General features: G+C 39.4%; 5 protein-coding genes across 11 annotated transcripts in view; all 5 read left to right on the top strand.

Moving 5' to 3' along the window:
- LOC108934753 (rab5 GDP/GTP exchange factor-like) overlaps window positions 1–257 on the top strand; it is a 7541-nt gene extending 7284 nt beyond the window's left edge. For all 3 annotated transcript variants that reach the window (XM_018752828.1, XM_018752829.1, XM_018752830.1), the window contains one exon: window positions 1–257. This exon is cut by the window's left edge and continues 1342 nt beyond it. The gene's annotated coding sequence lies outside the window, so the exon portion shown is untranslated.
- Window positions 258–3385: 3128 nt separating this feature from the next.
- Window positions 3386–7621, top strand: psmd9 (proteasome 26S subunit, non-ATPase 9). Its single transcript, XM_018752805.1, has 6 exons — window positions 3386–3547; window positions 3886–3985; window positions 4308–4501; window positions 4669–4770; window positions 6649–6737; window positions 7311–7621. Exons 1-6 carry the CDS (start codon window positions 3422–3424, stop codon window positions 7336–7338), a joined length of 639 nt encoding a protein of 212 aa, XP_018608321.1. The 5' UTR covers window positions 3386–3421; the 3' UTR covers window positions 7339–7621.
- On the top strand, window positions 7328–23500 carry cfap251 (cilia and flagella associated protein 251). 2 transcript variants are annotated; one of them, XM_018752804.2, is made up of 22 exons: window positions 7328–7392; window positions 8950–9005; window positions 9157–9462; window positions 10161–10301; window positions 10958–11067; window positions 11271–11379; window positions 11906–11986; window positions 12116–12193; window positions 12287–12331; window positions 12514–12713; window positions 13279–13464; window positions 14003–14250; window positions 14698–14849; window positions 15548–15721; window positions 16199–16383; window positions 16715–16829; window positions 17413–17576; window positions 19344–19434; window positions 19650–19793; window positions 19896–20124; window positions 20621–20722; window positions 22910–23500. In XM_018752804.2, the coding sequence occupies exons 3-22, from the start codon at window positions 9175–9177 to the stop codon at window positions 23053–23055; spliced, it is 2988 nt and encodes a 995-aa protein (XP_018608320.1). In that variant the 5' UTR covers window positions 7328–7392; window positions 8950–9005; window positions 9157–9174; the 3' UTR covers window positions 23056–23500. The 2 variants fall into 2 exon arrangements, with proteins under 2 accessions (XP_018608320.1, XP_018608319.1); XM_018752803.2 differs by lacking the exon at window positions 7328–7392 and adding an exon at window positions 8222–8301.
- An 878-nt stretch (window positions 23501–24378) lies between these two features.
- Window positions 24379–35179, top strand: bcl7a (BAF chromatin remodeling complex subunit BCL7A). 3 transcript variants are annotated; one of them, XM_029253095.1, is made up of 7 exons: window positions 25498–25621; window positions 25798–25939; window positions 26405–26486; window positions 26843–26939; window positions 28887–29105; window positions 31803–31909; window positions 34153–35179. In XM_029253095.1, the coding sequence occupies exons 1-7, from the start codon at window positions 25522–25524 to the stop codon at window positions 34225–34227; spliced, it is 822 nt and encodes a 273-aa protein (XP_029108928.1). In that variant the 5' UTR covers window positions 25498–25521; the 3' UTR covers window positions 34228–35179. The 3 variants fall into 3 exon arrangements, with proteins under 3 accessions (XP_018608481.1, XP_029108928.1, XP_018608479.1); XM_018752965.2 differs by lacking the exons at window positions 25498–25621; window positions 25798–25939 and adding an exon at window positions 24379–24636; XM_018752963.2 differs by having other exon boundaries at window positions 25498–25939.
- A 5292-nt stretch (window positions 35180–40471) lies between these two features.
- Window positions 40472–66596, top strand: mlxip (MLX interacting protein). Of its 2 annotated transcripts, none has more exons than XM_018752962.1 (17): window positions 40472–41000; window positions 54174–54280; window positions 54447–54532; window positions 54673–54765; window positions 54957–54998; window positions 55659–55830; window positions 57221–57310; window positions 57525–57619; window positions 57969–58569; window positions 59639–59745; window positions 60026–60143; window positions 60451–60614; window positions 60707–60823; window positions 61422–61549; window positions 63507–63630; window positions 64032–64161; window positions 65313–66596. In XM_018752962.1, exons 1-17 carry the CDS (start codon window positions 40672–40674, stop codon window positions 65432–65434), a joined length of 2625 nt encoding a protein of 874 aa, XP_018608478.1. In that variant the 5' UTR covers window positions 40472–40671; the 3' UTR covers window positions 65435–66596. The 2 variants fall into 2 exon arrangements, with proteins under 2 accessions (XP_018608478.1, XP_018608477.1); XM_018752961.1 differs by having other exon boundaries at window positions 55590–55830.
- Window positions 66597–70664: the final 4068 nt, after the last annotated feature.

Here is a 70664-nt window from a genome sequence, read left to right as displayed (position 1 = left end):
TTTGAAAGAGTTTTCATACTTCATGGGGGGGGGGAAGTATTAGTTTTCTGGAGTACTAATGAATTACCATTTAAAGGAGAAATTATACATGTATCCTCAAATGGATTTTAGTTTTCATTAACTTCTGAAGTAAGAATACAGGCTAATCAACTGTTTGAGAGACCTGACTGTTTACACGTGCAAATGAAGTAACAGACCTAATGAAGTATTGACACACGTCATATGTATTTGCACATGTATCATTAAATTAAATGGATCTGGTGAAATTTTGCATTGCTATGTTTTCTTACTGCTGTCCTTGGTCCTTTTCATTTTATCCCTTTTATATCCATTTTAGTCATTACCTAGTTATAGCTCCTCAAAACAGGACTCCCCCATCACCTCAACAGCTGGGGGTGCATGTAAAAACCCCAGAGAAAAAAGAGCTGAGGTATGCTTTCTGGGCCTCCTTGCCAGTGTTTGTTGTTATGACTCAAAAACCTCTGCTATAGGGTGGACAGCAATTCACTGATGCACCACTGGGTCCCCTACCCTTTCTAATGCTTTTGGCGGGTTTTGTTTAGCCTTTTGTTACCTCTTCTACACAGCATAAAAAGTTATGTCCTGTCTTTATTCATTTAGCAGACGCTTTTCTCCAAAGCGACGTACATCTCGTAGAAGATACAATTTGTGCATTACCTTAGGAGAAAGAGCCATAGCTGCAGATGTGTGATTCTTAAGTAGTTAGTTTCCTTCACCATATGCACTGACGTTCATCACACAAGTAGCTGTATAAAGCTTTACCACAATATTGCTGATTCCTAATGAACTTCCTGGTAGTTCTTTTTTTTTTTTTAAGATATGAACATTTGTTACGTTGCAGGAGTGGCTCTGTAAAGTATTGATCCAAGCATGATCATGAACATGTATACCTTACATGAACTTAAGAGATCATGAGCAAAGTGAGTCCAGAACAGATGAGTTTTAAGACCCTTTTTAAAGGTGGACAAGATTCAGCAGGTCTGAGCGAGAGGGGGAGGTCGTTCCACCACAACGGAGACAGAACCGAAAACCTCCACGGTTTACTTTTCATCCGTGGGATCACCAAGTCTGCACTCTCCCTGGGGTGTAGCGAATAATCAAGTTTTGTAGCTAGCTGGTAGCAGTTCCATTGGTGCAGTTGTAGGCCATAACCGGAGTCTTAAATCTGATCCAGGCAGCTATGGGAAGCCAGTGCAGAGAAACGAGTAGAGGAGATACATGCGAACGTTTTGGCAAGTTAAAGGACAACTTGGGCAGCAGCATTCTGTATCAGCTGTAGAGGTTTGATGGCAGTAGCAGGAAGGCCAGACAAGAGAGAGTTGCAGTAGTCCAAATGGGATGTCACCATGGCTTGGGCAAGTAGTTGTGTAGTCGGCTGTGAGGTGAGGTAAGGTAAGGTCTCCTTCTCTTAATGTAATGCATGAATTGTACTTTTGCTGAGATGTACGTTGCTTTGGACAAAAGTGTCCGCTAAATGAATAAATGTAAATGTGAGGTATGGTGGGGGAGGTATTCAAACTGAAAAGGTCCAGTGCTGCAGGAAATTATGTCCCAAGTCATGCTACAGCTGTAGTGCCATTGATCAAGGTACACTCATTCCTGACATAACAAGTTCCTGTTATATGACCACTTGTATCAGATATCTTGGGACAGTAATGCACATTTGCCATCTCAAACCTGAAAGGTTTCTGTCCCTCAATGATGTTAATCTATTTTCTTACTAGATACAGTTTATTTAAAATGGCTGCAATGGTAACAAAAAAAAAAAAGCTTAATGTCCAGACTAGCATTATCTGTTAGAAAAGCTATACAGCACCTCTTTCACCAATGTCCAAAATTGTCCTGCATGAAAGACACAGGCAGCTGTGAACTTTATCATAAACAACGTTGAGATAAAATCATAAAAATGTGTCTTAAAAAGTTGAAAAAGTGTAAAGGCATGGGGAAAGGCTTCAAAAGCATAAAAAAATGACAAAATATAACATTATAAAGAACCATTTTTGTTTTGCAATCAACTACTTTTCATAAGCAATAATGGTAATTCAAATAACAGCCTGATTTCTTAGAACAAATAAATCCCCTTGTGAACGGATTCAGTAAAAAAAACCTCACACCTCAAACCCTTGTCCTGTTTGCGACAATCCAAGCCTATCCCAGGATCACTGGGTACAAGACTTGGGGGGGGTTCATTCCAGGGTAGCTACACATGCACTATGGTATGGGCAGTTTAGTGTCACCAGTTAACCTGAACTTCATGTATTTGGACTGTGGCAAGAAGAAACCCATGCAAACTCTACACAGACTGAGCCAGATTCAAAGCTATGCCCAGACAGCCAAGGTGCTGTGAGACAACAGCTCTACCAGCTGCACCATCGTGCTGAGTGGTAAGAATATGCTGTAAAATGAATAAAACTATAGTTGCTTAACATGGTTTTAACTAAATAACAAATAATTATAATCAGTCAAACATATCAAAATATAGGTGGAGGGGGCATGGTGGCGTGGTGGGTTCTGCCGGTGCCTGCTGTGTGGCAGGTCTGGGGTTTGAGCCCTGCTTGGGGTGCCCTGCGACAGACTAGCGTCCCGTCCAGGGTGTGTCGCCTACCCCTTCGGCCTTACGCCCTGCGTTGCCGGGTAGGGCCTCCGGCTCGCCGCAACGCAACCGCTCACTGCAGTCTCATATTAATTTATTCTTTTTTCAAATATTAATAGTATTCTAGACACATCAAATACAACAGACACCCAGAACTGAGACAACACTGAATTCCGTTTGTTCAATGCAATGCAAAAAATCAATGAAATCAAAAACTAAGTCTCAATTTGAATGAATTTGTCAACTGGGACCGCTTAATTAAAACATGATGAACACAGCGTCAACGAACAAGCTTGCACATTTTACCATATACATTTCTTAAAATCTATTTAACTCCATCATCAAATCAAAAAAAAAAACAATAAAACCAGTCATACATAAATAAAAACAACACACTCATATTCAGTCACAATTTTTTCACTGATTAATCATGCACAGCGTGCACTGAATAATCCTTAGGCTTACCGTACCACTCGGCTTCTTTGGCTCCACCTTTTGTTCTCATGGTAACAGGACGCCACTTAGAATCCCCAACAGCTGTAGCTGCTGTAAGAACAAGTTGAATAAAGGTGCGGGCAAAGTTCTACTGCGAGCAAACAGCAATTATTTTAAAATAATTATTTTAAAAAATGCATTGTTTTGAAGCCAGCAGTGCAAGTTACTTTCGTACGAGACCACGGTGTCATTGACGTCACTGAAAAGGGTCCACATTGGTGGCGCTGAAGTAGCAGAATTTTCATTATCGCGTGCAGTTTTTCCCATTCCCCGATCCGTAGTTGTAGTTCCTGTTTGCCGCGTAACACTGGCATGAGCATGACTGAGGAAAATACTGGTCCGAGCTCCACGATAACAATCGAGGACGTTCAGAATCTTGTCAAAAGGAAAGACGAAATCGAAGAACAAATTAAAGCGTACTACGATGTGCTGGAAGATGTGAGTTAATGTAGAAACCTACAATAACTGTGTCTGCTGCTACCCAACGGCTGTTAGTAACACGACTTACATTACAACAAACACAGTTCGGTTAGTCGTGTTGGACTGGTTCCGTGAAACAAACGTCCAGCTGACATTCTGCTGTTTTGGAGTGCAGAACAGTCTGTGTTGGTGCTCTATTTATTATCTTGATCTTCATCTGCTACGACTAAAATAGGCTTATGCTCAGAAGGCCTGTTATTTTCAAATTTTGTTTCGTTACACTGAGTGATCATCATCATCACTCTCAATTTTTGTCACAAATTGTTTTGTGGTTCCTGTATGTTCTTGATTTCCAGCAAGGTGTCGATATGCAAGGGCCTTTAGTGGACATGGAAGGCTACCCACGGGCAGATGTGGATCTGTACCAGGTCCGAACTGCGAGACACAACATCAACTGTAAGACAGTTTTTCACTTCTGATTGTAGAAGACATGATGCATAGTGGTTAGGGCTGTTCCCTTGTTAGTATGAATGTAAAATTAATTTTCTCTGACTTTGATCAAGACACTGACCTTACTGTATAAATGGAAAGTCAATGTAAAGCTGCCCATATTGTATAACACTATAAATCACCTGGGACAAAGGTGCCAGGTGAAAGATTTAAAAAATGCTGCAAGTGCCAATACAGTGACAATCTTTAAGACTTTCAGTTTTTAAGTCCAAAATATATTGTTTGTGAGACTGAGACTTGTTATATTAATATTTGCATGTTGGCTCAGGTCTGCAGAATGACCACAAAGCGATCATGCTGGAGATTGAAGAAGCCCTGCACAAACTGCATGCGCGGGAAAGGGCCAAGCGGGAGCAGGATGAGGCAGAGGCTCAGGCAGGGGGTCCATCAGAGATCAACAGCCTGCCTCCACCCTTTGCCCGGGTTGACACCATCACACAGGGATCCCCAGCCAGCCAATGTGTGAGTCCTCAAACTTCACTGTACACCATAAACTTTTTAGTGCCTAATAATGGAAAGAAAACTTTAACCTCCACTAACAGTATGATGGTTCAGGGCATGTGCGGTCAGTGGAAATCTGCAGTACTTGTTTATTTGCTGTTGTGATTAATTGTAATTCTCACCCTCAGGGCTTGCGAGTTGGTGATGAGATTATCGAATTTGGCTCTGTAAACACTGAAAACTTTCAGAACCTTCACAACATTGCTTCTGTGGTCCAGCACAGTGAAGGGGTGAGTGCTGCAGTGTGTTTGCAGTCATTTAATAGAGCAGTTGCTCCACACAGAAATTGACATACTGTTCATAAGAATATGAATTTATTGACTGTGAATGCTGATAGAAAATGTAATGGATATATAGTTTCTAATAATATGTGTCAGCAGATATTCTTGTTTAACGATCCCTCACATAATGGATTCCTGTACAGTATAAAATTGCTGTAGTGGCTTGTGTAAAAGTGTACCATTTTGTCAATCTAGGGGCTAATCATTAGTACAATGACATTTCTGCCTTTTGCAGGTATTTATCATCCATTTGTATTATTTGTGCAAAACTTACACAGAAGCAACAGGCAGGCAATACTGCCACACACACACATCCATTCAATCTCACAGCTGTGACTCCAGACAACAGTATACCAGTACTTGGTTGTTGGATCAAAGCAGTCATTTCACACAAGAAGAAGAAGAAGTAAACATGGAATAAACACTCATAAAAACATTTAAGAAAATTACAGAACACAATAAATTTATTAGTGGACAGCAACATGGGAGAATAATGTCCTACCACATTGAGTCTCACTGATCGCAGTCATTGCTCAGTATAAATCTCATGTAACAGCTGAAACAGAAGATTAAGTACTGTACTATTATTAATTCATTTACCTGATACTTTTCTCCAGTGCAACACTGTTAAACTACTTGCAATGATTTACCAATTTATATCGCTGTGTAATGTTTACTGTATCAATTTACTTTGCTCAAGGGTACTCCAGCAAGAAGCTGGTTATGAACGTAGGTCTTGAAAGTTCATATTAGAAATAATGTATAAACTTGTAACTTATTTCTCTCCTCATGCATCAGAATGGGCTTTGCAAGACAGGTGTCTGTTAGCTTAAAGCTGTCCAACACAACTTCACTTGCATTTTATTTTTAAATTACTTAGTAAATAGAAAAAAGCTGTCATATTGCTTGTCTGTTATTGCTTGTTATTGTCGAACTGTCATTGTGCTTTTACTTCTGCTATTTACAAAAAGGTGATTTTCTTTGGAATAATAGTGCTTGGCTATACACAAGAGATGTCTGGGAAGCAGATTTTCTCTGCCAGGGATGTAGTCTCTGGGCTTCTCAGGCTTATGCACTCTGCTGCTATTGGGAAAGGTTTAAATAAGCAGTGATGAGATTGTCCCTCAACCTTCTTCCCTTACTGCTGCTGTGGCCATGTACACGTGAGCCACAATAGCATAAATAGCTTTAATGACATTAATACATTTACACGATCTTTAATAAAGCTTTAACCTTATGATCAAATGAATATCGTCTAATGTAAAACATTTGTTTGTAATGGTATGCATTGCATCACTGTTCATGCATTTCATTTTGGTTTTTAATTAATTTTAGGTGACAGAATTTTTATTCAAAAACTGTTATTTTTCCCATAATAATATTAATTCAACCACCTCACAATGAAAATTTCCTTAACAGTGACTTCACTGGACAAATGAACCCCAATAGGCGAGAGATAAGTGTATAACATTTTCGGTGACTATAATTTTCCAATTTACGTTGAATAAAGGTGCGGCTGTTCAGGACCTCTACTCAAACTGTTTATAGATCTGTGTCCTTAACCATTATGTTGTTTGCCACATCATCATGAAATTTTGCAACCAGCACATAAAACCAAACAAGCATGCACATTGTTCCAGCACAAGGTGACATATGTAAACAGGAGTACAGTTCTGTGATAAAACCTATGTTAAATATTTATGAAATCTTTTATAGGGTTGCAGCTAATAACACTTTGGTTTCAGTTATAGTTGTAGTTGATATATTCTGGCTCTAAACCCAGGGTAATGATTTTTTTGTTGTCTGCCTCACACCTCCTATCCACAGAAACCCCTGAGTGTCACTGTGGTTCGTAGCGGTCAGAAAGTCCAGCTGTGCCTGACCCCCCAGCAGTGGTCAGGGAGAGGCCTACTGGGGTGAGTCCCTCATTTCTTGGAACAACTACAGACACACATTGGCTCTGATTTATTTAATCGTTTTTATGTATTTTAACACTAAAATTCTATAAATCGGGTAGGTTGTTCTTTGTCTTGAATGAGACTAGTAAAACATTTATAGGCAAGCCTTTTGCTTCTAAATATCCAGACAACACAGATTCAGGTACACAGTCTAGAGTGTTAATGTATTTTTTGGGGTTGTGGCAAAGCACCTTTTTATGGATTGTTATAATTATGTTGTTAGTCTGTGGATTATGGCTGGTTTTTCATTCAACATGAAAAGGGAAATATATTTTTTTCATTCATTTCTCAGATTTGCATTACTGGACATATCAATGTGTGTGGTTTAATTTTAGAAGCAGGACTTACTAATGATTTTGTAATATCAGTTGCTATTTATAAAGAAAATTATATGCATTTCTAATCTTCAGTACAAAAAAATACTTAGCCTTTGTGTGGATTATTAAATACTTTATTGGTGAAAATCAAAAATAATACATTATTTAAGAATACTGTAAGACTGATGATTTGTGTGTTTTTCATTACTGACAGATGTAACATAGTGCCTCTTCGGAGATGAAGAACAATCTGCACCCCACAAGATGGTTCTTCAGACCTTCACTAGACCATCATGGTGGGATACATTTTGTAGTTGGGTTGTTATAGATTCAAAGGTTGAACGAGGAAGTAGTTTTTCATACCAGATCAACTGGATGGGGTTATATTGATTTTTTTTTTTTTTTTTTTTAAATTGTGCCATCTGGGAATGGGGGCCATGCTGTGACAATTGTATAATTTAAAATCAAACTAGGACTGCCCATCATCTGTAACAATGCTGGGAGTCAGTCAAATTGAGATTTGATAACAGGAATTAAATATATTCATATTTGAGGTTTCACTGCTTCTTTTGGTGTTTTTCTTAGCTGCTCAATGAAATGTTGTGTAAAATTTTCAAAATCCAAAGAATCTTCATGCAAGAAACACTGCAAAGTTGTTCAGTAACATAGCCAAGACTGCTAAAAAAATATATATGTATGGTATTTCACTGTTTGGTACATATGGGTAGAAACCCAAAACTTCATTTAATGTAATTCTTCAAATGAAATCACAATGAGAGTGGAGTGGGCGGTGCTTTAAGATGCATAACACAATGAAGAAGTTAAAAACGAGTAGAATGTGTCCACAAGGAGCGTCTTGCTGGTTGCACAATCCCAAATTGCAATATAAAAATTAACAAAAGATCATTCTAAATCTTAAAATTACATTACATTTACATTTATAATTATTACATTTTAAAATCCAAATACCGTACACAAGAATGAGGGCACAATTTAACGTCTGGCAGTCTGATTGATACTGTTACCGTGTTGTTCATATGGCTTTTCTTTTCCTCCCATAACCCCTTGCGCGCGTTTCTAAGCAACGGCGGGACGCTGTGAGCTGCCGACACGTTCATTGTTCTTTCGGCGAATCTGTTTTTCGAACTTTGTGCATTCCTTTAAGTTTTAATGTAATTTAACTTTTACACAAAGTGCTGAAGGAGGTCAGTTCAGAATTTTTAAAATATGGATACTAGAGTGTTTGTTTTCTAGTTTCCTGCTTGAAATGTAAAGTGATATCGTTTTTCAGAAAGTTATTGAATACGAATTTTGTTATAATGATTATCACGTATACATTACGTAACCGATTTTGAACGACATGCCGAGGCTACTTAATTACTATTAAAATTATGTTTTTATACGCCCCAAAATTACGAAAATAGGTTAGATAATGTCTTATTGTTTTGTAAGGATGTAGCATTTCTGTTTTATCATTAAATTATCGTTATTTAATTTGTCACTTACATATCCTAATAGAATTACGTGGTTTACCATAATAACGTTTTGCATATAAATATGTGCCGTTTTCCGTGTTAAAAATATCAAAAATAATGCTTCTGTAAGAACAGCAATCACCTTTAGAAACTGCATTATTTGTAGCTGTTTTAATGATCTAACATCTTTCTGAAATATTATTTACAATGATAAATAATGGACTTTACAGCGATTTGCCCATTTTCAATGCCTTGGTATTTCTACTGAGTAAATAAAAATTAACCCAGTGTTTTTAGGTTGCAAAGGGAAAGCATAAACCCAGTGTTGCCTGCTGCACTGAGGTTCAGATCATCTCTGTTCATCTCAATTTTCTATAGAGCACCTCACTGAGCACAGGTGACAGGAGGAAAAAGAAAGGACAACAGAAGCAAAGGTATTCAAACATTCCAGTTGTTAGTAACTGAATTCTTAGACTGCTATAACATATTATGTAAGTTCTGCCTTTTTCACAAGAGAAGTGAGAACAATGATTTTAAGACACTCATCGTGATCTCAGTGCTGCACATCTGTTACTTTGACTGCAGCAAGCGGTGGGATTGATAATGTCTGGTGTCAGTGGAACACAGAGCCCCAGTAGCTTGGTAGATAGTAAGGAAGAGGCATCCCCTCCAAAATCAGGAGAGCAAAATGAGAAAGCTGACAGTCTGACACAATCAGACATGGAGAGTGGTGAAGAGGAACCAAAGAAAGAACATGAGGATGGGCAGGAGAGCCATCTAGATCTTGGAGTCCAAGGGCAGCCAAGGGACTCTCAGGTGTACACAGCCACCTCCAGGACACTGTTTTCCTTGGAGCAAAGCAGATCTCCCAGTGCCAAAACACACCCTTTGGTGAGTAAGTGGAAATTACTTCAGGTCCAATAAAAACGTTCCAGACTCCCTTATTGAGATCTGATTCGAGATGAGATTGGACTGGATTTGCTTTATTGTCTGCTGTAATGCTATATTTTTTTCTCTGGCTTCCTCACAAATTACATCTGTTTAAAGCATACTTAAATTTTACACATTACAGCATTTACAATAGAATAAATTCACTATAGTATATATGAAATTATTTAGGCAATCAATTTAGGACAAATTAAGAAAAAGAACAGATAAATTAAGAATTGAATCCAGTGTTTTCAGGTTGCAAAGGAAAAGCCTTAAACCCAATGCTGCCCTTTTAGTTCAGTTCATAAGTTCAGACTCCCATACTGAGATCTGATTTGATTTGGGATTTGACTGGATTTACATTATTGTCTGCTGTAACACTATATTTTTCTCTGGCTTCTTCACACATTACAAATGTTTAAAGTGTGATTTATACACACATACACGGACAGGCATATTACACTTTTGCAGCATTCTCAGTGGAATAAAAGCACTATAGTAAACATGGAATTGTATAGACAGGTGACAGCAGTTGAATCATAAGCAGCAGTTTTTGTGATTTCATTGAACAGGAGCAATAATGCCACACTCCTGAATTAACTGTGAAAGTTGTAATACTGGCCTCACTGATCAGTGATGCCTCTTATATGTGGTTTCAGAACCTGGAATGGGCTTTTGGAATAAACAAGTCTCTTCCAGTCTTCAACCTGCATCATGATGAGCAGCTGGTGGTCCTGTATGGCTGTGCCCATGTGGCCGTTGTGTATAATCACACTTCCAACTCCCAGTACAGATTTCAGGCAAGGCTGAATTACCCTTTATCAACATTTTGGATAAATGGAACAAACCCAGGCTGAACAATAATCTTTCAGGAAAAAATGCATAAGATGCAATTAAAACCATTTTATCATTTTAGTTTTTATTAAGTATATGTATGGTATGTTTCAAGTCTATCGTTTGTAAATGTAACTGCTTCAGTTCATTATTGCATTTACATGCACTTAGCTTGCAAGTTCTGTAATGTAAGGATAATTTAAATCACTCAAGTTTGAAAAGTTATTCGTTTAAACATGTGGATATGTGTTTCATTAAACGCTTCACTGTGATCCACGTTCCTTATTAACTTTTTTGTTCATGCCAGAAATCATATGATATTTAGTGTTTAGTGTGAGTTCAGTGAAAGTTTAGTGTCAGTTAAAGCATCACTTGGTGTGAACTACTAGCAACCCACACGTATAATCAGCACTGTTCCCTGAAAGAGAAACACCTTGTTGGCCTGGATTTTTGGTGCTGCTTCTTGTGTCAGGAGTCTGTGGTTTGCAGGTGGTTCTAGGGCTATCACTTGGTAGAAAGAGTACTGATTGTGTGTACCCCTGCCTTAGATGCTTCCTTTCAAGCAAGTAAATACTATAAACAATGACTGAGATAATCAAATTAAATTGATATAATTCCCCAGGGTCACTGCAGCCTTATTTCCTCTCTCTGCATGAGTGAGGACAAACGATGGCTGGTGACAGCAGACAAGGGCTCTGAGAGCTTGGTCATCATATGGGACACTTACTCGGGGTAAGGCTTTTTATGGAATACGTCTAACTACTGGTTCCAGTAACTGCACATAACATGCCACAATGTTTTTGGCAAGAGGTCTTATTAATAGCTTGGAGTTGTCTTCCTTAGTTATAAAACTGTTGAATATAAAAATCAAAAAATAAATCAAAAGTGTGTTATTAGGTTGTGTCTGGGAAATGTATGCCAACTTTTTGTTACAGGATCCCTGTAAGGACAATTTTTGACTGCCACCCTGAAGGAGGAGTTGCAGCCATTGCATTGTCAAGAGATTCAAAGCTACTGGTGTCTGTTGGAGCTGGACCCATTCAGGTTGGTGAAAGTTCAGAGAATCAAGCAGAAAGAATCAGCTCCATCTCCAGAAATTCTAGAAGCACTCAAGTTTTTTTCTATTTATTGAAGGGGGTGCGGTGGCGCAGTGGGTTGGACCACAGTCCTGCTCTCCAGTGGGTCTGGGGTTCGAGTCCCGCTTGGGGTGCCTTGCGGCGGACTGGCGTCCCGTCCTGGGTGTGTCCCCTCCCCCTCTGGCCTTACGCCCTGTGTTGCCGGGTAGGCTCCGGTTCCCCGTGACCCCGTAAGGGACAAGCGGTTCTGAAAATGTGTGTGTGTGTGAATCAATTTCCTTCCTCTTCAGTAAATGTTTATTTAGTGTAAATAAATTCAGTGTTGTATACAAGAACTGTATGTGTTTATTATCATACTATCATAATGGGCAGAGGCACGAAATTTTTCAGTCAGTGGAATTGATTAAAATGTGAGGGAAAAACAGCTAATTAACCAAGTTATGAGAATGAATGCGCCGTTAGTTGTAAATAAGCCATACATTTTTCTTTGACAGAGGGTGTGTGTCTGGGACTGGACTAGTGACACTGAAAATCCACTCTGTGTGACTGACCTTAGCCTAGAGCTTGGCCGCCAGGTAAGGCTCAGATGATTAGTTGTTTGGTTTAAATTTACATTTGTACCAGGGAAAATCCTCAGGGCCCATTTCATCAAATAATCTTGATAAGTTTTTTAATAATAAATATATATCTTTATTTTGTTTCAGCATCACATCCTCTTTCACCCCAATGACAGCAGCCAACTTCTCAGTAATAGTGACACTCACGTTTTATTTTATACTATGGTAAGCAATATTTTGGGAGACTGTGTAACAATAAGATTTTATCTGAACTTCACACATGGTATGCCAGATGTAACAAACAATGTTTCCTTACAGGAAATGGAACATCTTCATTACTCCGTCCCAGAAATTTCAGATAAGGTGTACTTCCTCCTGCGCTGTCAGAAAAACTCTCTTCAGATTAATTAAAAGTGTTCATTGCTGTAATGCCTCTGTACTTTAAACTTTTGATTCGTTATGGTGCTTAAGTAGCTTTATGAATCCAGAAATAATGTTGTATATAGTATATATTTACCTGTACTTATTTCTACTCCTTAATTCAGACCTTCAGCAAAGTAGTTGGCTCTGTAAGTCAGTCCATCTTCTGCCTGCAAGGTTCTCAAGCCATTTCAGCAACGATGGCTGGCAACCTGTTACTGTGGGATGTCGCTCATACCACCACTACCCATCAGCCCCACAGGGAAGTCATCAAGCTCATCCCCCTGCAGGATGATGGCATCACTGTGCTGACCCTCAATCAAAGGTACGAAGCACCTTTCCCTGCTTCTGTAGACCCCTCCCTACCTGCTTAGGTCCACAGTGTTCCTTCTGGCATCTGTTTCTGATTCCATGGCCTCCTTCATGGCTGAAAACTTGGCATAATGTGAACCACACTCTTTCCACAGCATTCCAACCATAGGTACTGCAGGACGGCTCTCCTGCCAGAGAGCATGTGGGCAAGATGTTAACTTGAGGCATCTGTGATTTGCACCAGCAGTTCAGTGGAAATAGTATTACTGCTGCAGACTGATTTCACCAGGGCATAAAAGGGAACTACAAGAGCTGTGTCTGTTCTCTAAATAACCTAGATATGTGGTGTACTATGAGAAGTGGCAGCTGAGCATGACATGCTGGGCAATTTCTGGTGCAAAACTGAAATTCTTTTCAATTACCCATCTATTTGTCTGGTTCTTCTCATGTTGTTTCATATCTTATGTAAAATTAATATGATAGATAAGCACAAACAACAACTGTGAAACTAATTTGTGGGTGGTGTCTTTCCAGTGGGGTATCTAGGAGCATTCGGTATGATTCTTCTGTGCTTGCAGTTTCATTGTGACAGGTGACATCAGGGGACATGTCAAGTTCTATGACAATAAGTTCAAACTCATGACCTGGTTCAGTGAATTCAACCTGGACCCAATCACCTCCATCAGCTTCTCCAAAGAGACGGATATCGCTATGCTTGAATACGGAGAAAACTGCAGTCTGGAAGCCAAGCAGTTTGTCGTCCAGTAAGCTCCAGCAGTGTTTTAATAGAAACATATAAATCATATTTACTTGGTGTTAAATAAAATGAAAACACCATGGAAGTTTAAATGACCCAGTATTCAAATGGTTATCCTGGGTAAATGTTTCAAGATGACAGACAAATAGACAGCTCGGTATACTGTATTTGGAGGTGCAGTGATGCAGTGGGCTTGGCCGGATCCTGCTCTCTGGTGGGTCTGGGGTTCAAGTCTCGCTTGGGGGGCCTTGTGACGGACTGGCCTCCTGTCCTGGGTATGTCCTCTCCCCCTCCAGCCTTATGCCCTAAGTTGCTGGGTTCGGCTCTGGCTCCCCGCAACCCCGTATGGGACAAGCGGTTTAGAAAGTGTGTGTGTGTGTGTGTGTGTGTGTGTGTAATACTAACTTTGTGACCATGGCTGGTGGCCTCAGACCTCTCCAACATTACCATTTCACCGCTCTTCAAGGCTCTGCACACTTCTCTATCTGTAAATTTCTTGATTTGTGTGATGGTACAGCGAATGTGACTCATCCCAACCCTTTCAGGAACTTTGTGGTGTCCACAGCTACTGCCATGGTGGTCTACGTAGACGCACAAGACGGCGTGCTGCAGATGTTAGTGCAGGGGGACTCTGAGGCTGTGCATGCCGTGGTCTGCCACCCATTACAGCCCTTCGTTGCCTTTGGCAGCCACTGTGGTGTCCTCAACATTTGGGACTACCAGCAGAAGAAGCCCAACTGTAGGAAAAGCTTCCCGGAGGAGAAAATCCAGTGCCTGGCGTATGATCCTCAAGGTGGGTACTGTAGTGTCAGGCTTGCTGAAAGGTCTGGAATCACCGGACTTTACCAGAACATGTTACTACAACAGATGGATATAGACATGACCACCATAAACTTGCATGAATTATTCAAATTGAAGTCTGAACTTCTTGGACTTGAGTTCAATTCAATTCAGTTTATTTTTATAGAGCACTCTTCACACAGTGACACAATGCTGAGCAAAGGCATAAGACAAAGAAACAAATAAGACAGTTGACTATGTGCTAGAATTGCTGTGGGTTTATGATTTTGGTGTGATCCCCCAAAACAGACAACTTCAAATACTCAGTGAAACACTCAACACATAAAAACAGCTGTTTTTACCCCTTAGCAATACCCCCACTAAGCCTCCTTCTGTACATTTCTGGCCAACAAACTGCAGACTGCTCTAAATAAACCTCCATGTATGTCCAAACACTAAGGATTGTACCTGGCAGTGGGATTTGCAAGTGGTGCTGTCAAAGTCATGGAAGTTCTGACCCTTGAGGATGAAGACGTGGAGTACTTAAAGTACAGCAAGAACGGCATAACTCACATTACCTTTTCCATGGACTCCCGATTTCTGGCCACGGCAGTGAGTTTCAGTTTGCGATGTTCAAGTGTCTTCCTGCAGTATGTCATTCATGGATGCTTCTTTTCAGGGAAGAGTTTGCTTCATCACTTAGTGAGGCTCAGAGGGAAAAAACACCATAGCTGAAATTAATTGCCTTTCTTATTATTCTTCATGGCACTCTCTTCATTCAGCAAAGCTCATTCAGTTCGGCTGCAGGATTTAGGACTGGTTCTCCCCCTCATAAAAAACTGCAGGACCATGACATTATGACATCAATAAGTAAGCGCTGCAGAGCACTGAGCACCAGGACAGCCAGGCACAAGAAAAGTTTCTTTCCTCAGGCCATCTACCTCATGAACAGCTAAATCCCCCCTAGAGAGTGAACCAGTGCAATACACAACGCTATTTATATTTATAATTATATCTATTATCACATCATATCTCTTACTCACATTCTCTTGCATTTGTATAGAACATACCTGTACATACATATAATGCCTAGTGACTATTTTTGTATATTGTGTACTTTATATTTTTTATATATTTTTTATCCTATATTCACATATTCTATCTTTTCATCTGTGTCTTGTCACTGTCATTCTGTTTGCGCTGTGGCAGTTTCTGTCACCAAGACAAATTCCTTGTATGTGTGAACATACTTGGCAATAAAGCTCGTTCTGATTCTGATTCTGATTCTGAAAACTGTAGTGTTGTGTCAGGATGCAGGGAATGCTGTGATGGTCTTCCAGCTTGCTTATGAGGACAGCAGGAAAGTATGGAATCTCCTGGGACGCTATTGCTCTCACTACAAGCCCATCCAGGACCTCCTGTTTGGGGTCTGCATGGATACCACTCAGCCTAAGCTGCTGTCCCTTGGATTGGACCGTATACTGGTGAGGTCACACATACCTGCACTATTTCCATATGGACTAATTTGTTCTGTAAAGTCTGGTTAAATGAATAGTTAAGAGTCTGCACATCAGTAGCATGGGAACCATCTCCTGCACACCTATAAAGCTGAAATTTAGACAACTGCACTGGATCAGCTAGTAATTGTGGCTATAGCCTGCCTCCTTTTTTGCTGCACTAAACAATAGGAATGCTTTTGTCCATGTGCACATCTGTAAAAAGCACTCAAAATTTTTTTTAATGGACATCAGCCTCAAGACGTGTTACTCAGGAACATCTAGGTATAATGGGTCGTTGAACAGAAAGAGAGAAACAGCAGTTGGAGTTTATGTGAAATAGAATTAGAGCTGCTCAGATGCAGCAGAAGCAGCTTTGCTCATGAGCTTTGGGTTCCTTTGTGTGTGTGTGTGTGTGTGTGTGTGTGTGTGTGTGTGTGTGTGTGTGTGTGTGTGTCTGATTAGATGGAGTATGGCTTCGAGAGCAGCAGTCAGGGTGAACTGACCATCCGGAGCACTGAGCAAATAGAGCAGAGCGCTGTGCCAACTTGCATGGCCTGGTACCCAGCCCTGACCACAGAGAGCTTTCTGCTCATCGCCTCTGACCAGTACAAAATGAAGCTCTTCAACAGTACCGACAAAATGTGCAGGTTGACCGCCACCTACCCTGCTCCGCACATCGTGTCACACAGAGTGTGTCTTTAGGTGTCACATTGTCAAAGGTTTTCAAAGCATTTTCTACAAACATCTCTCTTTGGAGTCTCAGTTAATTCATGTCAGTTTACAGCAACATTTTCAAAAGAGTATTAAAATGCTGTTTCAGATGTTTTCCTTGAAATACTTTTCATGTTCAAAAAACAATTCAGTTAGAAACTTTAATAATTGAATTATTTATGGATCATTACATTCATTTCACCACTGCTCTCTTAATTAGGTGTTTTTTAACTGAATGTGTTGACATTTTCTGTTTTTCTCATTCAGAAAGACAGTCTTAGGCCCCATATATGGTTCCCCAATTAAAAAGATTGCCATTCTGCCCAAGTCAGCAGAGGGGAACCTAGATTCTCGGTATCTTGCCTTCATAACAACAGACAAGGTCAGTGACGTTCTCTGAGCAGTCTACGTGTATTTTTGACATTTTAGAAAGAAGGATAAACAGTGTCATGATTGTATTCAAGACTTTGCTGCATCAAAGAGTGATGTAAAAAAGAAAACACAAACTCTTTCTACCCTATGGTTTTCCATAACAGTACATGTCGAATCCTCATCTAGTCCTCACCATGTTCAAACAATACACTTACGTGTAACCTGTTCTGAAAAATAATATGTAACAGATTTTACTTTATTTAAACAAAAAAATGTATTCTTTTGTTACAGGATTAAATGAGCATTTACAATTATGTGATAATAATACGGTGTACAACTGCAGGTGTGTAGATGAGCCCTTGGTGTGATGCTCACACTAGGCGTACTGTGGTTCAAGTGATTCACTGTAACAGAAAATGGACAGTGGCTACAGAATGGTGACACACCAGGCCTGACCATGTCTTGAACATCTGTGAAGAGGGCATATAAGAAAAGCATCTGTGATCATACAAGAAAACAAGAAACAGTTAGTAGTTGTGTCTCTGGTCCAGCACAAAGCTTTGGCTAAAGTCCCTCTCTTTCCTCCTGCTCAGGTGGGTCTTGAGATTCTCCCCCTAGATGGTAACCCCTACAAGTCCTTTGCCATCATTTGCCATCCAGCAGGCGTGTCTGCCTTTGCCTGCTCCTGTGATGGAAAGTACATTTTCACCATCGGTGGTCCTGATTACACCATCTTCTCGTGGGAGGCTAACCTGAAGTGAGTCCGTGCTCTGTGCTAATGGTGGTATTCAATTGTGCTTCCATATAACAAATAGTTTCAAAGTGTGAATGCAATTAATTTTATTCCATAATAATAAAAATGATGGCAAACTTTCTGTATCTAATTTCATGCATTAGAGCTGTCTAACCAAAAATTTATTGACGACAACAGTAATACAGATTTAAGATCAATGAAATCTTACATATTGGTTATTTTGTGTGTGTGTGTGGAAGTGCCAGCCAGTTGAATCTGACTCTTGATGGCCACTCACATGGTTTTTCTAGGCAAAAGAATAATAGGAGCTGTTTGTCAGTGTCATTTTCCGTGCACTCTGCACACCCCAAGCTGGTCAAGCTGGGACCAGTGGTTGTTGACCATTGACAATGGACGTTCAGGTGCAATTCTTTATAAAATGAATGGGCTGCATGGTGGCACAGCGAGTAGTGGTATGAGTAAATGTGGGTTCAATTCCCACTCAATCTGGAGTTTCCCTGAGTCCAAAGGCATGCAGTTCAGGTAGACTGGTGATGCTATATTACCTGTAGTCTGTGTGGCTATCCTGCAATAGACTAGTATCATGTCCAAAGTGTACCCCCCAGCCTTGCACTCGATGCTTCCGGGAAAGTCTCCCGTTTCCTGTCACCTTGCTCAGGACAAGCAGTTATTGAAACTGGATGGATGATTTAAAATGGGCATTGACAGGTATAAAAATTATACTTCAGTGACCAAGAAAGATGCTGTTGTGGTTGTAAGGCCTTACTTTGGTTTTAAACTTGTTGAAATCAAACATCATGCAGTAATCTTTATGCATTGCCGCAAACTCTGGGTTACTTTTAAATATTTAGTATGCATACTTGAAATACTGCCTGCCTGTATCACACCTTTGTTCCTCTTTGCACATGTTGAATTTTCTAAATTAAGTTTTGCCTGAAAAATATTTGTCACATTTCATGCTCTTGGTTAGCTTCTAAGAGCAACTGATAACTTTAAAATGTTACAGTACTTTGAATACCTACATTCTGTTATTTGATATGTCTTGAAAGTGCTTATGGTAAATAACTTACAGATTTACTGTTGCTTTTAAACTGCATAAACTGTGCAGATAACTGGATAAACTGTACAGTGCAATAACATTTGCAAATATGTTGTTTTTTTCTCTTTGTCCATATACCTTAAAGTTCATGAAATAAGTAACTATGCATTAACAATTGCAAATGTTTTTAACACACTGTTTCCTGCAGAAGTTGTTTACCACTTTCACTTACAAAACTAATTAAGTATGTAATTTGACCAGGGGATGCCCGAAGTTTTGCATAAAACTGCATATCTGTACCTGTATACGGGGACAGCTGGTAGCATAGTTGTTAGAGCTACTGCCTTTGGACCCAAAAGTTACAGGTTTGATTCCCCCCATCTGACTGTAGTACCTTTGACCAAGGTACTTCCCCTAAAATTGATCCAGTAGCATTACCTAGCTGTTTAAATGGGTAAAATAATTGTAGGTAGACTAACATTGTAAATCATTTTGGAGAAAAGCATCAGTAAAATGAGTAAATGTATTTCCATATCCCATTCACAGTTTCAGCAGGAATTGTAGAGAGCAGTGTTGCATTCCAAGGTTTAAACAGTGAATTGCTCCGGCCAGCACATTGGCATTTTTAATATTATTTTAGAGAGAATTGTAAATCACTTTAACCCATTGGTCAGCATTTGCAGCAGTCTTATCATCTCTGGACAGTTATTCTCCATACCCCTATATTTCAGTGCTCTGGAGGCTGCAGCATCTCTTGGGGGCCAGGGCCTCATCCCCTTTTACAGCCTCTTAGAAGGAGGGAGAGACGGGGAATTTTTTAAGGTGGGAACATTGCCATCTGTCACTTCTATTAGCATCATTAATAAATAAATATAGAGCCAGATAACGTGTGTTGTACTAATTGACTCTAACGGACAGTTGAGAACAAGCATCTCGAGTGAGACTCAAAGCACACAAGCCGTTTCATTACAGGGGACTATGTAAAGTGTAGGACAAAATGTAGCTCCCATCAGTCTTCTTGTGTTTCCACCTCTCAGGAGATGGAAGACTACTTCTACTACTGCCAGCTACGCAGTGAAGGAATAAACTCGATGAAGAAGAGACGGGTTTCCACAAAGATCCCTCTGAAGGAGGTTCCCTTCATTATGAGAGCCCTTGGTTTCTACCCTACAGAGCAGGAGGTACTGACCATTCCCCCTCTCAGTGGGAGATTAGGATGCACTTGTACTTTTTTCTTAGTCAGAGGCCACCTTTCTAATCCCAGCCTTGTTTCCTTCTGCCAGTTGATGGAGATTCAGAATGAAGTCAAGTTCAGCCGATACGCAGAGACAGGGAAGTATGTGACTGACATTGACCTGGAGGACTTCATCAAGCTATTTGTGAACCACAGGCCAGCATTTGGCATCTCTAGGAAAGAGATCCAGCATATATTTGAGGTCCTGGGTGATCCAAATGAGAATGGAGAGCAAAGCGTGAACAGAGAGGAACTGCTTGAGCTTCTACAAACCATAGGTTTGCTACTGCTTCATATATATTCACTTATATTAATATATGGAAAACATATAACTTTTTTTTTGTTTACACCATTTTTTCTTGTCAAGCATAAAATCCTCAACGTTTGGTTTTTAAATGACAAATTCACGTGATTATGAGGCTGAAATAATTATTTTGACAGGAACTTTCTTTTTGCGTAAAACTCTAAAAATTAATGGCACTAGCTGAAGTTATAAAAACCTGATGAGAAGGTGATCAGCGCTGAAATAGCTGCACTTAATACTCATAGATATAGATATAAATAAACAGCTTACAAACATAAAACTGTTCATGCAATAAAAGTATGACATTGTTGCCTTCTATCCATAATAGCTGGACAAGGCTATTTACATAAAACACAGTAGGTCACAAATAAAGTTCAGACTCAAACCATAGAAAGCAAAGGCCTGGTTACCTCAGCACTGTAACCTTAATAGCACTTTGGTTGTTGTACATGTCATGTTCCTCTGTCCAGGGGAAAATATGACAGAGGAAGAGCTGACTGAGTGCTTTACTACATTATTGGGAAGAAATCCTGAGGGTGGACGATCTGAACTGGAAAGCACTGAGCATACAGGTACAGAAAAATCTTAGTAATTAAGAAAGTGCATCAGACTAATTCTGACTGTGGAGAACTTGAACATTAGTTTTCTATTTAGCTTTCAAGGATCATATTGAGCAAGATACCTGAAAACAAGATTGCTTTGGTCAGTTGCACATGTACAGTATCTTCTGCAGAACAGGGTCTCAGATATCAAAAATTGAATGTAGCAGTTTGTACAAAAAGGCAGCATTTGGCTCTGATAAGAAGCCTTTGGTTTAATATAGACAGGTATTAACCCACTGCATGAGCTGTTTTCAGAATATAAATGTACAGTAAAATAGCTGTACTGTTTTGAAATGTAAATAAGTAGACATTGTGCAATAATTATTGTCAAAAATGTGATAAAACTGAGGTCACAAGGGAGTAACGAGTATATACACCGATCAGTCACAACATTAAAACCACTGACAGATAGAGTGGATAACATTGATTATCTCATTACAATGGTACCTGTTAAGGGGTGGGATATAATAGGCAACAAGTGAACAGTCATTTCTTGAATTTTATGTGTTGGAAGCAGGAAAAATGGGCAAGCATAAGGATCTGAGCAACTTTAACAAGGGCCAACTTGTGATGGCTAGATGACTGGGTCAGAGCATCTTCAAAATGGCAGGTATTGTGGGTTGTTCTCAGTATGCAGTGGTTAGTACCTACTAAAAGTGGTCCAAGGACAGACAACCGGTGAACCAGCAACAGGATCATGAGTACCCAAGGCTCAGTGATGCACGTGGGGAGGAAAGGCTAGCCCGCCTGGTCTGATCCCACAGAAGAGCTACTGTAGCACAAATTGCTGAAAACCTTAATGCTGGTCATGATAGAAAGGTGTCAAAACACACAGTACATCGCAGCTTGCTGTGTATGGGGCTGCGTAGCCGCAGACTGGTAAGAGTGCCCATGCTGACCCCTGTCCACTGCTGAAAGCGCCTAAAATGGAGCAACGGAAGAAGGTGGCCTGGTCTGATGAACGTTTTCTTTTAGATCATGTGGATGGCAGGGTGCATGTGTGTCATTTACCTGGAAACGAGAGGGCAGTAGGATTCTGTGGGAAGAAGGCAAACTGGCGGAGGCAGTGTGTTGCTCTGGATAATGTTCTGCTGGGAAACCTTGGGTCCTGGCATTCATGTGGATGTTACTTTGACACGTACCACTACCTAAAGATTGTAACAGACCACATACACCCCTTCATTCCAATGATATTTTCTGATAGCAGTGGCCCTGCCACACTGCAAAAATTGTTCAGGAATGGTTTGGGGAAAATAACAAGGAGTTCAAGGTGTTGACTTGGTCTCCAAATTCCCCATATCTCAATTTGATTGAGCATCTGTGGGATGTGCTGGAAACGAGGCCAATCCATGGAGGCCCCACCTTGCAACTTACAGGAGTTAAAGGATGTGCTGCTAACGTCTTGATTCCAGATACCACAGGACACCTTCTGAGGTCTTGTGGAATCCATGCCTCAGTGGATTAGAGAGGGACCTACACAATATTAGGCAGGTGGTTTTAATGTTTTGGCTGATTGGTGTATGCCCCCATTTTAGACATGAGTTTTTCTTTTTTTTGTTTAAACCATGGTAGCATTGTGTCTCCCCATGCTTCCAAGTTAAGATGGGTGGTTTGTGTTACTGTGCAGTATTAACTAAATATGTACTCATTAGTTTATGTATATTATTTTACATATCAAATAATGTTTAATTCAGCCAGATGAGATCAGTTTATGGTTTTGGGGTGTACTATATCACATACTACAATATATGGGCAACCTACTTGCTGAAGGGTACTACAGCTAGAGGTGACATTCGAACCTGTGACCTTTAGGTCTAAAAGCAGCAGCACTGACTACTATGCTAGCAGCTTCCCAAGACTTACATAAATTTATTTGCAAGTGGGTATTACATGCAAGTGGGTATTGTGTCACAAATCTGTCAAAATGTCACAAGTATGATGTATGTGATCATCCTACTGCTTGCAACATGTTTATTGTGGGCATAACCTAAGCATTAAATGCAGAAAATATATATACCACCCTACTGAGTTACAGAAGTCACTTCACAGATGGAACCAAAACAGAATGACTCCAGCAAAGTGGAGAGACACAGGCAGCTGCAGGTGTTCTGCAGAGTTTCTCACTGGTCACCTTTTTGGTCCCCCTTTCTGAAACAGCTCCTGTGGCCCTCCTGGAAAGTGAATTCCCAACCAATATCACAATGGACATACTTACTGTGGACATCCTGGGCTTCCCTGAAACTATCACAGAGGCATCGTTTTCCGAATTAGAGGGGTCACCTGCTGGATCTCAGTGCTCATAAGAGGAGCTATGAATCGGTTGCCCTACACCCTTTAGTGCTACTCCACTGGAAAGTGAACCCTACTTCTAGGGGCCAGGCTTGATTTCCTACAGCATCTGACACAGTGTTGATACCTCTGTGAAACTGCCTCATTTCTGATGTTTTTAATTGTCCTTCTCAGTTGTTATGTTCCATTTAATTGTATTGGCACAATTTCTTTTGTGGTCTAAGAACAAAACATGGACAGGTATGTGCTTGTCTTTTTTCTTTAGTACTTTCCCCAGCAATGGGTCAGTTTAGTCCAATTATACATTCAAAACCAATTTTAATATCTCCATTTGTACAGTCTCGGGGTAGTAGATGCTGTAGTGATTATTTATTGCCTTTCAGTAAAAGGACAGATTTGGACAGCTGGTAGCAAAGTGGTTAGAGCTGCTGTCTTTGGCCCCAAAGGTCACCAAACTCCCCTCCAGCTGTAGTACTCTTGAGTAAAGTAAAGTACTTACCTTAAATTCATCCAGTAAAATTACCCAGCTGTATAACTGGGTAAATAACTGTAAAAAAGCTTAACATTGTAAGCTGCTTTGGAGAAAAGCATCAGTTAAATGAATTAATGTAAATGTCTGAATCCTGATCCCTAAGGAAAGCACTTCCCCTGACTTTCCACTGTAACAAATTGAATATGTGGAATTTTGTTTGTAATAATTACCTCTGCTGGTTGGCTTCTTAAAACAAATAAATATAAGTTATTTGAACTGTGGTGATCAGTGATGAAAAATGTATCCATTAAAAACACGTACACTGGGCATTTTAGAAGTTTTTTTAGAACTAAAATATTATTCATGCAATTCCTCCATTGATGCAAACTAGTTATACTATACACACACATACACGATATATAATATATATATATAAAACTAAGTAAGAGCTGATGTATCATTTAGCGTTTAAATTCTAAGTATTTTAAGTTTTTTTTAGAATGGAAAAAGCACTATTCATAATACAAAACATTCAAAGTATATAAATTGTGGTATTAAGTTAACTCTCTAAAATATATGAAATAATGCAAGATACCACCACCAGGCACAAAAAAAAAAAAAAAAAAAAAAAAAAAAAATTATGTAAATAGTCATGTAGTAAAAGTGTTATAAAATATTTACATTACACATTTCTTAGACGCGGTTTAGACTACTTTGTTTTACAGTTAAAAAAAAAAGACACTAGGTTTAGGTTGTAACTTGTTGCGGTGACTCGGCGAGCCTCTGAAGTTTCACGTGAGCTTTCTGGGGACACATCTATGAGATGCCTTTGTTCCCGGTGTCGTACAAAGTGTGACAAAGCTCGTACTCGTGCTCCCGCTCCGCTCCGCCGTGCAGCTGTGGGCTCTCGGCGCCGCGCTCGGCGCAGGCGCGCTCCCCGCTTTCAAAGCGCTACGCTGAATGTTTGCATTGTGTCTGAACTGCCGGCGAGCTTCGGAGGGAAAAAAACACACATTTCAGCGAGAGCAGCGATGTCGGGCAGGTCGGTCCGCGCCGAGACCCGGAGTCGAGCGAAAGATGACATCAAGCGGGTTATGGCCGCTATTGAGAAAGTACGAAAATGGTAAGTTTGTGAAGGAAAACAGCCCTTATTCGTTACCTAAGCGCAGAGACGCTGCTCGTGGGGGAGGAGAGACGGCGAGAGAGGACGACGAGAATTAGGCGAAAGAAGGGTCGCGCAGCTTTGCTCGGACTGAACTGTCGACTCAGGTGTGCCGCCGCGCTCCGAGTCGCTCCTAGGGACGATTACAAACGACGCTTGTATTGATTTTTTAAAACAGTTTTTTCTTCCCGTTAATGTGGGTTGAACCCAGAAGCCATTTCGTTGCAGTCACATGAAGCCTAGGCTGTTCGCAGCCCTGCCGTAATGCCGGGTGGAGGGAATGAGAGCACGGGCGCGTGGCGTCAATCCTTACGATAATTCGCACTTAGCGACCGCGCGAGGACTGCGCGCTCCAGTCGGAGCCGTTTTTATACGGTGTCGGAGTCGGGTTTAAATTTAGCGCTTTGCGGTCGCTCTGTAGTCCGAGTCGGGGGCGCGGGCGCGGACGGTGGGGGCTGGGAGACTGGCAGCGCGCGGCTCCACACCAACATGACTCACACTGGGGGCGAAGCTAACGTTAAAACACGGCTTTGTGGCCACGATCGGACCCCGAAACAGCCCCATACCGTGTTTTAATGCGATTGCTATGCATTTAGTAGCGTATCGCTCGAGTCGAGTGTTAGCGACGCTGCTTGTTTTGTTTACAGCCACATGATTATTTAGGCAAACCTTACCTTACACAGGACCGGTCGAGTTACGCGCGTTTTTCAGTTTTCAGCCTGTTTTAAAAGCATTTTACTTCGCTTTTAACAAAAAACTGCTTTGCATTTACATTAGTTACACAAAACGTATTTTGTAATTGCATTTTTTGCTGGCATTTCACAGCATTCTGATTCTTAGCTTAAAATGTATTGTGCTGGAGAACACACGTGTATTATACCGAATGAAACATGTAATTTGTGTGGCACTGATTGGTGTGTGTTTTCTTTTCAGCCTTGCTTGGATGGTGAGGACCTGAAGCTAATAGCTAGCCTGTTAATAGCTACATAACACATGCTAATAGCTACAGAATAAATGTGAAAGCACTGACCCCCTGGAACTAGGAACTTTGTTCAGAACAAACCCAGGCAGTGGGTCTAATGCTAAAGAATAGTTTTAAAGGCATATTTTACTCCTGGGCAGATGAATCGATGGTGCTGGTTCCTAGCACTGGGAACACCATTACAACCTCGCTCTGGGGGAATGCTGGTCACAACGGCAGACGTCAGCAGTTCGAAACCCCCAGGACACTTTATCACGGGCACCACGTCGTGCCGTCCCCACGGTAGTACCCGCAACCCTTTTGTGCACCGTTACGCTACAGTGCACTTGGAGCGTTGCCCAGTGGCCACAATGGAGTGCCATCAAACATCTTTCCCTGTCTAGACTGTTTGGCTGGGGGGCGAGACGCTGCCTCTGTACAGCCCTGTGAGGGGTGAGGCTTTGAAGTCGCCTCGTTGATATCAGACCAAAACAATTAGCACGCACTGTTTACCGTGCTGTGTTGTGATTTTCCTCATGGGGCCTAATGGGGAAGAAAACCCTCTTTATTTAAATAAAGGCTTTTATTGTTCTTAGTGATTCTAGAAAACAGCTGCTGAATATCGGGAGAAAATGTGAACCCAGACACTTCCAAAAATCTGGTTACCTGCAAGCTAAGGCTGTGTTTCACTAGGCCGTAATCCAAAAGAAGGGTGACTTCTGCCTGAGCCATACTTCAGTGGTTTTAATGTGGATTGTCTTTATGCAGGGAGAAAAAATGGGTGACTGTTGGCGATACGTCCCTTCGAATCTACAAGTGGGTCCCCGTGACTGAGCCCAAGGCTGATGATGTAAGTTTGAATGGTTGATTCCAGGTTGCAGGGGAAGCCTTCCAAATGATTTATTTACTATAATATGCAGATAAATCTCCTGAAATGTGTTTTGTTTTACTTAAGGCATGAAATGTACGGTAACGTCCTTCACATTGTATTCTTTCGGCTGCAGTGTGGTTTGGCACTTTAAGGACATGCTCAGAAGGCCATTTACATTTAACTGACATAGCAAATTTTCCTACACACAGTGATGTACATGGCTGATGAAGCAAAAAATATGGTAGGCTCTATCATTCAGCAGGGTACATCAATTAGACAACAATAACCACTATGCCAGGTGTTTTTGTGAGATTATTATACCTGTTCTATTACAGAAGAGCAAGAACAAGAAGAAGGGCAAGGATGAGAAGTGTGGATCTGAGGTCACAACTCCAGAGAATAGCTCTTCTCCTGGCATGATGGACATGCATGGTGAGCCTCAATGTTTTTCTTTATTTGTTTGTTAATCAGCCAACTTTTTATCAAATACAACTTAACATACACTGTAGACCTGGTGGGATTGCCTATAATGTGGTCAGAGTCTGGACCCCACATTTTTTTTCGATCAGTTGCTTTCCACGTTTTAAATCTGGCTGGTTCCCAAACACATTTCCGAAAGTTGAAAGGTAAAGTTATGCAATACAGCGTCTCCCTTACTTATGACCTATGCGACTTACGACCATCTGTACGTACAACCGGAAAAAAAAAACTTTATAAATTTAACAAATAAAAAAAGAAGAAATGTATGCAAATATAAAAATTATGCTTGGTCGAATGTCTGCCAGAGCTAACGGCTACGTGCGTACAATAGGGACCGTCAGACGATATCCTGGCATTTTGTACATCACAGCATCTCTCTGTTCTCGCTCTCGATTGCCATTTGCTAAGCGCGTGTTATTCAAATAAATCTAACAAATTTTTGTGCCGGATTAAACCATTATATGGTTTTATGCATTTTATTTTTTTTATTAACTGTGCTTTACCAAAATAAACCATTGTCACAAATGTCACCTTTACACTCTCATATGTCCACAAAATACTTTAAAATGATGAAATGGAAACTAAAAATGGTATTTTAAAAATGACAAAATAGAAATTGAAGAATGATAAATGTACTACTGTACTGTGTTTGAAATCATGAAAAGGCTAAGAAGGTAAAAAAAATAAAATCTTTTTAATAAACCATAGAGTGAATAAAAAAAGTCAATTCATAAAACTGGTTAAAGAAAAATGAGATAATCACAAAAGAACTTGCATAACGTAAAAAATAAAAATGATGAAATATGAACTGAAGAATCTTAAAAGGTTAAAAACTACGGAATCATATAAAATGTCAATTAATAAAGCTGGTTACGAAGAAACAAGAATCATGATAGAAACTGATTAGGATGAAAGAATGTTGTACAGGTATACGACTTCCACATGCCATGCTGACATACATCCGACTTAACGTTCATTTTGAGATCTGACTGGTCGGTCAGAACGGAACTCTGACGTATTTTGGAGAATGGCTATATAGCGATGAGTACAACACAGACCTATACAGACTTGTCCTATTTTGGTATTTCCATGGTATCTACATCAATCTGTTTTTGTTGTAAATTTCTGTAAGTAATTTATGAGGAAGTGTATTTAATGTAAAATGGAATGAACATCGGTGCGTAAAGTGGAAACAAACAAACTCGGTTTATTTAAGCATCAAATATCTCCAACTATGTCTCTCCTAATGTAATGCACAAATTGTATTTTCTTTGAGATGTACGTCACTTTGGAGAAAAGCATCTGCTAAATGAATAAATGTAATGTTACAGAACATATAACGTGGATACTCTGGTTCATTACATTGTGGTTCGTAAATAAAAACAAGAATTCTTGAATTGCACTTTATTCAGTGTTATTAGTAATTAGTAAGCATTTACGCTGCGACGTATCACCTGTTGTTGCTCACACGTGTGGATGGTTGCTTTTACTTACGTTAATCTTCTCTCAGCAGCACACTGGAGTTAAACCTTCTTCAGCCTTCGTCAAACCTGGAAACTTGTTATTACGTGGCATGAAAGTTTGGACCCCGCCATCCGCATTGTACTGGGTCTACAGTGTACTTAAATCTGACATTTTAGACTTTTTTTTCCCCCCAATTTATACTCTTGAATTCTGGTATATTCTGCTGAAGATTCTTATTTTGGGGCCCTTTTGAGAAATTTAGCCTTTTTCTGAGATTCCCAAACATTATGCTACATATTCCTTATGTCACCCTTAAACTCATGAGCCATGTGCAGAATTTAGTCAGCCAAGACCTGGAAGCTGGCCTTAAATAAAGGCAAAAGCTGCAGATTTATTTTTGAAATGTAATGCAGGGTGTGTCTTTCTCTCTCTCAGATGACAACAGCAACCAGAGCTCCATTGCCGATTCCTCTCCTGTCAAGCAGGAAACCAGCAACAGTGCCAGCCCTGCCCCAGAGCTTGCTGCCATCTCTCAGAGTGACAGCAATGAGGGCAAGAGTGACCAGAGCCAATCCCCTGACAAGGAGCAGCTGGGCTCAGATGCCAAGAGCAGCCAGTCCGAGCAGAATCAGCGACTGCAGCAGGCCAAGCATGGTATGCACACGCAACAAAGACCCTTCGTTGAACTGAATCTGTTCTTCATGGTGGGGGTGGTGTTCTTAGTTAGCTAGCTTACGCATTTAGCCAGGCAGAGTTCCACATGTTACTTTTAGTCAGTAATATAACTAGCTATTCACCCTGTCTTCAGCTACTACAAAAGTATTCAGGCTGGGCACTTCATCAGGACAATAATTTACATTGTGACCAAATATGTTACCCTCTGCCCCACTATATGCATCTGTATAGGGGTACTTTTATTGGGCCTGTAGCAGGGGACTTGAAAGGGTGAAAATATGTTAAAAGAATTCTGTATGCTCTCAAAGAGGCCACTTGCCTAGGATTTGGAAGGTGCACAAAATTCTCCGTGAACGAGATAGTACTGAAGAAATTACATTCAGACTGACAGTCAGTTAAAATGGAGAACAAATGGGCTTTTTCTATATCATGGCTAAAAGCACATATTCCTAGAACAAACTTCATAGAAATTACAGTAATTATTCATGGAAATTATAAATGCCCTTTGGCTCATTTAGTCAGTTATCAGGCTTTTTCAAATTGCATGGATTTTTTTTTTCTTTGCTAGGGATCAGTAGTTTTACATCCTGCAAGCTGAGTTAGTTTCATTGAAGGAATTAAATGCTTTAATGTTGTCTGTCGATTGCACTGTTTATGACCGTAACAATACCACATCTTAATACTATAGCAAGATTTGTCAAGGATGAACCACAGTCATAAAACATGTTTGGTTATTGCAACCAAAACTATATTATTGTAGTGTACATTTAAATTAGCGAAAAAGAGCTGTCATCGTGGGTTGGTGGCCTTAATTATTGTAATTATTTAGTTCTGAAAAAAAATTTACAAGAATAAAATTATATTTTGTACAGAACTGATAATACGTAATACATTGTTAATGCCAGATTGACCATGACATGTTCATGTACTGTATAATTACTATTTAGATGGTTATCTGGCTATACTAAACTCCAGTGAAGCACATACTTATGCATGTTTTGATTCCAAAAATTCACCATATTGCAAGATAAAGTGTGAGATTTTTGAGATGTTAGTTTATCTAAATTTTTGAAGTACACCTGTTAATATTGCATTGGGGGCCAAAAGGACATACATAAACAATATCCCAGTGGAAAAGAATACATACATTGAAATAATATTTATTAAATGCAGGATTAATTTATAATTGAATAAAGGAAGCCCCATGACTCTCTATCTAATGTATTACAAACATTAAATACAAAAATAGGAAAGGCTGTTAAAAAAAAAAAAAAAAAAAAAAAAGTAGATTCCCATCAAAAACATTTAATAATAATGCTTAGATGTTGTAGATAGTACACATGGAGCACAGCCACACCTGGAAAAATAAAGCCTGTCTTGTTTTTTTAAAGCTCTATTGTTATTTCAACTATATACAGCTGGTACAGTACAGAGTGGAAACGAAACGTTCCTCCAAGACTATGGTGCTACATAAAACAACACAGTTCTCCACACAGACTACATAAAGTGCACATCAAATACAACTTAGTAATTTCAGGGTTCACATGGCACATTTTGCATCACTAGGACTGCAGGTCCATGCTGCTTTTTATGTGGTCTTTCTGTTTTTGTCTTGTTTGTGAGACATTGCATTTCTACTGTTTGAAATGTCTTTGTGAAGTAACATCCCTTAATCCACAGAGATAAGGTGCATCTTTGGCGTGTTGTGTTTGAATTCGTGTTAATGCAAAACTGGAACTGGACTGTCATCTGACAGAAGTACCCTAGCTGACCCCTTGTGGAAGTGTTTAGGGTCCATCACTCCCCAGGTGAACCTCTGTTCCACTAGATGGAGGCAGAGTTGCAGTTTGGACCCTTATTTTTTCCAGCCTCTGAAAAGAGGAGAGACCCAGTAACAGTAGTACTGTATTTTGAGATCATTTATAATCTAAATAATTCTTAGAGCTATCACTTATTGCTATCTCGAGAGGCACATATTTTAAAAATTATCTATCAACTGATTTTGTGCACGGATGTGATGTGCATATTTATGTGGTTGGAACCTGATTTATATTTTTCTTATGCCAATTACCTAATGGCAATTCATGATCCTGTGTTGTACTTGTGTTAAAAGATGGATCCTCTTAATACTCAGTTTCCCATGGTCCTTTGGTGTTATGCAGACTGTCGTGTTCCTGTGTAGGGTGGCTGGGAATTGTAGGATTCTTAAAAGAAAGGAGTCAGTTAGTAATCTCCATGTTGGGGAAATAGCTGCTTGCTTTTTAATTACAAAGATATATATTTCTGCAACAATGAACATGAGTAATGTGAGCTGACTAAATCATACAGTTTCCTCTTTGAAATGTTGTCTTTCCTTCTTCCCTTGTAATAGCTAAGAAAAGCTAAGAGGCTGTAACATGCTTAATCAGCAAAACCAACACCATTTGTACGATTTTGTTTTGGATTCAAAGTTCAATATAATATAAGTTTAGGGGAAAAGTGATTGCTTCTGAGAATGTTTAATGGGACTGACTTGTGCAGATATGCTTCACCACATGTCCAATGGAAGGTTTATGACCTGTAACCTGAGCAGAGAGCTTTCTCTATGTAATGTAATAAATCTAAGAGGCCTGCGTCGCCATGTTCTCTGTATGTACATTTTTTTTTTATTTGAAGGGATTTTGTTTTGTTTTGCAGGCAAGAGCCATCCCTCTTCAGAGTCCTCAGTGCCCAATGCAGGCAAGAAAGATGCCAGGTCCTCCGGGGAGAAGGAGCCGTCCTTGGATTCTGCCAAAGCCACTCAGGTACCAGCAAGTCATGCCCCGCCCTGCCTTTTTTTTCCCCTCATATTTATTCAGTAAATTTCCCAAGAACCACTCCAATGTGCAGGCCTCTGCCATTCCGACTGCTCTGTATTAATAGTGTTATTCAGTCCTGGTCCCAGGTCATCCCTTTGTACACTGTGGCAACTTAATGAGGTCAGACTGACCCCTACCTAAACACATTTAAATGTAATAGTAATTACAAATCACTTATACTCTAAGAAGAGTTTCTGTTGACTTTTTTCTGTCTCGTTTTGGCAAAAGTGATAGAAATTGCCATTAAACATAATTAGCATTTGCCATTTTGTTGCTTGATTTTATGAGCTGTGAAGTCTCATATACTTAAATCATTTAACGTGTGTAGAAAAGAAGCGCCAGCACAGGCTAAGAGATTTCGTGAGGGGGGGCTTTTATTTAGGATCGTGTGGGGAAACGGACAGTGGGGGGAATGGAGGGACAGGGAACAGGTAGATCGGGGAAGAACTCAATGTGTGGGGTTGCGGTCGGGGTAGCGCTTGTGCTCGGGATTGGGATCGCTGACGTCTTGGGGCTGGTTCCGTCATCGGCTTCTCAGTCTCTCCCTCACTGGCCGGTCCGGGGGAAAAAATAGAGGCATTAATTAGCTTCAGCTGCTGCTGACCCGACCCCAGCTCCGCCCCCTCTTCAGACTGCCCCGGCGTGCTACAAATGTGGTTTTAAATTTAGTACTGTATTTTCATATACAATTTTTTTTTTTTTTTTTTTTTTTTAATATAAAAATCATGATTTCACACTGGTAAGAATGTACATTTAGCCTTTGTATGCCAGGGGTCATGTCCAATGAGAAACTGCTCCAGCGGCTTAAAGTATACACTTTTTATTAATACAAGTAGTATAAAGACAGCTCAATAAACACAACATTAAAACATGAAGTTGTCTTTAAGAAATAGGTAAGAGACTTCTTTCAGTCCTTTCATTTGTTTGCTCTTGCAAGTGTATTTGCAATACTGCAGTTAGCTTGGATGGCTTCTCTAATAATGTTCCCTGAGTCAAAAAGAGTTTTTAAAATGAGTAAAAGGTGATGTTTAAAATGTAGGGAAAATGCATGCACACTGTGCACTGAATCTGCTTCAGAAAAGGACCCTTTTAGTAGCAATGTGGTTTTAGTTCAAAAAGACCAATACAAAACACCCAGCAGTGTGCATGTCTTAAAAATGAGAATTGCACAGTTTAAAACACAAGTTCTACAGCTCATACACAGGTATGGGGTAACAAACCAGCTTTCCTAAAAGCATAATAAGATACATATAAATAAAATGAAAAGATAACGAGATTAAAAAAAAAAACATTCCTTGGTTGTTAGTATTGTTTTCCTGCATAGCTTTTTTTTTTCAGCTGGCATTTAAACATGTTTAAGGAATTGTAAAAGTGACTTTTTTTTGTCCAAGAAGCAATTTCCCCCAATAAGAAAAAATTTTAATTTTACTCCCTCACAAGAGGAATTCAAAGAATTGGGTAATTTCAGAGAAGAAATTAACTCTGTAATGTGAGGGATTGGTGTATTTGGCAAAAATTGTCCAAAAAAATCTCAAAATGGGAAGATGGGTGAAGTCACAGTCATGGAAAATTTGACCACAGCAAATTAAGACTACAGGTCCGGACTGCAGAAGTAGCGAGTCAAAATCATTTGTGATCTGGGAAGAACAATTTCAGAAAAGTTATTAAAGACAAAATGTCTTTCTGAGTTGATGCAGAAAAATACTCAGTTGTATAAATGTGTGAGCAATTGTTTGTAGTTTAACATTGTAAGTAGCTTTGGAGGAAAGCATCAGCTAAATGAATACATGTAAACTGCATATTATTTCATTGTTTTCATGTACTTTATTTTCAGTAGTTGGTTTTGGCAGGTTTTTACCATAAATCTTCTAATTTAATTTTGTGTGTACTATGATTGGCCATGATTACTGTATTTAATGTGCTCTGCTGCAACCCCATTTTTCCAAATGAAATTTATTTTTATTGCACGAATTAGCATAACATGATGCTTCATAGTTCTGCTATAATGCAATAGATCCTATCTGGATATGAATTATAAAATGCTCTGGTCAGAAGCCATTGTTATGTGGTATTCTAATGTTAACATTTATTGTCATTCATTTTGTTAACTATTCTTGTTCATATTAACTGTTGGTATGACTAAGGGTAGTTCTTCTTTCTGGATGCTTTTTTTTCCCCCTTTTGGGCAGGAACTGGATGATGACACTCCTCCTAGCAAGAAAAGCAAACTGGAGTCTCCTTCTCCAGACTATGAGGAGAATTAAATGTCCCCTTCTCCTAATTCATCTCTCCACCTCAACTTTGTACCCACCATCACGTCCTTGCCCTTGGGAACATCCCCATTCCTTGAGGTGGAAAGTCAAGCTTATGTCTATGATATCTCTCATCTTTGAATTGTCACTGATGTTGGCCTGGTGCAGGTTGTCTCACTCCATGCCCCATCACCCCTGCTCCTTCCTCACATGTCAGCAATAGCTGGGTGGGTAGAAGACAGCAGACCTAGAGCGCTGCACCATCTGAAGCCAGAAACAATGGAGAACTGCACCTTTGTGTCACACTTCATAGAGATAGAACACCTCCCCTGAAGCACTGATCAAAGGGCAGACAACCCAGTCCCAATGACAACCCCAGCCACCTGTTGAGGAAGGCTCACACTGACCCAGGATCTGCCTTCTCTGTGTGGTGCACCACTGCAACTAATCAGTCAAATTCCTCCCAAGCTTTCTGTTTTTTCTCATTCAGCTTTGACTCCAGGGGGTTTGTGTTTTAGTTTGTATTTTTTATTTTTTTGCTCAGGAGGGTCAACGCACTGTTATAATGTCAAGATCACAGCTGGTGCTGCTGCTGTTATTGTTTTTTCTTTTTCATTTTTTAAAGAAGTTTATTTAACAAGGACAGCAAAATATTTAATGAATGGTACAGGTTACATATTTAGTTCATTCGGTTTTGTTTATTCCTATTCTTGTGAAAAATAGCTCGTAGCATAAGTCCTGCTTGGTTATGTGCCTTGCATTACCAAAACAATGATAAGCTTGTGTTTTTGTTTTTTTGTGTAAATATATTTTTTACCTTTTTGTCATTTAAGTGCCCTATCTTTTGATTTGCTTTTTGAAAGGTCTTTCACAAATCTACAAACGTGAAAATGTTAATTTATGTGAACAATGTCCAAGCATAAACAATAAGGACACTAAGGCAGAAACCTTTAAAACAGTTACAACTGCAATAGTAACTCAAACAAAAACCACAGCAAAAAAGAGCCCCATAATTTCCTTTTGATAATTTTTTTCGTGAATATCATCTGCCTGATAATTTTACCTGTAGAATCCTTAGTGAAAAATGGTGTTGCATTAGAGTAACAAATGAGCATCATGGTAAAGTTAACTTTCATTTTCATAGCCCTAGCCCCATTTGCATAATAACAGTTACAGTACTACAATGTCCACATTACTAAAAATTTGTATTCCCAGATGAAAGCAATAGACAGGAAGTATGCTATTGACTCAGAAAGCAAGGTTGATTTCCATGTGGCGACAGTACGAAAGTTCTATCTTTTTCCAGTACTGGATAAATACTTCAGATGAGTTGTTTATATAGCGTGTGTGTATATCTGGACACCAATTAGATATATTACTCCCACAACTGTTAGGGAACATTCCACTGTTGTAGCTCATCTTATGGTTTGATCAAATATATAAGCACTTCAGTCTGTATATGTGGTAATACAATTTAGTATGGTAGACTGTAAGAAGGGTATTGTCCATTTTCAGATGTTCAATGCCCATCTGCACTGATCAGATGTCTTTACCGACTGCTGTGCTGAGCATTGTCATATTTGAAACCCTAAAGACTTAACCAGACTGTAGGTATTCATGGTCATTCTGCAGAGAGAAACTAAACCATTCACCATTGTGAGAACCCAGGATATTTGATCGTTTTTACTTTCTCAAGTTTCTCATTTTAACTTAGTTTGATTATGTTAGTGGAATTTATGACTTGGTCAGAGACAACTGAATACTAAAGAGAATGACATTATCAGTGAACCATGATTGGATGGCCCTGCAGTTTTGCACATGCTTTAAAATACAGAAGAGTTAAGCCTGACTCCTGATGCATTTGATGATGGCCACCCCTTGGGGCATGACAACCCCATTGGTCCTTTTTACAACATATTTGTCAATGGCGGTTGGCAGTTCCAAAGTTTATCCTCAGGTTTCAGGAAGTGTTGCGGAAAGATACAGGGCAGTGCTGTCCGACATCTGCCTTTCCACGAAGTATACCTTGTATTTTCTTATTTTATACAGACCCCAGAGGTTGCTTCATTAATGCTGACGGATAATGTTTGTTATACTGTTAAGGGTGCAGGACTATGCTCAATGTCTAGAGCCACAGACATGACATGAAATTCTGTTTTAAAAAAATGCAATTCCCTCTTTGAAGATGTATGGGAATCCTTAATTTTCGGGTGAAATGTACAACGGAAAAAAAAGACAATGATCTATGTGGGGTTACAATGAGTATTTGGTTAGATGGCTCTGCGAATACCTCATTCATAGTCCAGCAGTGCTGGGACTTGGACACTATGTATTGACTTAGATATCATGCAATGCTCTCTGCTTGAAAAATTAAGTTCTGTTTTCTGTTTTCCATTGTTTAGCTGTAAGTTGGGCTTTCTCCTTCAGTTATTTAACTTCAAAAAAAATTTTGAACCTATAGCTAGTGAGATGTTAAAAATATATAGTATATTTTTGGGACCATTTTTTTTCCTTTTATGCCTTCAGTAGTATTGTCTTGTACAGCAGTATGATCTGGTTTTGACTTATTTATTCCATCAGTAGTGATATGTTTTTATCATGTACAATGAATTTGTTTTAATAATAAAAACACAAAAACAAGAACTTCACCTTGACTGGAATGTATTTCTTATTATAAAGCAGTGTCTATGAAATGTGTAAAAGCATAAAAAGGATTATAATTTGTATTCATAATTCTAATTTTGTTTGGGACTTTGGGACAGAGGGATTCTCAGATATTAGCTTATATATCTCAGAGCAAGGGTGTATTTCACAAAGATTACATAGTTATCTTAAAAAGTTACCCTGGAAAAAAATATTTAATTTTTAAACAAATGTCTGCGTTACAATAAAAATTAAAAGACTGGAGGCCAGAGCCAAAACCTGCAATACAAATAGGCTACCAGCGAAAGAATTTTACACACTTGGTTTACATTTTTTTGCAGTGTTCATGCTTTTAAGGGGTCAGACTCATTTTTTTTCTCCACGTAGAAGTTAGTTACTATTTTTGGAATTGTTCAGCACAGTGGTACAATGGATACTGTGACTGCCTCAGTGTTTGGACTGTGCAGTAACATACGTTCAATCCCAGCTCATTCTCTGTAAGGACACCTGGTAGTGCAGTGGTTAGCACTGTTGCGTTTAGGGTCTGCAGGCTTGAAACCCACCTTGAGCAATGTATTTACTTGTTTTGCTGCAGTTTAAAAAACAGCTGTATAAAGGAGTAAATAATTATGAGTTACTTTGGAAAAATGCATTAGCTAAATGAATAAATGTAGAGTTTGCATGTTCTTCATGGGTTTCCTATGGTGCTTTCGATTCATCCTACAGTCCAAGGGTAGGTATTAGATGAATTGGTGACTCTGAGTTGCCCATCGTGTATGTGGCTAGTGTCCTAACCAGATTATACTTTCTAGCATAGTGCCATATGTTTCTGGGATAGGTTCTGGACTGCCATGGCCATTCTTAAGACAAGTAATTAACAAAAATGAGTGACAACTTTCGCAATAGCAATCCCACCAAAATACAACATTAAAATAGCATATACTCAGAGTACTTGGTGAGATGGCTGCAATCTTCATAGGTACTTTATCATTTACAAATGATCAAATGTAGCTCAATGAGTATTAAGGAAGACTGTTAAGGAAAGCCTGCATACAGGTAACCTGCGAGGAACTGAGTCAGACACCCTCAGCCAAGTATTTTATATCAGCCTGTTAACTACCAAATTTAAGGGTAGTGTGTTATAGCCTCTGGAATCTGAAATATCCTAGTTTGAGACACACTCCTGCTGAATTAGCCTTGATGAAGGTACTTATGAACTGATACAGTAGCATTTACCCAGCTCTATAGTATACAAACCAAACACTGTGTTGGCTAAATATGAATAAATGAATAAAATTTTATTAATTAGGGGGGTGCGGTGGCGCAGTGGGTTGGACCGCAGTCCTGCTCTCCGGTGGGTCTGGGGTTCAAGTCCCGCTTGGGGTGCCTTGCGGCGGACTGGCGTCCCGTCCTGGGTGTGTCCCCTTCCCTCTCCGGCCTTACGCCCTGTGTTGCCGGGTAGGCTCCGGTTCACCGTGACCCCGTAAGGGACAAGCGGTTCTGAAAATGTGAAATCCAAGAGGGAAATTCCCCTCAGTTGCAGCAACATACAGTATACAATATACACACACACTAGACTTACATTTATTCATTTAGCAGATGCTCTTCTCCAAAGTAAAATACAGTACATCCCAGAAAAAATTAGAGTGCATTATATCAACAGAAGGAGAGATTTGGATGCAGACACATGATTCTAGAATACAGTCAAATTTTCACATTCCACCATATGAACCAGAATGCATCACCCGAGTAGCTGGGTGTAAGGCTGGAGGGGGAGGCGACACACCCAGGACAGGGTGCCAGTTCGTCACAAGTCACCCCAAGCGGGATTTGAACCCCAGACCTGCCACAGAGCAGGACCCGGTCAAGCCCGCTGTGCCACCATGCCCCCCCCATTAACTTCTACGTGGAGAAAAAAAAAAAAGAGTCTGACCCCTTATGCATAACCTGCAGAACCACAAACCTTTCCATTTTTGATTTTGGACCTCTTGTGTGTGGATCCATCAAGCGGGCAGAGGTGGAGGAGTGTAGCAGTCTGTTTGGGTGGTAGTTAAGTGATCAGGACTTGTATAAATCGGGGAGCATATCTACTCATCGTTTTGTAGGCTGTAACCAGAGTCTTGAATTTCATCCAGGCAGCTGGAGGAAGTCAATGCAGAGAGATGAGGAGGGGTGATACATGGGAGCGCTTCCATAGGTCAAACACAAGTTATGCAGCAGCGTTCTGTATCAGCTGGAGACATCTGATCGCAGAGGCCAGAGGACCAAACAGGAGAGACCTACGTAGTCTACGCAGGGTATCAAAATGGCGTGGACCAGGAGCTGTGTAAAGTTTTTTTGAGATAAGGGTGGATCCTATGAATGTTATTCAGGATGAATCTGTAGGTCCAGGTTGTGGCATTGATATGTTGAGAGAAAGACAGACTTAAGTGAATTATTACTCCTAGGCCACATACGCTGCCCCAAGGTGCAACCTGAGGGCTTCTTGTCAAACCTATTAAAGAACCTGTTTAACTCATTTGCTCTGAAACAGTCACTTTCCACAGAGCAGCCACTGGACTATTTATTTTATTTATTTATTTATTTTTATTTTTATAGAGCGCTCTTCTTATGCAGTGACACAGAGCGCTTTAACACAGGCATACAGCAAGAAAAATTCATACAAAGAAGACAGTCAACTAATGGCTACCATAATGAAGAACTTAATATAGAGCTATAAGTATACCTACTGGCCACTGATGGATTTTAGACCCTTTCTTCCCCTCTCACACATCATTTCTTCTCAGTTTCTCCTCCACCTTTTTCCTAAAGGTGTCCTTAGCCAACCAAATCCTCATCCTGATTTCCTTTTTGCACCTGTTTGACATCATTCTTGTCATCAGCCACTAAATGCTCTTTTTCCTGATTAAGGAGAGCCTTCAGGTCACATGTAACCCAGTGTTTGTTAGAAAAGTTGCACAGTTGAGCTGTGGTAGGTATCATGAATAGCCCACGGAAGCTGATGTTTCCTGTCACACTGTCCACCACTCTATGTCCCCCCATGTGGGTCGCAGACAGCATCCTAGTCAATGGTCTAAAAGCAGTACCTCAGAGCCTCCTCCCTGTTGCCACAATACAATATAATGTAAATGTGTAATCTATAAATTAAGAGGGCATTTAAAATGTACTTATTAGCCATATTACCAACTATTTATCTCTTCACTGTGACTAAACTGTAATCTGAGTTACATTTTATTTTTTTAAATCAAAATTGTTTATTAAGTTTTGGGTTAGCATAAGGACAATATCCGAAATGACAGCATTACGATATTTACTCCTTTGCTCCAAGCTGTTATTAAACCGCTGTTAAGTGTTACGAATCTTTTATAAAGCATATGTTTAAAAACCTTTGCAACTTTTTTTTTAAGAGACTAAAGAAGAAGAAAACTTGTCGCACCACTGAAATACTAGGAGTTTCTCACTTTCCTCGCGCTAACACAAATCACCTACGCTTTGCGCATAACTGGCGCTAACTGAAAAACTAACCACCGTTTTGCCAAAATAAAGGTTTAAGGACTGTCCAGGGGCGTGGCTAAAGTTTATCCAATCATAGATGACGTACGTATGACGCACAGCCGTACAGAAGTCCTAGGAGTGGGGGATGCGTCGAATGTATTTTGTGAGCGAAGAAAGGAAGGAAGACGGAGTTCGAAAATGTGTGGTGGGGGACGCTATACCTTTGTTGCCAGCGTGAAGTAGTACACATGACTTAAAGCTAAGCGGAGAAAATTACTTTTTGAGCAGCAGGAAGTTACGCGCAGAGTGATATACAGAATGGCAGCCAGGCAGTTGCGCCAGAGTCCGAGTCAGTCCCAGTGTCGACGCGTGAGCACTGGGCGCGAGGAGCCGGATGACGACTCGGATTCGGAGGAGCCCAACATCGGCCTGAAGAGGCCAGATGATGCCCAGCCGCAGATCATCCACAGCGGACACTTCATGGTGTCTTCCCCGCACATCGAGCACCCGCCCAAGAAGGGCTACGACTTCGACACGGTGAACAAGCAGACGTGTCAGACTTACCACTTCGGCAAGACGAGCACGGCGCACTTCTCAATCGACGCGTCCCTCACCAAGCTCTTTGAGTGCATGACTCTGGCGTACAGGTACGGAAAAAGTAAAATAGTATAGAAATACCTGAGCACAAGTGCCACTTAGTTCGTGCGTCTTGAAACACACGTCTAATGATCATGATGTTGTCGGGCTAGCGAGCGAACTGCTGTCGTCGTGTTCTCTCTGCTCTCTGGGCAGCAGGAAGAGCTTACTTTACGTCTTGGTGTGAATTACTTGTAATTCTTCGATTTTAATTTAAATTCGATTCTTGTTTCTTCGTCAAACAAACGGTGAGGCACCGCTCGTTTTAACGTGACAGTTACAGAGTAACACACAGTGCTGCTATATTCCGGACGCTGCGCTCCCCCGCCTTTGTTTCTGCTTGTGTCCTTTTTTTTTTCCAGAACAGAAAAGTCAAGAGACTAAATTTTATCCTCTTCGCTACTCACCTGCGATAAATCATCTTTCCATTTAGTCTAGACTAGTTAGGAAGCTTGTTCCTGTCCTGTCGTTGGAGAAGTTGCTTGTCTGTTAGCTGAGTCTGAAGCCCGAGCGGGCTGGTGGTTCGTGTTACACTACAGTTAGAGATCCAGTATCTCTGGTCGGGGAGTGCTGTGCATTTAGCTCTGAGGAGGTGAACAACTCCATGGAGTGACGAATGAACTCGAAAAAAAGCACAGTTACTAACAACCCGTCCTGTGTCATGTAGATTTAACTCGAGTCTTCTTTTTATCGAAGTGGCTACTTGTGTGTAGCACAGTATTGTCAGTATAACTATAGTATAAGTCCTTCAATCAGATGGTGGTTACTGTAAAACAAGTTCACAAATTTGTGTTTTACTTTGCTAGCTCATCAGGGTCATAAATCTCAAATAATTTAGGTTATTAAAATTAGAGAATGTAGACAGGTTTATGGTAGACGTGGAACGAAACTGACCCTTTTTATAACTCAATGTCATGTCGGAATGAGGTTGTGTGTGGCTGATGTCAGACATCCAGTATGTTGCAGGAGATGTGTACTGCATATGCATTCCTAATACATGAGTGTGCTCATTTTGATCTCCTTAAAGCCAGTTGAAAACCATTAGGCAGAGAATCTTGTATTAGTGTCTTACCTCAAATGAGTACTGTTGGTGCTTTATTCTTGCTTCTCACAAATTAATATATATATACTCTACACATGACATGGATTTGGATTGCCACAGGAGCATGAAGGCATATTGGATTATTTCATTTTAATTATAATTGGGACTAGATGACAAGTAGAAGTCAGAGGATTATATCATGAATTCAGTGCAATTTCTCACAATAGACAGGACAGTGTTAAGTGACCTATTCCAGCTGACCATGTTATCCTGTGAGGTTATTGTACTTTTGCTTAGTGCTGATGACTAAGTATCTGCTGCATGTTCTCATAATATTTAACAAAATGTTGTCCTTGGTAAGTAAGTCATCTTCTCAACAGCAATGTTGGGAGGATGATAGGAGGCACATCTGTGTGTTGCTCACTTGAGCAAGGTGCTGTATGAAGGATAACAGGGTGGTTGGTTGACGGCAGAGTTTATTAGGAAGAATTATAAATTGTGCCAGCAGAAAATGTAGTTGTCAGTTCTTGCACCCTTATCTTTTAAAACCTGCGATACGTAAGCATGAGATTGGCACACCTTAATTAATGGGCATATAAAGGCCTAGATAAGGACTTATAAACAGGGAATTCCCAAATAGGAAGAGTTAATCCTTATCTTAAAGCAGTGCATTTTTAAATGGCAATAGTGTTCTCAGTACATGCCGTTTGATTAATTTTGTGAGCTCTTCTCCAAAAGTTGTTCAGTTTATAAGATAACCATGATATGCCATGTATCATGAAATAACTCAGTAGTTACCACAGGTCTGGAAAATTGGTAACTTCTTAGTCACCTGAGTTATGCTTTGGTTTAACTAAGCAGTATAGAGGTTATGACTGTACAAAAGCTGTGATTTGTGCTTAATTGGCTAAGACTGCTGAGTTCAGCAGAGTGCAGTGCTTTGGCCCAAGGGTACTTCTAGAAAACACTGATGCAAGGCTTGGCATCAGGATGCTCTGCAGCAATTACTTGCAGTGTCTGCTGCCTTTACTATGTTACTGTTGCCCACACTTGTTTAGTTTTTTCAGTTGCTTTTTAATTTAACTCTAAAAAATTTGACAAAGGATTGCCCTTAGCATACGTTGTAGATTTTCCTCTGTTAGACATTTTGTGTTATTTGTTGACATATTGAAAGGTCTAAAGTTTTTGAGAATTTTTTTCCCCTCTACATGGTGATTCAGTTTATACACCTTGGAGATTACATTTACATTTATTCATTTAGCAGATGCTTTTGTCCAAAGTGATGTACATCTCAGCAAAAGTACAGTTTATGCATTACATTAAGAGAAAGAGACATAGCTGCAGATATGAAAGTTTCAAGTAAACCTAGTTTAAGGTGTTGTTGTTGAGATTAGTCAACTTTCTTCTATAGACATCCTCTTGTGTATTTCCCATATTGGAATGTTTTGAAGGATACAACCGCTACGCTATAAATGGATCAGATTCAAAAGAATATTGTTGGTGTGTAGGTGAATATCTAGACAATTTGCGCTACTTATCTTCTGTCAGAAATTGCATTTATTAAATGTTCTTACTGCATTTTCATTTGTTAGACCTGCCACTGTTTTTGTCACTCCATGTCTACACTATTTGGAAAGTGTTCCAAGGAAGGAGGAAGCAAGTTCAGCTTGGTGAAGAAACATTCTGTTAACATTTAGTTAGTTATGACAAAGAACTGGAACTCTGGCATTTTGTTTGCTGAGAGTGTGTTGTTTGAGATGGAGCCAATATGGATCTTAAGGTTTTTATGTCCTTATGGCTGTAGACTGATCTCTGGCAATTTCACCTTGGACATACAATAAGTACTTTGCATTGTACTGCACTTGTGTAGTTATTGCTGTAAGAGTACTTTTGGTCAGACACAATGCAGTATTTTATGATGCGTTGTGATTGGTGGCTGACTCAGTAGCTGAACCTTGCTATGCCATTACTGAGAACTTCATAAAGCAATGCCAGCTGCTGTTAATTTGTATGAAACCTTGTGACTCTCAGGATACATCTGTTTTGTGTAGTATGAACACATATAAGCAGTTTACTTTGGTGTTTTTGTTTTTAATATTGCAGTATGTGTGTTTCTCTGCTGTACCTATTTTATGAACTAGCAATTCTGAGAGGAATTGTGCTTAGTTTTTGCCTTCTCTTTTCTGGGTGTCCATATATTTCAGCCATATTAGCAAAGATGCATTTTGTTATTTTGCTGGCTTTGGTTGTTTAATTGAATTTATGAACTTTTCTTGAAACGGGAAAAATAAAATCCTTTTCTATTATGGTGGAAATGTGGAGAAATTGAGATTGCTGTTTATAAATTCTCATTTGTATGGCAATAGTTGAAATTTAAAACAAAGGATTGTTTTGAGCCTCATTTTAAACTGTAAAGCAGTTTCTTATTAAATGTCAGCATTCATTCTTGTGTTGTAAATAATAAAAATGTCTGCTATATTTTTTTGTAAAACAAACTAAACCAAAAAAATGTTCAAATGCAGTTGTGTTTTGACTGAGATGTTTTAGTCTCAATGACAGGGTGTGAGTTTGGATTTGGAAACGTGGAGAAAGGCTGCTTGTTGCTTAGGACAGAATGTGAGTGCCTTCTGCTCTTTCTCTGCTGACCTCTGGTTCAGCAGGGAGTAGTAACTGGATGGTACACAACAGCAGCAGTTCTGGAGAACCATATTTAGTAAACATTCCTGGTTTGGTCTCTGTAGTAGTTTCCCCTTTGGCTTTTCCCACTTGCCCTGCAGCTCTGGCTTGTGCATTAGGATCGCTGTCCTTTGCTTGCTGTCATCAATGGTGGTCTGGTAACCCATAGGCAGTTGCCAGCTGGGAATGTTCTAAACTTAGATTGGTGGGGTACCAGCCTGCGTGCTCAAGATGGGTAAGTTATGATGAGTTCAGGGTAGAAGCTTTGGCCATACATATGCACTTTATTTTCAGAATAAGAGATGAAAAGAATGCTGTCTCTCATGCAGCAGTCTCTTCCAAATAGTTCTTGTCTGTGGTTCATCTCTAATTTGGACGTCAATGTTCTTTATGAGATTAGAGTACATATGGGTCATGGAAATGCTGGGAAAATAAACATGGCAAAAACCAGGACTGAAGTATCATTGGAAACAAGTGAAATCAAAAAGGTAGCTAAAATGTTGATGTAATGCGCTCACTGTATTTTTCTGTGAGATGTATATCGCTTTGGAGAAAAGCATCTGCTAAATTAATAAATGTAATGTGAAATCGTAGAAGAAAAATTGTGAACTCCCATCCTTTATTTCATGATGTAGAACGAGCTCTGATTCAGTTTTCCTCTGCCCAAAGTATTTCACAAGATCTCATGTGCATGAACCACGTAGTGTGAATTGACTGCACACGCTGCATGATTCAAAGTTAGCTTGTACTAAGTGGGTTGTGTAAATCTATAAGGTTAAGTCAAGTATTCGTAGTACTTTGTCAAAAATTAATACAAGAATTGCTTATTCCTTTTTAAAAAATTTATCATAATATATTGGTTATAGTCTGTCTGAATTGTATAGCAATCAGAATACATAGAAAATGCACTTTCCTCTTGCAGTGACTACAAAGATTGGCTTCAACAGGGCAAAGCCAACCAACCAGTTTCAAGAACCACTCGTCCCGAGTTGGGTCGTGGTGAGCCGGAGCCTGTCCCGAGGGCATTGAGCACAAGGCTGATGGGGTGGGGGGGGGACACCCTTGATGGGACTCTAGTCCATCACGGCCATAACTAGGTACTCAGGCACATTGCTAGGCGAAGGTACTGGAACAACTGCAGGTCAAACACCTTGCTCAAGGGCACCACAGCCAGAGACTGAACCGACAACCTTTTGAGCCAAAAGCAGCCCCTCCAGCTAAGATGCCACCAGCCGCCCACAGGGCAAAGCAAATAAGCATATTGTGGGATGCCATTGCTCCATGAAGTTTGACACACAAACGGAAGTAAACATTGTGAACTCAAGGAATGAAGTAATTCTGAAACAAGGAGACTAGTAACTGTTGAACTTTCAGGATTTTTATTTTTTTTGACTTTGTGGGATCATCACAGCTGATAGTTGCAACAGTGAGCTGTTCAAATGCTGAGAGATTAGGTGTCAGCACCACTACTCTTTTAGGCAGAGTGGTATTGCTGCAACATCACCATCAGTGTCTTCACATGTGACCAGTAGTGATGATCTGATATCATCTGGGAGTGAAATGTCAGAGATGAGCATTATTCATATGTCATGTGGTTGTGGGTAAAGTTTAAGGAAATGTTTCCTGACAACAAGCTAGCCATGTCATGCGCATGGTGGGGATATAAACTTATTTGAGCCATATTTTAGTGCTCACCTAATCTAATATTAATGATTTAGTTACTGTTCACTTGTGTAAATGAAATTATGTAACCATTCACACTGCACCTATGACAGCACATCCAGTACCGTTATAATGGTATGTCTGATAAAATGATAAGCTGTTACTATCTCGTACCACATATGTCTAGACTTGCCTGAACGGCACATATTCCTCTCTTGGTGTTTGCAAGTGGTCAATAATTTAAAGACATTTGTTCTTACTGGGTTTTTGTCATTTTGCTTTGGGTATTAAGTACTGGAGTGCCTATGTGTTTTTTGCTACTTGGACCTGGAATTTTAAAATCACTAAAGTGTAGGAACACTCACTCCTTAATGAAGTACACTATACATCAGTTTCTTTGGACAAGTCCAGCTGTTGTGGGTACACAACTGTTGGGCCAAAGGAAAGAGTATGTGTTCAGTTTAAGAATATTTACTTTTTTGGATGAAGACACATTTTGTTTATCATCATCTTGTTTATTTTTGTTGGCATGCTTTACTGTCCCTTTCTTAATTTGTTACAGATTAAGATTGTGTTATTGAATGAATTTAATTGCCCAGACTACAGTAAATTCTTTCTGATGCACTGCTTTGTGTAAGGAAAATTAGTCTTTCTGTTCAGTGTGTTTATGATGTGCTCAAAGGGAAGTGAAGACTTCCTTTACCTCACTGGTGTAACACGGATCTCGTAGAAAGAAATTAAGAGGGGATGCAGTCCATGCAGAAAGTCATAAGGGGTTGTGGCAGATGTCCTGAGAACACAGAGGTATATTACTAAGACTAAAGAGTTTGCATCTGGGAAACATGTCAAGTTTACTTCAGATTTCTTAGAGTGCAGGTGTGTTCATGGTGTTTTTATTCCTGGGTCCTACAATCTCCCAGGACCTATATTGACTCCATTGTGAAAAAGGCCCAACAGTGGATGTACTTCCTTCACCAACTGAAGAAGTTCAACCTGCCACAGGAACTGCTGATACACTTCTACTCAGCTGTCATTGAATCTGTCCTGTGTACTCCTATAACTCTGGTTTGGCTCGGCTACCAAATCGGACAGAAATAGGCTACAGAGGACAGTCAAGACGGCTGAGAGGATCATCGGTGCACTCATGCCCGCCCTTCAGGTCTTGTACAAGTCTAAAGTGTAAGCGGACAGGCAAAATCGTAACTGATCCCACACAACCCAGGTATGCTCTGTACACTTGTCCCTTCTGGCAGGCATTACAGAGCACTGTCTGCCAGAACAATGAGATACAAGACCACACCCGGGAGACCATCGCTCTCATAAAGTTAACACTCCCCTAGAAGTCTCCTGTCAGTGGAACATTGTCCAACCACTTTTGTTAATTTAATTTAATTTTTTAGTATTTATACTTCTCGTATTTAAAACGTACACTCGGTAAATATTTTTTCTGTAATTCTGTGTCAGCTGTTTGTTTGCCTGTAAATACTGGCAGCACCTAGAACCACAGCAAATTCCTTGTGTGCATTAACATACTTGCCCAATAAAACTCATTCTGATTCTGATCTACAGAGCAAACCCTAGGTGTATTATGACATCAAAGGGTCAAGTGGTGGGTGTCTTGTGCTGAGTGGCCTCTTACAACTCTAGTGATGTGCAGCTATGAGAAATTTTGAGTTCTTCGAAATTTTATGGATTTCTGTATGAGTGGCTTCTAAAATATGTGATCTCATCCAAGTACATAAAATAAGTAAATAGTACACAAACTGTACAATGTTATACTGTATCTTAATTGAACAATATTATTTCCTCAGATCTGTGGGTCATAGGTGTAGAAAGTATCTCATTCGTTACATTTAATAATGAACGCCACATCTGTTACCAGCAATAACCTGAAACACTTCAAGAAGCTGTTAATGAGTGCGGTTAGTCAAGGATGATTGCAAGCTGTCCAAAGCCTCAAGAAGTAACTGGTAGCATAGTGGTTAGAGCTGCTGTCTTTGGACTCCAAGGTTGCTGGTTTGATCTCCAGCTGTAGTACCCCTTCCTAAGTAAAGTACTTACCCTCAATTGCTCCAGCAACATTACACAGTTGTATAAATGGGTAAATAATTGTAGGTACACCAACATTGTAAGTTCCTTTGGGGAAAAGCATCATCTAAATGAATAAATGTAAACAAAGCAGCCACACACCACATGATGCTCTATCCACAATGTATCACAGTTGGGCTGATGTATTGGTATGTAGTGTTATATGGCTGCCAAATATAACGTGTTCTTTTCTCATCTGTCTTCAGAATATTGCTTCAGCACTATATGGTTCTTGGCAAACTTGATGGAGAGCAGTGAACTCCTTCATGGTCATCTTCCACGACCACTATTGAAGTTCTTGTATTTGTGGACTTTTTGCTTGACCCTGGATGGATCCAAACTTTTAGAAATGCTTTTGAAGCCCTTTACTGCTTTAAACTTCTTGTTTTGGGGAAACAAGAAATCTTCCCCTGAAATCTTCCTTGACCAGCACAGTGTTGAATTTTAATAGATCTGTTGTTGAGACCAAATTTTTGTAGGGCAGGGAACCTCAAACCCACAACTCAGTTTGGAAACTCTTACTTCAATTACCATCTTTCCAAGAACTTCCCATTTGTTTTCCATTGCTAAAATTGAATTTTTAGACAATATGTTCAATAAAAGTATGTCAAAGGGCAGTTTTGCTTGTGTTATTTGTTCAGTCAGACTCTATTTAATATTACTTGTGTTAAAATTAGATCACATTTTATTAGCCAGGTCATTTCAAAAGGGTTCACAATTCCCTGTACTGTACCTTGGAGTGTAGGTGACCAGTGCTGCAGGGTGTAATTGATAATTTATATCTGTTTTAAAAACGGGAACAAAAACAAAACAGAGTACTTTGCTCAAGTATAATTATTCAGTGCAGAATATTCAACTGCCACTCTAATGGCAGTTCTACTGTTCCTTGAGCCCTTTTGGGCCAGGGGCCAGATGGTCAGAGCAACGTGGAAAATTCCCCCCCCCACCATCTGCTGCGTTGCTGTTGAGAGCACACTTGACACTGCAAGCCCAATATCAGTCGACATTGTTTAAGAAGGGCTTACGATGGAAACGTGCTGTGATGGCTGCTACTTAGTCCTCTGTCAACAGCTGCCCATCTTGGTAGGCTCTTACTCTTCACCACTGTGCACACAAAGCTGAGCTTGTTGAAAACAGTCTGTCCTTTGTACTGCACGCACCTAGGTGTCAACAAGTTAAAAATACACCAAAACTCCAAAGGAAATGGGTCATACCTCATAGTTATAGATGAGTTAAAAATGTGGTGGGGTTTACTTTGCCATATTAAAGTATTGCTAATTAGTATTAATTTATTCAGTTTAACACTCATTTTGTATTTTTTCTTATGCATATATCTCTTGTTTAAACTTTAAGGATAAAATATGAATATATAGTTTTGTGTGGCTTTTCCCTCCATTTTGGGGTTTTTAGAGAACATCTTATCTCTTAACTCAGTACTCGGAGGGTTCCATCTGTGTTTTGCTTTATGTCAACTTTAACTTTTTATACAAATAGAGCAGTCTGTCCTTCAGTGACTCCAGAATGTCCCCTGGAAAAACTCATGAGTAATGATCCTCTATCCTAAGAAGGAATGCATCTGTTGTATCCATTTTAAGCCATGAACAGTTGAGGAGCTATGTATATGCTATCAGATTGTTGTTACAGGCATGTACACTAAGCTTTGTCCCCATTTATATCATACAAGGGTGAAAATTGTTATACCAGAATATCACTTGGTCACTTCATAAAGAACAAGATCTGTGGACAAAATATTAGGTTGTGGTGAGCAGCATTCTCTTTCTCAGGCTGTGAAGTGTCTGATATCTAAGAAAGGCTTTGGCATCTGTGTGTGAGTGTACAGTTGCCCATTTGTTAGCTGAGCTGTTATGCTATCGTCCAGAATCAGGACGCGGTGTCGTGTTTTGCAGATGGGATGGCCCCAGAGTGAGGGTAGGGGGTGATACAGCTGTGTGCTGTCCCAGATCTGACTTGAAAGCCCTGGGGCAGAAGCCTCTTTACAGGTTCAAGCACTGCCTTGTGATCAGTCTTAATTGTGTTCAAGGGTGGCAGTGCTGTGTTGCCCAGCCATACAGAAGTCTGGTAGGCGGTAGCATTCTTTTATTTGAAGCTTTGTTCATCCTTTGAAATATTTTTATACCAAAAGAGTGATTTATAACACATATTTGACAAGAGTTATTAAAAATGTAATATTGTAGCACTATGAAAAATCCTTTATTCACTTGTTCCTCAGTTTACAAACACAATTGGGACTGGGAGTCTGTCTGTAATTCTTTTTGTTCATAATCCAAAGTGACTTGAACCACTATCTCACATTCAACAAAAGCTTCATTTATGATATAATTTGCATCCTTTTGTTTGTTTATGGGTTAGGTTCTAGAAAAGTCTTGGATATAGCTATAATGTAGAATACTTCGTAAAACCAACTTTTATATTTTAATTGGTCTTGAGCTGACTAACGATGTTCTTCCCAGAAACCTCTGTTCAGTGCACATTGTTGACTGTTCATGTTGCAATCATGTACAGTGTTCATCTTTTTATTGAGAACCAACACTCACAAAATCTGGTTCTGTACTCTAATTCTGTTCAGATGCATTTTAAGACATTTCTTGGCTCAGTGTAATTTCTCAGCAACAAGCATGAATTTTAGAGAACAGATAAATGCAGGATGTGCTTAGAAAATAGCTTTCCCCATTCGTGACACAAATGTGTATACAGATATTTAAAATCATTCACTAATTCAAAGCATTTGTCAGCATGAACAGCTGTGACTGCAACAGGTTCTAGGTGAGCGATTAGCTGGAAGTTACATGGAGGGACACTTTCTGTCACTTCCCAAGTTTGTGTTGTAATTTCACAAATACAGTAAAAATCTTAAACTTTTCCAAAACACCTTTATCCAGGACATGGGAATGCCCTTTCAAAATTAGAGGACCTGCACTGCTTTTTGACCTTATACTGATTAAAAACTAAAGCAGGTCCCACAGTTTGGCTGACCAGTTTAATGGAGGCAGTTTTGTTTGCGTTGTGGCTTTGATAACAGGATTTACTTTAGTTGGAACTAATGCTTGTGGTTTGTTTCCATTTGCCTATTACCGGTGGTTAGTATGTTTGACTGCAAGTGCTGAATCTAGAATTTTTCTTGACTTGGACACTCAGGGGATCACTTAAAATGTTCCACCCACTGGCTTCATAAATTTTCTGTGATGAATTCCTACGTTCTCGGATTTCTACGTGAGTTGGAGAAGGCTGAGGAAGAAGAGGCTGCACAGTGTTTACCAAAGTAACTGAATACAGTGGGTCTTCTACTTCATTGGGTCAGAGTTGGTTAGTTACTCAAATTTCGGTAGTTGAATGGAAGTCAAAGTGAAGAAGGGGAAACATCAATTTTACATGCCACTGGTAGTGTTATGTGCATTGGCAAAACTGGTTTTGGGGAAACTGACTCTGCTATGAGAACTGGATGTCTGTCTATAATTCTGTGTCATCTGAAATGTACTTTTGTTTATACTGAGTTGTAAGTTGCTTTGGAGAAAAGTGTCTTAAGTGAATGAATGGTAAATGTCAACAGCATGACAGCTTTGGGGGCTGAGAGAGAGCAGTATTGTTTTTGCATGGAGATTTTCTCTCTTTCCATTTGAGTATCTTGCAGAGACCATGCTGACAGCTATCCTTGCCCACACACGTGCAGGTTCCGAATCACCTGCCTGTCCATTTATGGCCTGTTGTAAATACAGACAATAAAGAAGCCTTGTCAGAGCAGGCTGTTGACAAACTTAAGGCAGCACTAATTTTTGTGATCATTATATCTTAGAGAATCAGGTGAGGTTTTGCTGTGCCATTTGAAATTGTTGGGTAAGCTGTTAAATAGGATATGCTTCCATAGAATGTTTTAACAGAAAAGTTTGTAGCTTCAGAGTTCTTAAGTTGGGACCTACTGTACACTGCAATCTTGACAGTGTTTTATTACACAGCTCTGTTTTTGATATGTTTCAACTTGAGGTTAAGATTGGTTACATTGCCTATAAATAGAAAGAAAAACCCCATAATTGATTCTGTGATCAGTCTTCGGTGTGAGCAAAGCAAGACAGTGGAATTCTTCCCTTTTCCAGAATAAGAACTCTTTGAGACTTTCTTTAGACTGTGGATGGTCTTGGCATAGATATACTTTATTGATGGCTGCTTATTGAGTTTATGTGTGGAATCTCTGCTTACAAATATGTATGTCTGGGCTGGTGAGCAACATCTACATATAAAGCTGAAAACTTTGCAGGAAGTTTTATAGGTCATAATTTGTGATTCCTAAGCTTGTTTTTAGTCAAAATAGAAATAAAATAAAATGAATTGCTTAAAAAGTAAAAATATTAAATTTTTTTTAAACAAAAAAACCCATCTGCTGGATACATTTTCCACACAAGCTACTGAGGTTAAGTAATCGTAGTCCTTCACAACCTGTTTATTTACATATTTTTATTTACATGTTTGTGACATCAAGAGGTAGCTACTAGTATATATGTGTTCTGTGGGGAAAGGTGATGTCAAGAAAACATGCTGTGCTTCACTAACTGTGTCTGGGTATCAAAGCCTTCTGTCTGTTGTGGGATGCATTTTGGAGAAAACGGTTTTCCAAATGTATATTCCTAAATTTATCTCTGTCTTTTCTGTATCTCTTTTGCATCCTATTCCCCCCAACTCCTCACAGTAGGACATGTCGTTGTCTGCATGAGAAACTTGTATTAGCAACTTGCTTTTCATTTGATAGACTTTGAATGTCATGTCATCTTCTGGTTTTGTCTGCTCTGAAAGCTCGTTTCTACCAATACTGACCCTTTTTTTCTAGTTTTTACCTTTTCATCTAAGCTCATACATAAGCCTATAGGTGTGCAGAGCTCTCTGTGATGGTTGAAGGTTGTCATTACACTTTTTTTTTTTCCCCTTTTTTCCTTAAAGATCCTGTTACTGCAGAAACTGGCGCAGTGATGCAGTAGGCAGCACCTGCACCACCTAGGGTCTTAGTTTATACATAAGTTTGAGCCCAGCTTTTATTGTGTAGCATGGTTATTCTTCCCATGTTCCAGTCAGTTTCCTTTGGTTTCTTCCCACAGTCTAAAACCTCGTGTGAAGTGTAAATTTTGATTGTCCACTGTTTGTTATTGGATGGATGAGTAGGTCTTTCACACAACTGTAATAGTGTAGCGTAGCATCTAAAGATGTATGGGGGGGGGAGTGTGTAGCTAACTATGCAAAGTAGTTAGCAGCACGGTGGCACAGCGGGTAGAGCTGCTGTCTCACAGTGCCTGGGTGGTGCGAGTGGGCGTGGGTTCGATCCCTGCTCAGTCTGTGTGAAGTTTGCATGTTCTCCCTGTGTCTGCGTGGGTTTCCACCCACAGTCCAAAGACATGCTCAGTTCACCCATAGTGTGTGAGTGACAGAAAGTGTGTTCCCCTAATGTATGGTGGAGTGACCCAGGGTAAGTAATGTAGCACTGTTAAGTCACCTTGGTGAATAAGGTGTGTGGGCTGAAAACACTACATAGTATCCATTGGACGTTGCTTTGGAAAAAAGTGTCTGCTAAATAAATAAATGTAGTTGCCTTGAAGAAAGATGTTGACTATGTAAAGTTTAATAATAAAATAATTGTAACCTTGTTTATGTGCTACTAGTTTTTAGCCAGAGTGCATTTCTTATCTTTCCTTTTGACCTCCATCCCTCTCCACAGTGGGAAGCTAGTGTCCCCAAAATGGAAGAATTTCAAGGGCCTCAAGCTACTGTGGAGAGACAAGATCCGACTGAACAATGCCATCTGGAGGGCCTGGTATATACAGTGTAAGGGGGATATTGACCTAGTAGCCTCTGCGCTGCACCATCCATTATCTCTTTCATGTGAAAGCACACTACATAACTGCTTGACCAAAAACAGCCTGCCTCTAGTACCCTATATCAGTTTGTGCAGCTGGATGTGTGAATAACATTGATGGTTTTGTGCTTGCAGATGTAGAGAAGAGGGAGAATCCAGTCTGCCATTTTGTCACTCCTCTGGATGGTACCATGGCCTCGGATGATCATCGTCCGTCTGAGGTGAGCAAGTGCATTGTGTTTTCTCTTGCCCTCTAGACTGCATCTGGTCTGATAAGTGTATTTAACTTTTTTTTTTTTTTTTCCCTCTTCTCTGTCCTTATCTTTCTATTTTCTACTCCCATACATGTGATCACAAACAGACCACCACCGCTACAGAAGGCAAATACTGGAAAAGGAGAATTGAGATTGTTATCCGAGAATATCACAAGTGGAGAACATACTTCAAGAAAAGGGTATGATAGCTGTCTTATACTTTTTTTTTTTTTTTTTTTTTTTTTTTAAAGACAAGGGAACTGTTGTGTAATTCTGGTTCTGGGAGGTTATTTATTTAGTGATGTTTAATGGTATTTAGTAGTGTGTTTAGTGCAAGCAGGAATGTTAAAAATACTATTAAATCATAACTGCAATATTATTTTTCATTCAGTTACAGAAACACAAGGATGATGATCTTTCCAGCCTACTCAAGGTATGTTTATGGTCATAATTTTGTTTTTCAGCATTTTTACTTAAGATCTTGAATGATTGAAAATGATTAATGGTTGAAAGTGTAATTTATTCTTCACAAGGCCTGAAGTACTTCTTGGCACTTTTTTTTAACAAACGTTAGCCAGTGTAAACAAGAGGGGGAAGATAATAAAACTGTAAAGGGGTTCTTTGCACATGGATTTATTTATGATTTACTGGGTGATTTAACATGGAAGAAGTTAACTTTCTTAGTGATTGTATTTGGTACAAGTGCATTTTGTCATGCTTTTTGAAAGTGTGAACGCAAGTACAAGCTCAGACTGCCATAAATGTAATGCATTATAAAAAGATAATGGCTTAAAATTTGCTGTTTGTTGCTGTGAAAAGCTTGAAGTAGATTTTGCAAAGATGTCATAGCATTAAATTTTAATTGATTATACATGGCATGTGAGCAATTAGGAAGTTCCAGGGTATGAAGTATTCTCATCTGGTAAAACCAGATTAACCAGATGAGAATACTTCATAGTATTCTCAGACTGTTGTGCACGCTGTGTGAACTGACTGGCATGCCTCTGCATTTTAACCACCAAAGGGAGCGGAAGAGCAGTTCTCACTTTTTGGGGAGGTCTTTCCAGACGCCATCCGTGTCTCCCTTTGTCAGGACGAGGAGCTGTCCTTCCGCCGCGGGGCTCGCAAGAGTCGTGACTCACCAGTACCCATGGAAATGGAGCAGCTCTTTGACATGGACATGCTCATGTCTGAGTTCTCAGACACGTTGTTTTCCACACTGGCCTCCCACCAGACTATTGGCTGGCCCAACCCCAGGGAGATTGGTGAGGGCCAGGCCGAGGTTACAGGGCTGCTGCACACTATCTACATTGACTCTTCTGTTTAGAAATACTTCACTGGCAGCTTCTACACAGCAGAATCTCCAACTCATTTTCCGCATGCTGACCAGATTCCTCGGCACATCATTGCCCTTCCAAGCATGCACCATTATATATCTTGTTTGTAATGTCATATGCTGTTGTAATATGATGGCTCATGTACTATAGCAAGATGATCAATGAAGCAGATGTCAATATAGAGCTAATAACTATATACCTGACTTCATCTTAATACTTTGCTTTAGCCAAGTACCATATACACCAGTAGAGGGAGGCAGAGACTAGAGGTTGAAAACAGGCTTGTGGCACATGTAACTAGTATTGTGATTCAAATTTCAGGCTAGATTGTAATCTTTTGACCCTGGACCCTTGCTTTGTGTATGTAGATGTATTTGCTTTTTCTAGTTGCGCCATCTATTTTTACCCTGTGCTGGGCATAAAACCAACTAAAACAAGTATTTCAGCCTGATATACAGTAACCTTTCTAGAACCTTGTTCATTTATAGTTCCATTTATTCATTTAGCAGACTCTTTTTTTTTTTTTTTTTTTCCCCCCCCCCAAAGTGACATACATCTCAGAGAAAATACAATTTGTGCATTACATTAGGAGAAAGAGACATGGTTGCAGACATGTGATTCTTAAGTGTTTATCTGCTTAAAAGTTAACAATTGCAAGGACCGTTTTGGATTTCAAATTGAAGCCTTTGGGTTAAAAAGTCTGTTAATCACTACTCTCTTTGTTGGGTGTTGAAGTTATACCTTGGTTAACAGACAATTATTTTCTTAAACTATAAGCAATGTGCAAATTCTTAACTGGAAAATTCATATTCTACTACAATAAACAAGAGTTCATTAGTCCAGATAGGCAAATTTTTTTTAGAAAGACGAAAATATTGTGCAGGCTTTCTATGAGAAAAGCTATACAAATTTTAAAAAAAATGACTGTACTGTTACCACCATATGTACTGTCATAGTTTTTGTTAAATCAATGCCAAAATGAAAACTTGTATTTATTGATCACCAGACTGAGGCAGTGATCCTGTTACTGACTAACTCCTGCTCTTAGCTGGCATCCAGAGACATGTTTTTGAGCTCAAGTAACTCAGACTTGTCCTGGGTTTGAAATTTATTGGCCTGACTACAATGTAATGTTTTAAAGTTTCATGGTGATGTGCTGTAAAATTTTACTGTGCAAGCCATCATATGTACACATTTGTTAAACATTTTTATAGTTAACACTTGATGCACCAGGTCAATATGGACAAATACCTCTTCACATTTTCTTTGAAAGTGGAGGATGTTTTGGAGACTTTGACCATTTGTCCTACCTCTACAGCGCATGCTGGTAATGCAGACATGATCCAGCCTGGACTCATCCCACTGCAGCCCAACTTGGACTTCATGGACACGCTTGAGCCTTTACAAGGCAAGAGCTCTGTGCCCAAGTGCATGATAAATAGTTTGTTACTGCATGAACATTTTTTTGGTGGGGGTGGGGAGCCTGACTGGTATTTTTAGGTATAGTACAGTATTTTTTTTTGCTTGCTGTAATGATTTTATCTAGTTCTTTTTCAAAGTCAACTTACAGTCCACAAGTGTTGCATATAAAGACTTTGTCTAAACACCGCTCTTTATTTCAGATTTGTTTCACGCCTTTCGGCAGCCAGTAATTCCCTCCCTGTCCTCAGCTGCCTCATCTGTGGCCCATTTAACAGCCAGTGTCTCTCAGACTCCGGTAATATATAGCTATATGGCCCTTGTCCAGACCTGAACTGAATTTGTTGGCTTATTTACTTTCTAATCTATAGACAGACAAAGGTCAAGTAATGTATATAATGGGAGGTTATTGAAAGAACTTCATAACTGAAAAAAGTGCTTTTTTGAAATGGCAATGCTTTCTTTGCTGATCATTACATTGTGTATTTAGACTAAAACCTGATGTGAATTGAGGAGGAAAATGTGGTAGAAATTTACCTAGCATCTTACTAAAGAAAAGGAATTATTGAGTGCTATCAATCACATGTCCACTCAGAGGTGATGGGCAATTTTTCATTGCATTTTTTACTGTTTCTGTTTTACGCCAGACTACCCTGCTGCCATCCATTGACCTTCCAACAGACCTCCCATCCGTCAGCCTAGACCACAGGGCCATCTCACCGGACCCTGTATCCATAGTCTCAGCCAGTAACAGCAACAGAAGCAGTGCTACTCCTGCCTATAGACAGAACTACATGCCTGTCTTACCCAGGCTGGTGGTTACAGGGCCAGGTCCTGTTGTTTCTGCACCTGTGGCTCCACCCCTGATGCAAACGGCATCCCCTGCCCTTCCTCCTCTCAGCCACCCAATACTGAGCCAGGATTCTGCAGTGACCCCACTGGCTGTCCTGAACAGCTCCCAACCCCCATCAGTCATCACCCACACAGCATCTTCCACAGTCACACCCAGTGATGCTGCCACGACCTTCAGTCAGAGCTCTGCATTTGCAGCGCCAAGGGCTTCCTGCAGACCCACCACCCAGCTACAGACAACCATACCTACTCTGCAGCCTGCTGTACAACCCAGCATGCAGCTGACACAAACTTTTGCCCTGCCCAGGCCCATCCAGTCTTCCAGTACAAGCAAGAAAACAAGACGCATCAAGCCTATTGCTTCCCACACTATCTCTTCACCTCACCTCATTTTGGGTAATATGTGATGTTTTCCTTCTTTTGATTATTATTGTTTTTTTTTTTTTTTTTTGTCCAAAGGGACATACTGTTAAGTTGGCATAATACACATGTGTTTATGAGGTTACAGGACAAACATGAACATTTTAAGATGGAATACTGTACTGCAACTAATACAGAGTTCAGTTCCCAAACTTAGAAAATCAGACTGTTACAAACTGAAGCAAATAACTTGTCAGAAACCATTCTTAATAGAACTAAACTATTAAAAAGATTAAGGAAGCATAAGGGTGCAGTAATATGATGAGAGGTTGAGTGACACAAAACAGATGCTACACAGTTCCAAGGAGAGCTCTTAGTTTGCGCACACTAATAAATCCCTGTAGATACTGTCATATAAAGCTAACATTTGTCCAGTATGTTTTTAAAATGTTACTAGAATGACCATTTACATAGTCACCCAGTTGCTCATTATTAGTTTTAGTTTATCTGTTCGTCAAGCTGGTGGTGTTGTTGCTGAGGTTTTTCTTTACAGGCCTGAATACCTGAATTGCAGCCCAGACTTTTGGTGTATTTCTTAGGCAGATATGAATGCTTTTTCTACATAATCTCTGTAATATACAGCACAATGTATATATGTGCAATAATTCTATAAAATTGTGTATATTTGTGTATGCCATATTTGTAATTTTCTAAGGATATCAGATTACAGTCTTCTGTGCTGTTGTTAGCAAGCAAATTGCTGGGAAAACTTTGGTAGTGTACTATGGATGCTTTGTTTTATACTTTTCTGTTTCGGTACACTATGCAGGTATGCTCGTTTCTTGTTAAGTTGTCCTAGTTAATTCCTTAAAACCATCTAACGTTGAAAATCCAAATAATGAAATCACAACTTCCATAATTTCTTATGTGGAAAAAATTTGAATTTGCAATCTACAGTTCCTGTGTGAATGCACTTGGTCATCAAGCTTACTCACTAAGCACAGAGTGTAATATATGAACTGGTATGTATTCCCTTTGTGTCTTGGCTTTAACTAGTCATCAGACTGCAGCCCTTCACCTTAACCATGTCATCCTACTTTTCCAGCACCTTTTCCAGGACAGCACAGCACCTTGATTGTTACACACAACCCGTTAAAGGCCGAAGTTGTCTCCAAGTCTGGTGTCTCTACTTCTTCCTCAAATGTTGGAACGGTAAGTTGGAGTCTGCACATACAAATTCACACACATTGGAACACATATTACTTTAATATTAATTTTAACTACATATTAAAACCCTCAGTTTTCTTATGATTGTGTTATGTCTGTAGGTCCACCTCATATAATGAGATTTTTTGGTTTACAAAGTTAAGAGATAGTCACTGAAAACTGTTGTTCCATTGATGAAGCTTTGTAATTCATCCTTGTGAGTGGGGCTAGTGAGCTTTTTTTTTTTTTCTCATTTTCAGTTTATCTTTTTCCTATTTGTATACAGGCACCTGGATTTCATATCCTTGCACAGACTCAGAAATCACCACAGCTTATTGTTCCCAAGGAAGAAATGGCTGCCTCCTCAACCAACTGCCAGACACAGACATCTTCATCCAGCACAGGTGAGATGAGCTAAAGCCTAGCCCAGAGATGGAACACTCTCTAGTTTTGCACCAATCTGCCAATAACGCTTTAGAACTAGCGATTTTTGTTTTATCTCTCTAGAAGTTGGATATAAGCTTATGGTGATATTTTAAACTGTGGAGAAATTGTTAAAGGACTTTGAAAATGGGTTCTCTTTGTCTTTTAAAATAAATTCTTAGTATATAATGAATCTTTTGATTCCTGCTTAGCGACTGACTAAAGGAGCTATATGCTTGCTTGGATACTATATGCTTGCTGACTTTTAATTATCCTCCTTCACCCCAGGGCGAGATGGGCTCTGCTCTGGTCAGGGATCACCATGTGGGCCTGAATTTCCAGTCACACCCAGTCCAGTTCCCAGTCAGTCACCTCACACCCCTAATCAAGTTCCTAGCCCCCAGTCACCCCACAACACTTGCACTAGTCTGACCAAGAATGAACCGAACCAGGTGACTAATTTTGCCATACCTTTTGTCTCTTCCTCCCTCTTATCTCTTTCTCCCTATTTGAGTTAAAGTAAGGTTGTCTTGTGTCACTGCAGGGTCGAAGAGTAAATCACATTTCTGCTGAACAAAAAAGACGTTTCAACATAAATATCGGGTTCAAAACGCTTTGTGGTTTGGTGCCAACCTTGAAGTCTCAGACCAATTTGAAACCGGTAGGAACTTTATAATTTCACTTTCTGTCTTATCTGTGGTCAAGTTAGAGCTGTTGAATTGCATGCTATTGAAGTTGCACATTTATCAATTTTCTTCTGAAGTGAAGAAGTGTCATTTGCTAAGTCACTTTCAAAATGAGGCTATAATTTTTTTTCCTCCTTTAAACGTATGCTTTTGGATTTCCCCTCCAACCCGTCACTCACAGATTTTCAGAAGTGCAGCCTTTTTCCTGTTTCATTGTAAAAAAATTTCTGTGGCGTGGTGAATATTTATAACACGTTGGTGTGTTTTTATAGGTAATTTGCCCACAATGAGATGAGTTATACAAATATTTACCCTGTGCAGTTGATACTAATTAAAAAGAAAATCTGCTTATTTCATTGCATTTAATGAAGCACATTATGACACTGTGATAGGACATTTATATTTTCTATAAACCTTTACTGAAAGTACAAATGTTTGCTTTCAGCAGGTGAGGTTTTTTTCAATAAAGAAAGATGTAACGGTGAATTAAAACTGAACCAGTTCTCCTGTATTAAGAGGGAAAAGATACCTTTTCCTTCTTTTTTGACCCTGAATGTCACTTTGTTGATTTAGATCAGCAATGCTACAACCTTGCAGAAGACGGTGGAGTACATCAGTAAGCTCCAGCAGGAGAGAATGCAGGTTCAAGAGGAGATGAAACGGCTGCGTGAGGAGATTGAGGAACTCAACAGTTCCATCAAGTGAGTAACAGATGAGTGAGAATTCATGGTTGTTATAATTGATGTTAAGAGAAACAACGGCCTCATGTGTTCCACAGTTAAAACCCTGCTCTCTGATGTTGCTCAGTAGTATAGCTCAGATCAGATGAGCTTCTACAGGCAAATACCAACTCAGCAGTTGTCATTTTTCTCCTACGCTGTTTAAAAAAAATCACAGAATTGACAGCTAAATGCATGGCAGCAGATTTGAAATAACCCTAGAATTACAGCTGAGTATGTTAACACAAGTAATGTGTTTGACTGTGATTGTATATGTTCAAATGATCATTAAAAACTACAGTAGTTTTCATAGTACATTTTGCAATATTGATAAATTGTTTTGCTATTAAATTAGTTAAAACTAGTTTGTATTTATATATTTGTATCCTGCAACTTTACCAAAACTTTTGACAATAGGGGAAAAAAAATTAAGGTACCAGAGTCGTCATTAAAAAAAAAAATTGTCAGAGTTTACTACAATTAATACATTTATTAAAACACTCCAAATGATTAAAATAACGCCACAAAACAAGCCATAACACAGACTTAAGAGCAATCTAATTTTAAGCACACAGAAAACCAGTAGTGTAGTGGTTACAGCTGCTGCCTTTTGACCCAAAGGTTGCAGCAGGTTTGAATCCCATCTCTAGCTGTAGTACCCTTAAACAAGGAACTCACCCTAAATTGCTCCAGTAAAAATTGCCCAGCTGTATGAATAATTGTAAGTTCCTTAACATTTTAAGTTGCTTTGGAGAAAAAGCATAAGCTAATGTAATAAATGTAAATGTAACAAAAACACACTCTCATACACTTTGTTAGAAGGACGAATGCTGGTTATAAATTTCCATAGAAATCATGATACATAACACTAAATTTAATTTTGCTGTTTAAAACGAGTAGCACCCACAAAAAAATACCCTCCCAGCACAAAAGTACTTGTGGTAAACGGTACTACCACAGAAACAGTAGTTCCCATGAGCCATCCCATTACTAAAATAATCCTCTATTAAGCAGAAAAGGTGTAAACGCTCATCATTATGGGAGTTAACAGTCCAACTATGTACACTTCAACTCTTAGTGGAGCTACTAGTGGAGGAGCTTTAGAAACATTCTCTACTGTACAAAAAAGATTTCAGCTCCTGTGACTGATAGCAAAGTATGTGCACATTCATTATAATGCTGCATATGGTTATTCATTTGTGTTCCAAAATGTCCAAATTATATTATCATCATATTATAAAGTTATGGAAAAAAAAAGCAGGTGACCAGTGCGCAAGTTTCAGTGTCAGTCCAGTCCCTGAGTATTGAGGAGTCTGATGCGTTGGGGGAAGAACAAAGGATCAGGAGACAATAACAAATGGAGCATTAACTATACATTAAATTACCACAGGAACTATACTACATATTAAAACTATAAAGAAAAACTGACTGATCATGGAGGGGGGAAAAAAAAAGTGAGAAAGTTCCCAATCAGAAGGCAAGGGAATAATAAAAAAAAAAAATTTCTTGGAGTCCAAGTGCCAGTGGCTACCCATCTCTCCTGAGCATCTAGATAAAGAGTGCCAGTAGGAAGTGAACAGAAGCAAGCTTGTGTAGCTGTTTACGACATTACTAAAGTCACTAGAAGCTAATGAATTGATGTCCAGATGCTGATATGCTGATCTTATCCACCATGACATGCAGTCATTACTGCCCTTCAACATAGAGTATTGGTGTTGCAGCCAGTTTTGTCAGTTTAGCTGCCGAAAACACTTACGCCCTCAATCTCCTTGCATTGAAGCGCTGCTTGCTTTCAGTGTACATCTGTTCTTCTGCATGTCCTGTGTAGTTCCTCCCTTGGTGTGCTCTCACCTCTATTTTTTCACTTTTCTCCTCTCTTTAGTCTGTCATTTTCTTTCATGCTCTTTTTTTTTTTTTTTTTTTTTTTTTTGTCTTTAAGCTCATGTCAGGAGCAGCTGCCAGCCACAGGGGTCCCAATTACACGACATCGCATTGATCACATGCAGGAGAAATTTGATGAGTATGTGAAGACCAGGACCCTTCAGAACTGGAAGTTCTGGGTTGTATCCTTCTAATACAGTAGCTACTATGGATCTCCTTGAGAATTGAGACCTTCCTTCATATTCAGAGGTCTAGATTGTCATCTTTGTTAGATTGTAATTTTTCGTTATTGAAAGATTTGTCTTTCGCATCCTGAGTTTAATCCTCAAACCATCAAAAAAAACCCAACCCAATATTGCCAACTGTAGAACTGATGACAAAGACTTTTTCAGTAACAAATGTCATTGCTGTTTTGGAGCAGAGAAGTGGGTGCATGATTTTACCAAAGAATAGCTTGTAATCTTGCCCTCTTAAAATGGATTGGTTAAAAGTGGGAAGGGAAAAAAAAAAAAACTGAAATGTATATAATTTTGTGAGGTTTTGCACCATTGAATTTGGTACTTAACTCTGCATTGCACCCTAGTTTAGCATCATCATCAAGCCACTGTTTGAATCCTTCAACGGGACAGTGTCCACCTCCAGCATGGAGAAACTGTGTCAGACGACAGTAGAGTGGCTGGACCGGCACTGCACCCTACCTGTGTTGAGACCCAGTAAGCTCCAATTACTCTCTCCCTCCAGCCACATTTGCCACACAGTGTTTAGCACAACTCTTCAAATTTCATAGTGCATATCATAGTGATGCACTATTTCTGCTTTGAAACTTTTTTTTTTTAAAACACTTTCTGTCTGCAAAGTATTTTAAAATCTGATGCACAAGCAGTATAATGTAATGAATATTGACTAGATACAAGTACCCATCAGTGTTTTGGACTTGGAAACATGCTGGGATGTTTTACCATTAAAAATATAAAAAAGTGTAAAGAGCCTTTATTTAGGGTTTTAATTAATCTCATTCTGCACTAAATTAGCTTTGTTATTTGTGATTAGTCAGTAGGTTCACAGCTCCTAACAGCTGTACGAATGATATCTTTTAACTTAGTAGCTGTTTTCAGTAAAGTATTTGCTTCATACTTTCCATAATGCAGTACTAATTTTAAAAATGTTCACCTAGAACACTGCTGAAGTAAGAGAACTTTATCTAAAAAAAATCACCTCTGTGTCTTCTCCAAATCAGTTCGTTCTTTCACGTGTGAAATGCTTCTCGTTTACTTTTAGCTTGACAGTTTGCAGAGTCATCTTATTGAAGGAGGCAAAAAAGTCAGGCTGAGATCTGTATCAGTTAGCCACCAGTCATAGTGGGTGTGGAAATCAGGAGGGTTTTGCAGACACATTTTTCTGCATGCACCCACTTAGCTTTTGGACAGTGTTGAGCGCACAATTTCCAACGTGGACTAGCACGACAGCCCCTAGATAACTCATGCATCATTTTCTCCTCATTAGGTCTGAGGAAAATCCCTCTATCCTTAGAAAGCTGCATCAGTGTGGTACCAGTCAGTAGTTGAAAGGGTTCTACAGAACAGATTGCAACACAGATAAATGTGCTGTACTGAAACGTAGCGTCTTATAGGATTTTACATAAATAAAATAAGTGCATCTGTGAGGCAGGCAAATTGTAAAAAGATAAGTTAACCCCACAGATTAAATTGATAGGTGCAACCACTATATTTCAGTGGTAATTTTTTGCTGCTGCTTTTCTTCGCCACCAAGAAACCAAAAGCAGAAACATACTGTTTTTGAGGAGTTTGTAAAAGCACTGTATAGTTTGTTGCACCCTAACTTTAGCATGTGTGTTTTTCCTCAGTGGTTTTGAGCACTCTTCGGCATCTGAGCATCAGCACCTCCATTCTGACTGACCCCTCCCTACTGCCTGAAGAAGCAAAGCAGGCCGTGTCCAGTCCATACCAGCAGCCCGGCCAATCCTAGTCAGATTACGGGGTGTGTTAGGGCATGGAGCTTTCATAGCAGTGGCTGTAGGGGAGGAAGTTTCCGGTTTGTACAGTGGAGAGTTTTTTGAAAGCAGAACTGATAAAAAGGGTAGTGATAGGTGGGGGGGTGAGAGAACTATGTCCTCACTGCATTTTTCCAGCTCTGCTGCCTCTTACCATAAATACTTGCATTGATTGTTGAATATCTGGCTTTCTGAGCCCCTCTGCAGTTGGGTGCTTGCTCACTATGGCTTTACATCCTATGCTGTTCCTAGTGGTATTAATGCCAGTTACTACAGGAATGATAACCACGAAATGCGCTGCACAAAAAGTTTGCAAGAGAATGCTGCACACAAGCATGTTTTAAGATGTTTGCCTTTTTCATGTTAGCATTTAAATGTTGATTCCCTCATACACAGATGTATACAGACACTGAGCTCAGAAGAGACCACACTTTTTCTGTGCCACCGCAGTGTTTGGTTTCCATCTCATTTATAAAATTAATACTGTGGTGGAGGGAAAAGCAGCATCTGAACTCTGTACCTCCACCATTTGCTTTAACACACTACGTAACCCCGCACAGATCTGTACTACCAAGATCCCACGCTTGTCGTCTGGTCCCCCTCATCAGTTTCAGAATGCTTTGCAGAAAGGAAATTCCATTTCTGTTACGCTCATCAAAAGACTTCAGTGAGAAAGGCCACCTGACCAGCATCCCAGATGTCACTGAGTTATTTTCTTTCTTAAGTTGCTGGACTGTGAAGCATTATCACAGTGCATGAGAGGGAGTTCCTTTCCTTGCAATAAACAGTCAGAAAAAAACATTAATTGATAATTTTTTCTTGTCTGCTCAGGGATGTCAAGGTGAGCTTAATGAGTATTTGACAAGCTATACATAAACACTTTTCTTTTACACAGAAGTATATATATTTAATACATTTATTAAAACACTCCAAATTATTAAAATAACACGACAAACTATCAGCACTTCAATGCAAGAAATCGAGGGTGTCAGTTCTGAAGGGTCATGGGGTTTTGTGTGTGTGTGTGTCACTAAAGTGTTTTGATGAGTGTAGCAGAAATGGAATTTCCTTTCTGCATATATGGGGGGCACGGTGGTGTGGCGGGTTTGGCCTCTGCCTTCTCTGGCAGGTCTGGGGTTTGATTCCTGCTTGGAGTGCCTTGTGAAGGAATGGTGTCCCGTCCTGGGTGTCTCCCCTCCCCCTCCAGCCTTGCACCCTGTGTTATGGAATTAGGCTCCTGTTTGCTGCGACCCCATATACGTGCGCACACACACACACACACACACACACACACACACACACACACACACACACACAGAGTCCGAAACAAGCAGTTTCAGACTGTGTGTGTATATATGTAAAAAGTAAAGTGTTTCCATATTAGTCTCAAAAGATTTTGTATAGTACTGTGTTGAATTCTGTTCTTTTTATTCTCTATGTATCAGTTTTGTGACCTGTAAGAGATGCCAGAGATGTATTAGAGTACAGTGGTGGCATCTGTTCTCCAGTATGCATTTTCAATGAGAACATGGTTTGTTAAAAATTCTCTATATTTAAATGAATTTCAGATGCATTTTCTTCACAAACTTAGTTTGTTGCAGCATTGATTTCTTAGTTTTCTGTTCAGATAAATTCATTCAGCTAGTGTTTAAACATTTGTCATTTCTATGATTTTCTTTTTATTAGGGATGCTGAATGTTTTATTTATATTCTGAAATTAATCTTGTCTTGTTTCAGTATATTTATTGTAGTAAAAGACAGTTGGTATATTCATGCCTTAAAGCACTGGCTGTCCAGTGTAGTTCTGTCTGCCATTTGCTTTCCAGTCCACCAAGATTTTGTACTGTTGGAATGGACTGTTATTTTATATAGCAGATTTGAACTATGCAAGAAAATAATTTATACAAAAACACTGGTTTGATCAGGTTCAGTTCTTGTTCTATTATTTGTTTTGAAAAAATACTGATATTTGCCTGTCATTTGGTTTCAAAGAGACATGATATTTTTTATGTGAAGTGTAATATGAATGTGAGTAGTCTTTGGGGAAACGTATAAGATACTGAGCACATTTTGAACTGTTTAGAACTGTGAGTTTTAACTGTATTGAACATTCTTATGTTTTTTCCTGTTCAACATTATTGTAAATATTGTATTTTATTTTTTCTGCAAGAAAGTAAATCAAACCTTTTTTACTTCATGTGTGCCTTGGTGTTTTCTGTGTTCTTGAAACAGGAATCTTTGTAGAACCTTATCTGCTTGCCTTATCACTTCTCCTGTTTGTGGGAACTGCTCTGCTCTCAGCAAGATTATTCTTAATATTATGTAATTTGCTTAATTTGCATTATATTTTGTATGTATATTTGTTTTTTGCATTACAACCTCCCCCCTTGTGATGATATATTCCTGAAAAACATTTGGAATGTGAATTCGTATAACACAAAGATGTAATTTCAGTTAGTTTTAATGGTAAGCATTCATGCATTCATGAGCCCTAAAGGTAATATACCCATTTATGGTGAATGTCACTAGATACCATTAAAAATGGAAACAATTACTTCATTAGTTTGGATTAGTTGTCACAGCACAATATCGGGGAATTTCCTTTCATTAATTATAATACTATGACTGTCTGCACTCGGATCATCTGTTTTGTAGATTGTACCTATCATACACTTAAAGTGTGGGTTTCCTTCAGGTACTCTGGATTTCCCCCATGGTCCAAAAGTAATTGGTGACTCTAAATTGGTTTGTATGTTACGTGGCAGTTTGGGCCTCGCTGCAGGGAGTTTACTGCAGTGTGTCTAAACACTGGGTCACCTTGGATAATGTCAGCTAAATACTAATTTTTCACTGCATGTCACTTCGGAGAAGTGGTTGCTAAATGAACAAATGTGAATATCTTGTATCGCTCAGCTATTGGTTGCATACAAGATATGTTTGGTCCTTGTAAATGTGAAGTAAAGTCTCAACTGTAATGGGCATCAGGGATTACTGTATTTTGTCATTTGTACTTTTTAATCTAGTTTGGCTAGCTGTCACTAATTGATATTTTAGTTTTAATGCCAGCATACAATAGTTTGTTGGCTAATTACTGTGAAAATCATTAGTCCAGATGGGGAACTCATGCAGTTGTTGATGGTTCCAGATGTTTTTTTTCTAATTTAGTGACTAAAGGACCATTAACAAGTGGAGCTGTTTTGCAGGATGGATGTCCTGGATGGCTACCCCCATAAATGGTGCTGGGTAGATGGCACTCTTATAAGAACCTTCCTCAAAGAAGTTCTTAGAGTGAAATGAAGAGATGGTAGCTTACAGTATTCACATTTAAGGAGATGCTTGTCTTTCTCTTTTTTGAATTGGCAAGGACTTTAAGTTGGGCACTAGGTCATTGGGAACCACTGAATTGGAAAGGAAAAAGGTCAAATTAAGCAATATGTAAAACTATTGGGTTTATTGTGAACCATAGAACTAGGAAAGCTCCTTTTTTAAATTCTTGACTGCTATACTGGAAGATTGTGAGAAATTGCAAAGAAGCTGGTGACAGATTCCTTTTACTTTCATAAGGCATTTTGAACAACTTTACTACCACATTATGTCAGACTTGCCATATTGTGTGGTAATTGTGATCTGTAAGGTAGTGGTAATTGTTGCATTTGAAACTTGCAAATTGATTGGTGGTTTGATTAAATCTGCCCATAATCTAAAAACCATTTCATCTAAATGATCTAGTGTTATGCTTCTTTGGATTAAAAAAAGCAAAATATATATACATCTTGTGAACTGAAGCATGTCATACAAAGCCCAGTCTTTTGTTTTGCAGTTTATATCTCTAAACTCTGTTGTTGTACTTTAGTCATTAAATTTTTTTTTTTTTTTTTTTTTGCCATATGTCAGTCATCTTTCCGTGTTGTGGTTTTTAAACAAATGTCAGAATACTCTCTTTGTGTATATATTTTTACTGCTGCTCAATTTTTTTTTCAAGAAAGAGAAGTAGGGTTTTTAAAAACTAAATAAAGGATTACATGAAAGTGTTTTGGTTAATGATTTATAGTACTTTACATTTTTCCCTGCAAATGAAAGAACACAAGTATGGATTTTATGTGCCAAGACTTCAGTCAGATGTTAGAGGTCTATGTATTCTGCACCAGTACAATAGCTGAAACTTAAGACCGTTGATCAATATAGAAGCTGTTTCCTATTTGCATAATACATAATAGCTCATGTTAAGTGCCATCAAGTCATATGTATACCTTGTTAAGATGCTCTTTCATCAATGTGCTCTTATGCTAATAAATTAATCTGAAAGTAGCCTACTTTTTGGAAATGTCATATCTGAAATGAATCACTTGATGTCTTCAACTCCCCCTTTGGTCTGTTTTTTCAGGAATACGATTCTGTATGCTTCAAAACTAAGTGAGTGTTTCAGAGTACTGGCCCAGATTTGTTTTAGGTGTGAGATGATGCCCTGCAGTGACTAAACAATGCCAGAAATGTTAAATGTGATGGAAGCAGTTGCAGTTACTATAATGCATACAGTACCTATAATTATGCATGTCACTTGCCAGCAGATTGCTAATGTGCACTTCTCTATGTAGTCAATCCAAATCACCAGTAAATGTTTTTAAAAAAAAAAAAAAAAAAAAAAAGCCTTATGCTTGATGGAGGCAGCCCTTGGTAGTGGATAAGTATGAGTCTGCTTTGACTTTTCTGGGCTTGCGTGACCTTAGCAACTTGCATGTGCCAGACATGTAGGCACTGCAAGTTTCACTACTCAACACTGCAGCCTCACTGCAATCCTTAGATGTCTTCTGTTCTAATTTTTTAGGAGTCAAAGTTGGGTTGTAACCACAGTGTTGGAGTAAGTTTCTCAAATTTATTTTCCGCTATTGTGACAAGAACTTCAGTTTAATAAATCATTATGGCTTCAGCTTATTACACAGGGAATGCTACCATGGAAACAGTTGCCAATAAGCAAAATAGAAATAAGTTAAATAAATAAATAAATTAAATAATCACTCTGGGTGATTGTTTTACTTTTTACACTTTGTGTGTAACAGTAAGGTTTCCAGTTCCTTCATCCAACGAACATACAAGATGAGCAGATTTCTTACGAACTCCTGCTTTTTGTAATCATCCTTCATATCTGGCATGTATTCGCAGGTGGTGATCTTCTCCCCGAAGAGGCATTCGCACAGGTGCTCAATC

Source organism: Scleropages formosus, chromosome 1 (genome assembly GCF_900964775.1).
Source record: "Scleropages formosus chromosome 1, fSclFor1.1, whole genome shotgun sequence".
Classification (NCBI taxonomy): domain Eukaryota; kingdom Metazoa; phylum Chordata; class Actinopteri; order Osteoglossiformes; family Osteoglossidae; genus Scleropages; species Scleropages formosus.
The sequence above is the reverse complement of the archived record's forward strand: the minus strand, read 5'-3'. Positions and strand labels throughout refer to the sequence as shown.

Coding starts and splice junctions, on each gene's coding strand:
- psmd9 (XM_018752805.1), top strand. CDS start 3,422: ATGAGCATGACTGAGGAAAATACTGGTCCGAGCTCCACGATAACAATC. Junction 3,986..4,307: donor TGCGAGACACAACATCAACT/GTAAGACAGTTT, acceptor ATGTTGGCTCAG/GTCTGCAGAATGACCACAAA. Junction 4,502..4,668: donor GATCCCCAGCCAGCCAATGT/GTGAGTCCTCAA, acceptor TCTCACCCTCAG/GGCTTGCGAGTTGGTGATGA.
- bcl7a (XM_029253095.1), top strand. CDS start 25,522: ATGTATTGTGCTGGAGAACACACGTGTATTATACCGAATGAAACATGT. Junction 25,622..25,797: donor TTTTCAGCCTTGCTTGGATG/GTGAGGACCTGA, acceptor ACTCCTGGGCAG/ATGAATCGATGGTGCTGGTT. Junction 31,910..34,152: donor ATTCTGCCAAAGCCACTCAG/GTACCAGCAAGT, acceptor CCTTTTGGGCAG/GAACTGGATGATGACACTCC.
- mlxip (XM_018752961.1), top strand. CDS start 40,672: ATGGCAGCCAGGCAGTTGCGCCAGAGTCCGAGTCAGTCCCAGTGTCGA. Junction 57,311..57,524: donor CACGCTTGAGCCTTTACAAG/GCAAGAGCTCTG, acceptor TCTTTATTTCAG/ATTTGTTTCACGCCTTTCGG. Junction 60,824..61,421: donor CTCAGACCAATTTGAAACCG/GTAGGAACTTTA, acceptor TTGTTGATTTAG/ATCAGCAATGCTACAACCTT.
- cfap251 (XM_018752804.2), top strand. CDS start 9,175: ATGTCTGGTGTCAGTGGAACACAGAGCCCCAGTAGCTTGGTAGATAGT. Junction 11,380..11,905: donor TTGGAGCTGGACCCATTCAG/GTTGGTGAAAGT, acceptor TTTCTTTGACAG/AGGGTGTGTGTCTGGGACTG. Junction 11,987..12,115: donor GCCTAGAGCTTGGCCGCCAG/GTAAGGCTCAGA, acceptor ATTTTGTTTCAG/CATCACATCCTCTTTCACCC.